Source organism: Nipponia nippon, unplaced genomic scaffold, assembly GCF_047370975.1.
Source record: "Nipponia nippon isolate SJK-2023a ecotype South Korea unplaced genomic scaffold, ASM4737097v1 scaffold_34, whole genome shotgun sequence".
Classification (NCBI taxonomy): domain Eukaryota; kingdom Metazoa; phylum Chordata; class Aves; order Pelecaniformes; family Threskiornithidae; genus Nipponia; species Nipponia nippon.
The window spans coordinates 766,094-838,182 of NW_028262352.1; the positions used below are offsets into that span (position 1 = coordinate 766,094).

General features: G+C 42.8%; 1 protein-coding gene across 6 annotated transcripts; it reads right to left on the reverse strand.

Moving 5' to 3' along the window:
- Window positions 1-14,114: 14,114 nt before the first annotated feature.
- LOC104017925 (disabled homolog 2-like) lies at window positions 14,115-41,900 on the reverse strand. 6 transcript variants are annotated; one of them, XM_087770951.1, is made up of 14 exons: window positions 41,738-41,900; window positions 31,606-31,725; window positions 30,314-30,453; window positions 25,952-26,050; window positions 25,509-25,640; window positions 23,412-23,495; window positions 22,831-22,878; window positions 21,545-21,607; window positions 20,002-20,634; window positions 19,020-19,173; window positions 17,874-18,415; window positions 17,302-17,393; window positions 16,585-16,652; window positions 14,115-15,859 (listed from the first exon to the last, which is right to left on the reverse strand). In XM_087770951.1, exons 2-14 carry the CDS (start codon window positions 31,697-31,699, stop codon window positions 15,621-15,623), a joined length of 2,388 nt encoding a protein of 795 aa, XP_087627077.1. In that variant the 5' UTR covers window positions 31,700-31,725; window positions 41,738-41,900; the 3' UTR covers window positions 14,115-15,620. The 6 variants fall into 6 exon arrangements, with proteins under 6 accessions (XP_087627077.1, XP_087627078.1, XP_087627079.1 ...); XM_087770952.1 differs by having other exon boundaries at window positions 31,606-31,778; XM_087770956.1 differs by having other exon boundaries at window positions 15,722-15,859; window positions 17,912-18,415.
- Between the last annotated feature and the right edge of the window lie 30,189 nt (window positions 41,901-72,089).

A 72,089-nucleotide genomic window follows, 5' to 3' on the forward strand; every position in this document is an offset into this window, starting at 1 on the left:
GGACTGGTGATTCTCTCTCTCTCTCTCTTTCTTTCTCTCTCTCTCTCTTTTTGTTTCACTTTTCCTAAGGTGATTAAGTTGTTAAAGTTGTTAAATTGAAGTCAAGTACTGCATAGCCTACCTTGATTTTCTGTAAAACTGCATAGCTGGGGTGAATATAACTGTGAGAGGGTTGGCGGGTATTGAATATTTGTACTTAATATTTGTCTCTATAGAAGCTTTCTATTAAAGCTGGTGTTTGTGTACGGACCTTGAGTGTTGGCCCACCTTAATCCACACCGAGAGGATTTGCGAATCTTTGTCACTCCTCCCCCCTCCTCCCCAGGTGGGACGTGACAGGGCACAGCCAGGGCAGCTGACCCAAACTGGCCAAAGGGTTATTCCATACCACGTGACATCATGTTTACTATATAAGCCAGGGGAAGAAGAAGGAAGGGGGGACGTTTGGCATGATGGTGTTTGTCTTCCCAAGTAACTATTATGTGTGATAGAGCCCTGCTTTCCTGAGGGTGGCTGAACACCTGCCTTCTGATGGGAAGTAGTGAATGAATTCCTTGTTTTGCTTTGTTTGCATACGCAGCTTTTGCTTTACCTATTTAACTGTTCTATTTTATTTTACTTCAATTATTAAACTGTGAGCGGCTGTGTAGTGCTTAGTTGCTAGCTGGTGTTAAATCATGACAGTCCTTTTTGGCACCCAACATGGGGCTTGACGGGTTCGAGATAATGACAGATTTAATTGGAATGTGCTAGATCGAATTTACAGCTGTTAGTGCTGTTTAGCTATTAATCGGCAGGCTTCTGTGCTTGCCACGGGGCTTGCTTGCCTTACTGTACATTAGAGTCTAGTGCTTGTTACTGGCTGTTTTTTGCTTTCGCTGCTTGCTGTACTGCTTATCATCTTACTCTGCTGTGCCTGGGAACATTTTGATAACAGCAATGGCCATGTGCCTGGCCTGGCAGATGGCCAGGGCATTGCTGCTGTTTCTGTGCTGCTGTACTGGACAGGCTGGAACTCCAGTGTGAACTCGAGTCGAAGGGACTGTGACCTGTGGATGAGTCCATGCGGGAGCAGGACACCCCGAAGCGTCTGTGGACATGGATAAGCCCATGCCAGAGCAGCCCATGGAAGTTAAGGATGGAGCAGATATCCACCTGCAGCCCGTGGAGGACCCCATGCTGGAGCAGGTGGATTCCCAAAAGAGGCTGTGACCCTGTGGGAAGCCCGTGCTGTAGCAGGCTCCTGGCAGGACCTGTGGACCTGTGGAGAGAGGAGCCAATCCTGGAGCAGGTTTGCTGGCAGGACTTGTGACCCCGTGGAAGGGACCCACACTGGAGCAGGTTGTGAAGAACTGCAGCCCGTGGGAAGGACTCACATTAGAGAAGTTCATGGAGGACTGTCTGCCATGGGAGGGACCCCAAGCCAGGGCAGGGGCAAGGGGAGGACTCCATTGCAGTGTTAAACCCAATGGTCTGGTCCAAAGGGGCCAGGGGTGGAGACTGTAATGGAAATACCTTTAAATTGTTGTAACCCATGATCTGAGTTGCATGATATGGGAATTACTATAGCAGGAACCCCTTGTTGCTAGCCAGGCTAGGAGCAAGGGGAGGAGTTCATTGCAATGAACAGAACCTGGTTCTCATGGGTGACTTCAACTACCCAGACATTTGCTGGAAGAACAATACAGCAGCTTGCATGTCATCCATTAAGTTCCTGGAATGCGTAGAGGACACTTTCCTCTTACAAATGTTAGATGTGCCAACCAGGAAGGAGGCACTGCTGGACCTGCTATTCACAAACCAAGAAAACCTGCTTTGTAATATCTCGGTCAGTAACAACCTTGGCTGCAGTGATCACAATGTTGTGGCGTTTGGGATCTGGCTGAGCATGCTGAAGGTTAGCACCAAGACAAGGGTTCTAGATTTTAGAAGAGCAAACTTCAGCTCGGTCAGAGCTCAGTTGGGAGGGATTCCGTGGGAAGCTTCCATGGAGGATAAAGGAGCCAGCGAGTGCTGGGAGTTCTTCAAGAATGCTCTCTTGGAAGCACAAAACCAGTTTATCCCCTATAAAAGAAAGGGAAGGAAGCGGAGCAAGAGGCCCCCTTGGCTCAACCACGAGCTCCTGGGTCTGCTTAAAACCAAGAGAGATGCATACCAGAGATGGAGAAGTGGAAGATTGTCCACTGAGAACTACAAGGGCATTGCCAGAGTGTGCAGAGATGCAGTTAGAAAGGCAAAAGCTCAGCTTGAACTGGAACTGGCCAGAGACGTCAAAAATAACAAGAAAGGGTTCTTCAGGTATGTAATTTGCAAGCGGAAACAGAAGGAAAACATAGGCCCACTGTTAAACAGTAGAGGTGAATCAGTCACCAACAATGCTGAAAAGGCAGAGGTTCTCAACACTTTCTTCACCTCTATCTTTATCAACACTCTTGGATCTCAGGCGTTGGGAACGAAAATCCAGGAGGATCCAAACATAGACCCACCATCAGTGAAGAAGGAGTTAGTATGTGAATTATTACAGGAGCTTGACCCCTACAAATCGATGGGCCCTGATGCCATCCACCCGAGGGTGTTGAGAGAGCTGGCTGATGTCATTGCGGGGCCACTCTCCATAATCTTCGAGAAGTCGTGGAGATCGGGGGATGTCCCAGAGGACTGGAGGAAGGCGAATGTTACCCCTATCTACAAGAAGGGCTCAAGGGAGGATCTGGGTAATTATAGGCCCATCAGTCTTTCTTCAATCCCTGGGAAAGTTATGGAATGGATCCTCCTGGGGGCCATCACGAGTCAAATGAAGCACGTGATTGGGAAAAGCCAACATGGCTTCACCAAGGGCAGATCGTGCCTGACAAATCTGGTGGCCTTCTATGATAAAGTGACCTGCTTGGTTGACATGGGGCGAGCGGTGGACGTCGTCTACCTGGATTTCTCCAAGGCTTTCGATACAGTTCCCCACGGCCTCCTCCTGGAGAAACTGATGTGTTATGGCCTAGACAAGTGGTCTGTGCAGTGGGTGAGGAATTGGCTGGCGGGCCGCACCCAAAGCTCTTTTGGGTAAATGGCTTTTGGGTAAATGGCTCTTTTTCAAACTGGCAACCCGTCACAAGTGGGGTCCCCCAGGGATCGATATTGGGCCCAATGCTATTCAATATCTTCATAAGTGATCTGGATAACGGGATCAAGTGTAGCCTGATGAAGTTTGCAGATGACACCAAACTGAGTGGGGAAGTAGACACTCTGGAAGGGAGAGCCACCCTGCAGGAAGATCTGGATAGGCTGGAAGAGTGGGCTAACAAGAACCTTATGAAGTTTAACAAGGACAAGTGTAAGGTCTTGCACCTGGGAAAACATAATCCAGGAGTGCAGCTCAGACTGGGATCCACCTGGCTAGAGAGCAGCTCTGTGGAAAGGGACCTGGGGGTCCTGGTGGACAGGAAGCTCAACATGAGTGAGCAGTGTGCTGCTGCGGCCAAGAAGGCCAATAGGATGCCGGGTTGCATCAAAAAGGGCATCACCAGCAGAGATAAAGAAGTCATTATCCCTCTCTACTCGGCGCTTGTCAGGCCACACCTGGAATACTGTGTACAGTTCTGGTCCCCGTTATACAAAAAAGATGTGGACAGGCTGGAGGGGGTCCAGAGAAGGGCCACCAAGATGATCAAGGGTCTGGGAAGCCTGCCGTATGAGGATAGGCTGAGAGAGCTGGGTTTGTTCAGCCTTGAGAAAAGGAGGCTTAGAGGTGATCTCATCACCATGTACCAGTACTGAAAGGGGAGCTACAAAGAAGATGGAGACTCCCTTTTTACAAGGAGTTGCATGGTGAGGACAAGGGGTAACGGGTACAAGTTACTCCCAGGGAGATTCCAATTGGACACGAGAGGTAAATTTTTCACAATGATGAGAACAGTCAACCATTGGAATAATCTCCCCAGGGAAGTGGTTGACTCAGCTATGCTGAACATGTTTAAGACTCAGCTGGACATGGTGCTGGGGCATCTGGTCTAGATTGTGCTCTTGCCTAGAAAGGTTGGACCAGATGATCCTTGAGGTCCCTTCCAACCTGGTATTCTATGAGACCACAAGTTGGCATCCTATGACAATGGTGACACCAAGAGATATAGGTAAGCCAAAGAATAAATGAGACCCTGCAGCAAGAAAGAGGATTACTTCTGGAGAGCAGAACCCTTGCATAGCTTCAGTCAGGCTACAAAAGCTGGTAAGAATGCTGCTATTGCAGCAGTTTTGTGAACTAAGATGGGAAGCTTTTAAAGCTCCTAAACATTTACAGGGGAAACACAATCTAGTTCTGAGGTATCACCCCTAACTTGGTGAGGCATATGTTGCAAGAAGAATGCTGCTCTAATTGTACAGTTGCATAGGAATAACTAGATTAGCACTATACAGTCACAGCCATGGGCTCATGAGAAATATAAGGAAACAAGTTAAAGACCAGTCTAAAAGATGTCTCATCAATACTTTGATATTCATCCTCTTCAGGGAATGGCAGTGGCAGCCCGCTCCCAGGGTCAACACAAACAGAAGATCTGGGTGAACATCTCCCTCTCTGGTATCAAGATAATAGATGAGAAAACTGGGGTAAGATATGACTTGTTATTTTAATGTGATTCTTAAAGCAAGTGAGGCGCTTGGAAGTTAGGCCAATCTGAACTAGATTCATTAATAGCATCATGCCCCCCTTCTGCATATAAGAATTGGCTTGTGTAATGGGTTGTAAAGCTGAAGCCTCCTGCCAGAAAGATAGCTACATCCTATTGTAGTTAATCAAAGCCTGATAAATTTGAGTCTTGAACTGGAGTCTTCTAACAATCTTAATTCTAACTATAGAGAAGAGCAGCCATTATGTTTCCTGCAATTTAAATTAATATTTCACCCCCCCCCCCCCCATTCTAGGTCATAGAGCATGAGCATCCAGTAAACAAAGTCTCATTTATTGCTCGGGATGTAACAGATAATCGTGCCTTTGGCTATATTTGCGGAGGAGAAGGCCAACACCAGTTTTTTGCAATAAAAACAGCACAACAGGTATGGATCAGAGGCCCTTTTTCACTTGCTATGAGTAATGTTATTGTGTAAACACTTAACATCTGATAAGGGTGTAGTGTTTTGCTAGTAGCCCTATGAGGTGTAGGGGAACATCAGCACAGATGGATTGGTCCTTCTCCTAGAGAAGGGCAGTAGGAATTGACTGTACACAAGTGGCTTTTATCTTGTTCAGCTTCTCTGTAGTCCAGAATAAAAACACTGAAGTAGCCTTGCTTACTATGATTAATCTTGCTTAACATGTCCATGAACCATGGAAGGCATTAGTGAGATGAACAGAGCCATTATCATGGGCTTTCCTGTACCAGTGGCCTGTTGCTGTCAGCAAGAATGCTAATTATTGAGTTGGATATCTTTGCTGCTAATTCTGAGTGAAGCTAAAGATGTTAGAACTGCACTAGTCTAGTTCTCATGATGCTTTGTCTTGTGCAGCAGTTTCTGGAGCCAATGAATTGCAGGTCTGGTCCTCCTAGAGTTACTTCTGGGAGGGATTCTGATCTTTCTGTCACAGGATTTCTGCATGGGGGGAAACCCATATGCAGGGTCTGTCTCTATGAAGAGAAGCTGTGCATAAGTGGTACTGGAAACAAAGTACTTGGAATTACTGCTGAGTATTATGCAGCTTCCTAAATGACATGAACTTAAGTTGAATATTTATCATTTATTAGCTTGTCATTATAATGTCTTTATAATGGTCATTAAAATGACTTGAAGAGCCAAGGCTACAAAGCTAGTAACTTCCTCATACACATCCCTGCCTGCCCTCCTGAAGAAGTTGGCAGCTTCAGACCCACTACAGGTGATACTGAAGGGTTCCTTGTTGGAGCATGTTATTACTTTAGTAATAGCTGTAACACCCTCACCTAAGCCTGTTTTATTAGTTTATTGGAGTCCTGTGTTGTACTGGCTTCACTGGAATTGTAGATCAAGTACAGAAGCCTTCTGTGTGTGCTCTGGAGTGGAGTCTGTTCTCTGAGCTTTTCACCATGGGGTGCTGCTTGCCAGCCTATAAGCTTAGCCAAGCTGTGGAAAGCTCTTGACTTGCTGCTAGTTGTTTTTAACACAAACTTGGCTAGCTGATAAGTAAGGATTTCTGCAGCTCTAGACTGCTGCAGCTGTACTGTTTGTCAAAGGTGATAACTCTTGAAATGGCTCTTCCTGCAGTTGCACGTCTAAAAACCCTTGATTAGGAGAGGATGATGCTCACATGTAAACAGTGAGATCTGTTCAATAGATTCTTTGCTTGAGCTAAAGGCAGTACCTTTAGCAGGAGGACTTGTCCTACTCTTAGATAATGACACAGCTGCTATGTGCCTCAAGCAAAAGATCCAAATCAGTGTAGCTGAACCTGCCACCATCTCAGCAACTACTCAAAACATTCTTGTTAATGGGTGTGCAGGGAATGCAGATGCAGTGCCTTTCTAATTCACACTAAATTTCTATCCTGATACAGATATCACTTAAAGCTGGTGTCTGCTCCATACATTTGAGGTGATGATAATCTTACCTTATGCTTGCATCACTGATTTACCATTTGCATAGTGTTTAAAATAAGTGTAGTACTAGCTATAGAAGCTGTCTCCAGGTTCAGTGTTGGAGTTGGTAGAAAAGAGGGATGCAAATTGCTTTTCTCATGAGACTACCAGAGGGTTTGGATACCCTTTTGCTCTTTTGAGAAAATATGATTAGGACTTGCCATGTACTTATGAAATCTTGCGCTACATGCTTTTAGCAAAAAAAAAAAAGTAGGCTTAGTACAAGTATGGTCACTTTCCCTGGGGACTTAACAGTTCTAAGTTGGTTGTGTCCCATTACCCTTGGATTCTGCATAAGCTCTCTTATGCAGAGACTAGACAGTTATTTAAACTCTTGTTTTTCCTGTTATCTCAACCTTACTGTTGCACCATTTAGGAAAGTTTGGCTTGCTGCTCCCTGGACTTCTACTGAAGCAAGCTGTGAAGTAGTACATGGCCTAAAATCTACATTCTTTTTTTAGGCTGAGCCTCTAGTTGTTGATCTTAAGGACCTCTTCCAGCTAATATATAATATGAAGAAGAAGGAAGAGGAAGACAAGAAAAAGGCAAGTAAAATTATAGAAACTGCATTAGCCTGCATAGAAATAAAGCTTGTTTCAGCTTTGGCTTGGTTTTTGGGCTCTTGTGAGACTTTACGCTGAGGTCTGTCTAGAGCCAGGATCATTTGAGGCTATTGGTTGGTAGTTGTACCAGCAGTTTGATTACCTCCTAGATCTGGTAAGCTCTCCAAAGCAAGAGGCTTTAGATGTTCTACATGATATCTAGGTACTAAAAGCCTTTTCTTCAGGGTGAAGAAGCAAGTAAGACTGAGGTAAGTCACTCCAACTCAGCCTCACTTTATTAGGTATGCTGCTGCGATACAACTACCTTTGACTTTCTGCTAGCATTATGGAGGCAACATCAGATGCCCAATTGCATTGGAAATGGGAGTAAAAGGGGTCTCCAGAACTAATATTAAGTAGTGATCTCCCTCATACTTCCTATTTCCATTACTTGCTTTTTCAAGCCTGTAAGTCCCTTGCTTAAGGCAAGTTTTGATATTCCAGTTGTCATTGACACTGTTGTCCATCTATTACAGAATGGTAGCGAAGCACTACCTGCTGATCAAGCTGACAAACTGAAACTGGTAGGTTAAATTCTAGAGCTTTATGCTGATGCCATTAAGTTCATAACTGACTGTCTCAACATTGTGTGGGAAATTGTATTGGGTTTGCATGGCAAGGTTTTGGTAGTGGGGGGGCTATAGGGGCAGCTTCTGTGAGAAGCTGCTAGAAGCTTCCCCTATGTCCGATAGAGCCAGTGCCAGCTGGCTCCAAGATGGACCTGCCACTGGCCAAGGCCAAGCCAATCAGCAACGGTGATAGCGCCTCTGTGATAACATTTGGGGGGGAACTGCGCAACAACCTGCAGCCAGAAGAGAAGAGTGAGGATATGTGAGAGAAACAACTCTGCAGATACCAAGGTCAGTGAAGAAGGAGGGGGAGGAGGTGCTCCAGGCACCAGAGCAGAGATTCCCCTGCAGCCCATGGTGAAGACCATGGTGAGGCAGGCTGTTCCGCTGCAGCCCATGGAGGTTAATGGTGGAGCAGATATCCACCTGCAGCCTGTGGAGGACCCCATGCCAGAGCAGGTGGATGCACCTGAAGGAGGCTGTGACCCCTGTGGGAAGCACATGCTGGAGCAGGTTTGCTGGCAGGACTTGTGACCCTGTGGGGGACCCATGCTGGAGCAGTCTGTTCCTGAAGGACTGCACCCTGTGGAAGGTGCTGGAGAAGTTTGTGGAGGACTGTCTCCCATGGGAGGGACCCCATGCTGGAGCCAGGAGAAGAGTATGAGGAATCTTCCCCCTGAGGAGGAAGGAGCAGCAGAAACAACGTGCAATGAACTGACTGCAAACCCCATTCCCCATCCCCCTGTACTGCTTGGGGAGAGGAGGTAGAGAATTCAGGAGTGAAGTTGAGCCTGGGAAGAAGGGGAGGGTTTGGGGGAAGGTGTTTTAAGATTTGGTTTTTATTTTCTCATTATTGTACTCTGATTTGGATTGGTAATAAATTAAATTAATTTCCCCAAGTCGAGTCTATTTTGCCTGTGATGGTAATTGGTGAGTGATCTCTCCCTGTCCTTATCTTGATCCATGAGCTTTTTGTTAGATTTTTCTTTCCCCGTCCAGTTGAGGAGTTGGAGTGGCAGAGTGGCTTAGTGGGCACCTGGTGTCCAGTCAGGGTCAACCCACCACAAAAATGCAGTATTTATAGATGTGTTTACAATAGATCTGCGTAATGCTTGATTCTTGCTCTTGTAAGAACTGTAACACATACTGATTCTTTCAATATTTCTGGCTTCAAGGGAGTTGACCAGATGGACTTGTTTGGGGATGTGTCAACGCCTCCTGATGTGAGCAGTCCCACAGTAAGTAGAATCTAGCTTAGTTATCTTGGTTCTTGCTTTGAGAGCAAACTTTGTCCTAGTAATAGATCTGTTTTGGTTTTTTTTACTTTGTTAGTCCTGGTTTCACTGAGACATCTCTTTAGCTATCATCAATTGTTGTAACCCATGATCTGAGTTTCATGTTATAGGAATTACTATAGCAGGAACCACCTGAACCAATGGAGGACAAGCCTTACAAGAAGCAGTGCAAGTGCAGCAGTGACCCGACCTGAGCTGGCTTTGATGCCCAATAACTCCACGCAACACACCACCTCTCCTGTCCTGAGTGACCACCATCACACATGGAGCCCAAAGTCACGGACTAAATGAACTCAATGGACATTTTGTGGACATTTGTGGATGTTTATGGACATTTTACAGACATTTCACAGGGGTGGTCCATAGACTAAGGGAATGATACCTTAGTAGGAGGGGTGGTGGTTAATGAGGATGTATTGGATAATGTGGGACCTGAGCATGACGTAAATGGTATGGAATAAGGGGTGGATACTGTCCTGGTTTCATCTGGGATAGAGTTAATTTTCTTCCTAGTAGCTGGTATAATGCTGTGTTTTGGATTTAGTATGAGAATAACGTTGATAACACACTGATGGTTTAGTTGTTGCTGAGTAGTGCTTACACTGGTCAAGGACTTTTCAGCTTCCCATGCTCTGCCAGGTGCACAAGAAGCTGGGAGGGGACACAGCCAGGACAGCTGACCCAGACTGGCCAAAGGGCTATTCCATACCATATGACGTCATGCTCAGTATATAAGCTGGGGGAAGAAGAAGGAAGAGGAGGGACGCTTGGAATGATGGTGTTTGTCTTCCCAAGTAACTGTTATGTCTGATGGAGCCCTGCTTTCCTGGGGATGGCTGAACACCTGCCTGCCAATGGGAAGTAGTGAATGAATTCCTCGTTTTGCTTTGCTTGCATGTGTGGCTTTTGCTTTCCCTATTAAACTGTCTTTATCTCAACCCATGAGTTTTCTCCCTCTTACTCTTCTGATTCTCTCCCCCATCCCACTGGGGTGGGGGGAGTGAGTGAGTGGCTGTGTGGTGCTTAGTTGCTAGCTGGTGTTAAACCATGACAATATCAAACCTGTGCTGTAGTTGAATCTGAACACCAAAATAATAATAATGATGATCAAAACAGAGAGAGAGAGAGAGAGAAGCAGTAATCCTTATAGTTTTGAAGGCTCCTCAAACTCTGTTCAGGTATTTCAAGCAATAATAGCAGCAGCTACCCTCATGCCTTAGATACATGTGTGAGAGGCAGCACTGGGTTGTTCAGACCGTATTCACATGTCCTCACAACATGCTTTGCATACTGTCACAGGTGAATTGTTAAGAGAAGTCCTTGTCATGGGGTTAACTAAAAGGGTTTTATTAATGATTAAATAATGATCAAATGATAATTGATTATTGAATGATAATTGATAACCAAATGGTGATTAAGCAATAATTGAATGGTAATCAAAGTGATTTGTCAGTGATTTAAGTGATAATTTAAACAATAATTTAGACTATGATTAGACAGCAGTCAAACACTCTACTACTTACTACACTTCTAATAATGAAGCTATAGCTGGATATATAAACGTCACTAGCATACAATATACCTTTAGGCCTAATGTAAAATGTCACTTACCTTGTTATAGATATCAGCTGCCAGGTAAGGTGGAGCCGGTCTTAACCTCAAGGAGTAACCTTGAGAGGCATCGCTGCTCAAGGGGGAGATCACTATTGTGCAGCCTGCTGCCATACAGGAGAGCTCAAGGGGGGTGGGGTGGGCTGGGCTACAAGTATTTATAGTGTAAAGTGATTGACTCATAGTCAAATCCCCTTTTGTGTATGTGCAGCTGTAGCAGTTTTAGTTTTGTCTAGTCCCAGCTCTAGGCTGTGTTTTATCAGGAGCTAACAGTACCAGCCTGACTCCTTGGCTCCTAAGATATGGTCTAGCATAATTCTCAAGGTTTGCACAGCAAGGCTGATTTCAGTCAGGCCTACTTGTCGGTGATGCCTGAACCAAAGTACCGTTCACTCAGTCAGAGTAGGTGCATCTGTCACACATACTGCAATTTAAGTCCTAAAGCAGATAGGTCCCATTTTATTTTTAGTGTACATATACCTATTACGAGACTCGCATTCTTACACCATTTAGTGCTGACCATTCTCGTGAGATAGAGCTGCCTTGTCTATATTTCTGATAGCATAGCTATTCAGTTGTTTTGACACGATGTTTTTGTAGGGGCTAAGCCCTTAGTTCTCCTTCTAGTAATACTTACAGTGAAAAACAAAGGCTGTTTCCAAAGCATTGGAAACAGGCAGTCTAAGAGACTTGAAATAGTAACAGAAGTACTGTCAGCCTAAAACTGTACCTCTTCAGAAACAGACTGAGATTAGCTTCTATTTTCACACTTAGGATGCAATAGAAAACAGCTGCCTGAGCTCCACCTCCCTGCAAAAACATGGCTTCAACTGCTATCAGTCACCTTTATTGTGCCACGTACATGTAAAATCAATGAAGTAGATAAACCATTTTTATTTGACTCCTTGAAATACAGCAAGAAGTAGTTCCCTTTTTCATTGGATATCTGAGCAAGCTACCATTGGAATTGTCTGCATTGGAGGTTTATTCTCTGTGTTGGAGAAACAAAACAGTATAGACATCTGCAGAAGACCAAGGATGCTTACCTTCTGCTTTCCCCCAAAAGTGAGGCAGCCACCTCTAAACTGCATAGTATAGATATAAGCTGCAGGATAACATGCATGTTTCTCATTTTATGGCTGAATAGAGAAGAATTACCATAACTGAATTTGTAATTTCTTTTTGTTCCTTTTGTTATTTATTACCAAGAGAACAAATAAAAAGCAGTGCTTACTGAAGAATGCCAATTACTTATGGTAAGCACTCTAAAGTCCGCTTTTCAGAAAAATCTACTTTCCTGCATGGAGACTGGGAAATAGTGTAAAATTTCAAGATTGAAAACAAACCATTTTTGTTTACTAGTACCTTTCAAATATGAGAAAGACAGTTTCTATTTAATTAGAGAGTAGTTAACTGCCTAGTAAAAGCTGTCATAGCAGTGACTTATATAAGTCACTTAACCCCAGCCAGCAACTAAGCACCACACAGCCACTCACTCACTCCCCCCACCCCGGTGGGATGGCAGAGAGAATTGGAAGGGTAAAAGGGAGAAAACTCATGAGTTAAGAACAGTTTAATAATTGAAGTAAAATGAAATGGAATAGTAGTAATAATACAATAATAATATACAAAGCATGTGATGCACAATGCAATTGCTCACCACCCACCAACTGATGCCTAGCATGTCCCCAAGCAGTGATTGCTGCCCCTCCGACCAACTCCCTCAGTTTATACGCTGAGCATGATATCATATAGTATGGAATAGCCCTTTGGCCAGTTTGGGTCAGCTGTCTTGGCTGTGCCCCCTCCCAGCTTCTTGTGCACTGGGCAGAGCATGGGAAGCTGAAAAGTCCTTGACTAGTGTAAGCATTACTTAGCAACAACTAAAACATCAGTGTGTTATCGACATTATTCTCATCCTAAATCCAAAACACAGCACTATACCAGCTACTAGGAAGAAAATTAATTCTATCCTAGCCAAAATCAGGAGAGTAAGGAACAAGTAGTTCCTAAAGCAGAGCTCTTTACAAGAGCAAATTCAGTATCTAACATCTTTGGAATCCTCATTTAGAATATTGGAGGAATAAAGGCCTAATATTCCTTTTTCTTATATTGGTTGGGAGAAGAGAAGAAAAGAACAACACCTTTTTCTTTTTGTTTTGTTGTTTTAAAGGAACCTAGAACTCTTCTAGCTTTCACTCTCAAAACCCAAACCACAAGCTAGCTGTTTATAAGGACATTCTTATTCAGCAGTTTGCTGTAATCCAGATTTAAGGCATCATGTGTTGGACAGTCACAAGACAGAAGCAGCTCATAAATAACCTACTGTTTAGCAGTTAAGAATTGTTTAAGTATCTGGACTCAAGCTTAAAATAATTATCTAGTATAAGGATATTTACCCATGGTAATGTAGAATAAAGAAATCGACTTAATTTTTTCTGTTCCCCCCTTTTTGTGTGTGTGTGGAAATGTGGAATATGGCAGGCAATTCCCCCCCCCCCCCCTTCAATCCTTAATTTGGGATAATTTCATTTAGAGGAATTTAAATCTGATGCAGACTCAATCCAGCTTGATGAGTCCAGTTGCACTGAACTCATTTGTTGAGCAAGAATGCAAGACACACACTTGTAATTTGTACTGTTTCATCATACCTGCTTCATTTGATGCTATATACCACCACAGTTCACAGATCTTTAAGACAGAGACTAAATCAGGGTAAACAGGTATTCAAACTAAGCTAGCACACCAGCAAGCATCTTTGACCAGCCTGTAAGAGGTCCTACTAACCAGCTCTTAGCCATCATCCTAACAGCTATTGCAAAACTCCAACATAGTAGGACTGCTAATTTTAGCTTGACCAGCAAATAGTCATTTAGATACTTAGCTCAAATGCTGGTAAACATATCCCTTCTCTCAAGCACTGAAACAGTTGGTTTTTTAGTTTTAGATTTAGTATTCAAAGATACCATCTAATTACATGTTGCCATGCAGCTTAAAAAAAAAAAAAAAAAGAAAATCAGTGATTCTCTGAAGCACTGTAAAACCTATATTTCAAGCTGGATACCAACTCCCTTTCAATGAGTTGTTTTCCCTCCCTTAACCATCCCAGTCTAATGGTACTGGAAGAAGTAAACAAGCATCCATTCTATTTATTCAGCAATACATCAGGCTGACAGTTACAGGTCTGTCTCCAGTACTAAAGACTAGTCTAAAAAAAAAAAAAAAAAAAAAAAAAGGGTAACTTTCTAGTCAATTTATTCTTGTTAGCATTAATGGAATTGCAAAATTTGTTTTGAACACAAGTGTTTTCCCCATTCTAATTTAGTTTTCCCAGCATCAGTTTAGACCTCTTGCAGAGTTGGAATAGACAAGTTGAATGAATGAAACTTCTGAATGCAATGCAATTTAAGTACCCAGCTTCCATTGTCCTGCAGAAGGGAACAAGAAAGCATCTTTAGTAGTAGCAAACTCAGGCTAATGGAATGAGCCTCTAGTGACATTTTATTAAGGCAGATGGAGATTTTATATTTTGCTGTGGGACAGCTCATGTTGAGCAGGCCTGATGCAAGAAGCTACAGAAAGACTTAAGACTATGCTATCAGACAGCTATAGTAAGAACCTGTGAGACAGAAAATTTTTAGCAGGCTCTGAACTCCTAGTGTCAACTAGATCATAAGATTGAGTTATGGAGGACAGAATCAACAACCACACTGATGTTAGCTTGCTATGAAGAGTTGCTTCTTTTTAATGTCATTAGGTAACATCACTTGAGATACTACAGTTTTATATAACAGTATAACATCCATAAGTTTTACGTTTCCAGTTTGAGATGCTTAAATTTATAGCTTTTTTTGTATTACAGAAAGTGCAAGATAAGTTTATATACACAAGACTAATTGTATGACTGGCTGAATTTGGTACTAAGGCTGTCTTCAAGTTGACTTTTTTTAGCTCTCCAGTTCAGCAACTCCTTAAGCATTTGATTTAACAATACTATTTCAAGTTTATACTTAGCATTACCAGAAAAACCTCTGACACATCAGCCATCACCACTGGCCAAGAATGTAGCTGTTACAGTCAGTTATAACCAACTGATTTAGAGATGTTAGTAAAGAGGTTCTTTAGAAAAGGCACTGTTTTCAAGAGATTGAGGACTACCTCACATTAATGGCACAGAGGTGGTACATCTGTTCACAAGGAATCTAGGCATGGAGTAAAGCCATGATTGTCTTTCTGCTGTCTAACATACTGGAAACATGCCACATTATACCACGTGACAACTCAAACTGAGCAACATCAGGGACATTCACTGATATACACATGCAAGAAGCCTATCTGCTTGTTCCATTTGCCTGCCAAGTCGCCTTAAAAAAAAAAAAAAAGCAATCCTAGTAGGCTTTCCTCCCTGAAAAATGCCAGATTAGCACCAAGACAACAGTTAGTGTCCATGACTACCTCAGTGTTCTGCAAGAAGTGTTTCAGCTTATCTGTCCCTACAGTGTAGGCCTCTAGTAGTCAGGATCCCAGCAGTTCTGTTACAGACCCCACAGTTAGTCCCTTTATTACACATTTATGGCAGAGTGCTACTTTTACTATTAGTTAAATGGACAAGTATTGGATTTTTTTCCCCCCACCATACAGTTTACATCTTTGTGGCTCAGAGACCAAGTCATATGTCCAGTCACCAATTAGGAGTAGTGTCCACTTAACTTCACAACTGGCTGCTATTGTGATAATATGCTAGTTGTTCAAGGTGTGGAGTTTTAGCTACTAATTCAATTCCCTTATGTGAAGGCAGCATTTCTTCCCCAGGTACATTCAGTTCCTATATTTTAGGGTAGTAAGTGTTACAGAAAGAGGAATTGTGGTGACCATATTTACAAGATGCACAACAGCATTGCTAAGCTCTTCTGTGGAAGATGATTGCAAAGAACTAAAGTAAAATTAACATCCACCAATTTGAATTTGGGTCTTCAGCACAAGTCCAACTTTCCATTTGCTTTGCCCTGAATTATCATCTTCACAGCATGTTCTTTGAAGGTTCATGTTTCGATCCACCTGGACATGTTTTAGATTACAGACATCATGGAACAGCAGCAAGAGTGGCAGACAGCAAAATGAAACAAGAAGAGTCATATTGAGAAAAGGTCCAGTTATTCCATTTTTTCCTTTTCTGGTTATGCCTAGCATGATGAAAAGGACTTAAGGTTAGGATGGCTATAAGTTATAGTTTTATTGCTTAAACTAGCTTAGAGCCACTAATAGAACAAAAACTAAAGCAATAAATAGCAACACTTGTCTTCTGTTAGAAGCTAGACAGTATTTCAGGGGAAGACTTAGAAGTGTGGCAGAAGAATAGATTTGCTAGTTTGACAGTTCATGTTCTCTAGTCAATGGTAAAAAAAGTTTGAGTTACATTAGTTTCTAGTGACAAAAGCTCTAATAGCCCTTATCCTGTTTTTACTGTAATCCACCCAGAGTACAAACCTGCAATATTTAGGGGATTAAACTTCAGAAAGCTGTACAGGGCACTGTGTGTTAACACTCTCCTAAAGAGATATCTGAAAGATTTTAGTCAGCCCCTCTGAGTTTTTCAGCACATTTACTCATTAAATTTCCTCAAGGAAGGGAAATCTAGATCTATTGTGGCCTTGAGATTTAAGTCCATGGAAGAATAAAAATCAATATTTCTAAGAAAGTGAAGCCAGCTAAGGCTTAGCCAGAATGCAGCTATATACAAGTCTGAATAGAGATACTCTAGCAGAAGTGTTCTTTTAGGGACTGTTTGCCATACTTCAGAGAAGCATTAAAGTTAATCCAGTGTAGTTTTTTAGCTAGCTCTTTGCCAAAACTTTTCCAAATAAATTTCAGAGAATGAAGTAGGTTGTCTTATTAGTGGAAGACTTACCTGATCTATGCAAATGGGTTACCAAAAGGATCACCAAAAGGACCAGAAGGTTGTTTCTGAGATTCCTTCTAAGAAAGAGAGATCATAGGCTGTTAGTGGATTTCCAGGTTTCATCAGGTTTATTCTGCATGTTTGTATCAGATAGTTCCTGTTCCAAACACCTTCTGGAAAGAGAATACTGCGGAGTGTCTGCTAAATACACATTAACTGTATTGCTTTAACAAGAGAAAAGGGCTCTAAATTGATGTTAGCAGTTATCCTAGTCTGAGGCAAGGTATCTTTCAGAAAAGCCATGTGTGCTTAATGAACATTCATTTGGAGCTGAGCCAGTATAGTCATGACAAGGTTGGTTTTAGCCAAATGCTAAATGTCTTAAGTCAGCATTCCAGAATTGATCCAAAGTTTCCACCAAGGGCTTCAAGTGCTGTGTCCCAAATGGAGTGATATGGTAAAGCCACTTCCTCCCCCAGGGGGTACTGAACATGGGAACCTTCCATTTGTTCAGCTAAAGAGCTGCACAGTTCACACTGTCTGCTCTGTAGAGAGGTAAGCATAGCCAAAGTGGAAGACTTCTGCAACTACATTATTTTACAGTCTTTTGTAGAAGCTCCCAATACAGGGCTGAAGAACTTCATGGTAGGGCTTGTAGCTTAGGGAACTGGTTACAGACTCCCCAAGGGGGGGGGGGGGCCAGCATTTGGGTTTTTTACTACTTACAGATGAGGCACTGAACAGGTCTGGTTTAGCTTGACTTTCAAATAGATCATCAGCTGGCAGCACAGTTTGTCGGGGAACAGGCTTTGGTGGTTCTAGGAAAGAGAGAGAGACATACTGCTATATCACTAAACAGCTTTAACAAGTACACAGCTCTGTCTGTATAGCAACACCAAAGCTCACCTAATTGGGTGCAGAGACCCACACAGAAGTTGCTTTGAGTGGCCTCAATTTTCTCTCCTGCTTGTCCCTCAGTACACTTAAGCTAGATAGGACTTCTAACACTGTACAGACCTAGTTTACCTCAGTCTAGTCAAGTAGTTTAGGCACTAGGTATCAGTGTTTGGCCACTGACATTGGTCAATTCTTTAACATTATTAGGGGAGATAGTCCTTCAACCCTGTTTCAGTAACCATTAAATCAAATTTTTAGTTCTATCAGAAAAGAATAGTGATCAGCCTGAGCAGCTATCCAAGCAGGGAGAAAAAAAAAAAAAAAAAAAATTCAGTCATTTTGGCAGACAGCTTGCTAGCATCCATATCATCATGATCTGTACTATCTTGAGGAATACCTACTTTACTACTAAAATAATTGCTGAAAGATCCAGAAGCACCTGAAAGGCTTTGCTTCTCTCCTCTCCTTGCTGGCACTGCAGGTGGCTTTGTCAGCTGGAAGTCTTTAAACATTTCCTTGACATCCTTCATCTCTCTATCACCAAGTGGATCCAGAGCAATAAAAGCATCACTCTCTCTCTTGGATAGCTCCTGCTGAGGTGCAGTTCTAGGTGGTGGCTGAAGTGGGCTAGTTGTTGACATGGAGGGCAGTACAGATGAGGTCTGTGCAGGTAGTGTTGAAGATGGGAACACACTACTCTGGAAGGGATTTACAGCACTGGATGGCTGTGCCCATAAAGTAGATGGAACTTGTGCTGGCTGTGCCCAGAGACCAGAGGTCTGAGAGGCTGCTAGATCAAAAGATGCAGGCTGGCTCCAGCTTGGCACTGCTTGAGTAAATCCTGTAGGCTGAGCAGGCATCATAGACACAGGAAAGACTGATGCAGCTTGAGTGAAGGCAGATGTCTGTACACTCCATGGTGATGAAGTTACTGGCAAGCCACCTGGGGGGAGATTGTTGTTACACAGCACTTCAGTGATCTGAAGACCTCAAGTAGGAGTGTATCAATTCCACCAAGGGTACCAGCAAAACATTTTTCAAGTGCTGTTTGCAAAAGACTGTTGATTTACACTTAAAATGAAGTCATTGGGGGATGGGGGGGGGGGAGGGGGTTAACATTTTTTACTTTGCTCCATTTTGGTCTTGGAAGAACAGAATTGAGGTTGATAGAACAGGACTAGGAACATACATCTATCACTTCTGTGCCAGGACTAAGCATTTACCATATAGTTACTTCTGTGTAAATTATTACTAAGACTCTGCAGCAGTGCTACCCTGGCCTCCCAAGTTGTGCTTGGCACACTTGAACCTTGTGTACCTGAAGCAGCAAGCTGCTGTCAAAGTTTAAGCAAAAAAAAAAACAACACCCTGTTCCAGTTAAGGATGCAAAGTTTAGGGCTCTATTCACAGAATTTAATAGTTTAGGGCAGACAGCACATGGTTTAAAGGGCAGGGTATTGCACATGAAGTAAAGGACAACTAGAACCCCTGTGTTGGTGTTAACAGATATCTTGGATCGGAGCAAGAGCTTCACTTTGTGAACTAACCTAGATCAGCCAATGGAGGTGCTGTGGTAGGACTTGTTTTGAAGAGGTCCAGTGGATTAGTTGGCACAGGTCCCATCTGTGCCACTGAGGTCAAGCCAAGGCTCTCTGTAGTTGGCACAAACAAGTCTGAGCTAAACAAGTCATTCAATGCAGTCTAGAAAGAAAAAAGCTGTTGTGAGATAGCATGTCAGAACACATGCTAGCTTGATCAAGACCCCCCCAGTTCAGAGCTACAAGCTTTTATTTCAGCTACAGCAGAGCTGAGAACTTTGATACATCCTTTAGAGACCAAGTATAAGAGTTTCAAACCTCACCATTTCATTCACACCTACTGAGATGCATGGCATTAAATAGGTATAATATATAGTAGTTACAAGTCAACAGCAGAAAAATAAGACTTAAAGTGACTGAATTATTTGCTAGCATAATGAGCTCTCCCCACCCCCCCAACATTCCTGCTCAGTCCGCAGTGATCCCTGCGGCAAGGTCAACAACTGAGTTTTGCATCATTTCAGTGCAAGACAAATGCAGCTGACCTAGAGCCACCCTGTGTCTAATCAGGCAAGTCATTGAGATTGCCCTCAGTAGGCAGGTACTGCAAAACCACATAGGTTTCTGTAAGCTAGTACTAGTACCTCATTGTTATGAAACCACAGGCTGATGGGCATACAACTACCATAACAGGTTCTGACATCATATCAAGTGTTAATATACATAGCAGCATACTTACCAGACCTTTATAGAAGTATGGCAGCATTAAGGAAGAAAGTATATAATTTAGTGATCATAGCTACTATGAAGCATTCATGAATGTTAGAATGTATTAGAATGTACCATGGCTGCAGAGAGGTTAGAGTAAGTGTAGCAGGTGAAAGAGTAGATGTGCTATGAAGCTGTTTAGCCAGTTACACAGTATGAAGAAAGAAAAGCTTCTTTAAGTAACAGCATGCATATCACCATTAGTTACTTGAACATTGTTCACCTTGATGGGCCTCCTTCCTCTTCCTGGCTTGGTACTTTGTGGTGGTGGGCTAATTGTTATAGACTCATGTGACATGAGCTGGATATTGCTTTCAGAATCCAGCTTTACTCCATTCTGCAGAGATACTCCTTTGGAAGGACCTTGCACAAACAGGTTTGATGGGGCTTTAAGAAAGCCATTCTGTTCTCTCTCTGGTACCCCATTTGAAGTTCTTGCTGCAGGCAACTTACTCTCAAATGGCCACTGGTTTGTTAGCGCTTCTTGTTTGCCAGTTCTATTAGAAATCTGGTCAAACTGTTTACCAAAGTAGTCAATATCACCATTTGAAGCACCATTACCCACTGGTGTCAAGGTACTCAGACTTTCCTTCTGATCAGCAGATTTTAGAGAATCAAATAAAGGCAGTGTAGGTTGGTCTGGCTGTGCAAAAGGATCATCACTGAAAGGGTCTGGACTAGGTGTGGGAAAGAAGCTGAGATTGGTAGAGAAAGAACTCTCAGGCAAGAAGGGTGGCTGTGGCTTTAGTTGTGGAAGAGAGGCTGCGATGCCATTCAAGAAGAGATCCTCTTTTACAAAAGTCTGTTTGGTCTCAATTTCAGAGTTTAGATCCACTAACAGAATCTCTTTAGTTTCCTATTTTTGTTCAGAAAGAAAAAATAAAGTTAGCTTTATGTATTACTTGCTGCATAGTACACAAGCTCAAGGAAAATAGCTGCAAAAGGAGAGATCCTGGTGTCCAACACATCATACTAATAAGTATTCAATGTCACAGTGAAGTTATTGTACCTAGGCTTTCACTTGAGTCAAGAAGCCCTGGTTGAATTCTAGTCCTTTGTTTTGACAAGTTGTGAAATCACACTGCTTTAGTGTGACTTCAAGTTGCACTCTCAGCTTTGGAGTAAGATTAGAGAGCTATTTGCAGGTGTAAGAGATGAACATGCCATCTCTCCACCAAGCTGGCAGTAGAAGGCTAAGACTTGGTCACTAGCTGGACTGACACCTATTGCAGCACCAATTGTATCATGGCTGATGGTGGCTTATAGTGCTAGAATAAACCAGTAGGATTTTTTGGGTCACACTGAGCTATGACAAGCTAAATGCATACTTTTGTGGTTAGGCCACATCTTGAGATAGGGCCACCCATCTAGAGTGGCCAGGAGTCCACTCCAAGGGACTAAAGTATTTGCTTGTCCATAAGATGAGCTTTAGCTTTAAGGGTCTTTAGTTGAGTTTCGGTAATAGCTCTCATAACAGCAGAAGCATGTACTGCTAGCACATATTTCTAAAGGCATCTGACTAACAATACAGTATTATCTCTGTCACAGTCTCAAGTGAACTCTGCTGGATAAGAATAACATTAGCTACTCTAGTTAGTAAGTAGATACTATTATAGCCCTAAAACACTTGTACACTGATGATAGCTAAAGAGATGTCTCAGTGAAACCAGGACTAACAAAGTAAAAAAAACCAAAACAGATCTATTACTAGGACAAAGTTTGCTCTCAAAGCAAGAACCAAGATAACTAAGCTAGATTCTACTTACTGTGGGACTGCTCACATCAGGAGGCGTTGACACATCCCCAAACAAGTCCATCTGGTCAACTCCCTTGAAGCCAGAAATATTGAAAGAATCAGTATGTGTTACAGTTCTTACAAGAGCAAGAATCAAGCATTACGCAGATCTATTGTAAACACATCTATAAATACTGCATTTTTGTGGTGGGTTGACCCTGACTGGACACCAGGTGCCCACTAAGCCACTCTGCCACTCCAACTCCTCAACTGGACGGGGAAAGAAAAATCTAACAAAAAGCTCATGGATCAAGATAAGGACAGGGAGAGATCACTCACCAATTACCATCACAGGCAAAATAGACTCGACTTGGGGAAATTAATTTAATTTATTACCAATCCAAATCAGAGTACAATAATGAGAAAATAAAAACCAAATCTTAAAACACCTTCCCCCCAAACCCTCCCCTTCTTCCCAGGCTCAACTTCACTCCTGAATTCTCTACCTCCTCTCCCCAAGCAGTACAGGGGGATGGGGAATGGGGTTTGCAGTCAGTTCATTGCACGTTGTTTCTGCTGCTCCTTCCTCCTCAGGGGGAAGATTCCTCATACTCTTCTCCTGGCTCCAGCATGGGGTCCCTCCCATGGGAGACAGTCCTCCACAAACTTCTCCAGCACCTTCCACAGGGTGCAGTCCTTCAGGAACAGACTGCTCCAGCATGGGTCCCCCACAGGGTCACAAGTCCTGCCAGCAAACCTGCTCCAGCATGTGCTTCCCACAGGGGTCACAGCCTCCTTCAGGTGCATCCACCTGCTCTGGCATGGGGTCCTCCACAGGCTGCAGGTGGATATCTGCTCCACCATTAACCTCCATGGGCTGCAGCGGAACAGCCTGCCTCACCATGGTCTTCACCATGGGCTGCAGGGGAATCTCTGCTCTGGTGCCTGGAGCACCTCCTCCCCCTCCTTCTTCACTGACCTTGGTATCTGCAGAGTTGTTTCTCTCACATATCCTCACTCTTCTCTTCTGGCTGCAGGTTGTTGCGCAGTTCCCCCCCCCAAATGTTATCACAGAGGCGCTATCACCGTTGCTGATTGGCTTGGCCTTGGCCAGTGGCAGGTCCATCTTGGAGCCAGCTGGCACTGGCTCTATCGGACATAGGGGAAGCTTCTAGCAGCTTCTCACAGAAGCTGCCCCTATAGCCCCCCCACTACCAAAACCTTGCCATGCAAACCCAATACAATTTCCCACACAATGTTGAGACAGTCAGTTATGAACTTAATGGCATCAGCATAAAGCTCTAGAATTTAACCTACCAGTTTCAGTTTGTCAGCTTGATCAGCAGGTAGTGCTTCGCTACCATTCTGTAATAGATGGACAACAGTGTCAATGACAACTGGAATATCAAAACTTGCCTTAAGCAAGGGACTTACAGGCTTGAAAAAGCAAGTAATGGAAATAGGAAGTATGAGGGAGATCACTACTTAATATTAGTTCTGGAGACCCCTTTTACTCCCATTTCCAATGCAATTGGGCATCTGATGTTGCCTCCATAATGCTAGCAGAAAGTCAAAGGTAGTTGTATCGCAGCAGCATACCTAATAAAGTGAGGCTGAGTTGGAGTGACTTACCTCAGTCTTACTTGCTTCTTCACCCTGAAGAAAAGGCTTTTAGTACCTAGATATCATGTAGAACATCTAAAGCCTCTTGCTTTGGAGAGCTTACCAGATCTAGGAGGTAATCAAACTGCTGGTACAACTACCAACCAATAGCCTCAAATGATCCTGGCTCTAGACAGACCTCAGCGTAAAGTCTCACAAGAGCCCAAAAACCAAGCCAAAGCTGAAACAAGCTTTATTTCTATGCAGGCTAATGCAGTTTCTATAATTTTACTTGCCTTTTTCTTGTCTTCCTCTTCCTTCTTCTTCATATTATATATTAGCTGGAAGAGGTCCTTAAGATCAACAACTAGAGGCTCAGCCTAAAAAAAGAATGTAGATTTTAGGCCATGTACTACTTCACAGCTTGCTTCAGTAGAAGTCCAGGGAGCAGCAAGCCAAACTTTCCTAAATGGTGCAACAGTAAGGTTGAGATAACAGGAAAAACAAGAGTTTAAATAACTGTCTAGTCTCTGCATAAGAGAGCTTATGCAGAATCCAAGGGTAATGGGACACAACCAACTTAGAACTGTTAAGTCCCCAGGGAAAGTGACCATACTTGTACTAAGCCTACTTTTTTTTTTTGCTAAAAGCATGTAGCGCAAGATTTCATAAGTACATGGCAAGTCCTAATCATATTTTCTCAAAAGAGCAAAAGGGTATCCAAACCCTCTGGTAGTCTCATGAGAAAAGCAATTTGCATCCCTCTTTTCTACCAACTCCAACACTGAACCTGGAGACAGCTTCTATAGCTAGTACTACACTTATTTTAAACACTATGCAAATGGTAAATCAGTGATGCAAGCATAAGGTAAGATTATCATCACCTCAAATGTATGGAGCAGACACCAGCTTTAAGTGATATCTGTATCAGGATAGAAATTTAGTGTGAATTAGAAAGGCACTGCATCTGCATTCCCTGCACACCCATTAACAAGAATGTTTTGAGTAGTTGCTGAGATGGTGGCAGGTTCAGCTACACTGATTTGGATCTTTTGCTTGAGGCACATAGCAGCTGTGTCATTATCTAAGAGTAGGACAAGTCCTCCTGCTAAAGGTACTGCCTTTAGCTCAAGCAAAGAATCTATTGAACAGATCTCACTGTTTACATGTGAGCATCATCCTCTCCTAATCAAGGGTTTTTAGACGTGCAACTGCAGGAAGAGCCATTTCAAGAGTTATCACCTTTGACAAACAGTACAGCTGCAGCAGTCTAGAGCTGCAGAAATCCTTACTTATCAGCTAGCCAAGTTTGTGTTAAAAACAACTAGCAGCAAGTCAAGAGCTTTCCACAGCTTGGCTAAGCTTATAGGCTGGCAAGCAGCACCCCATGGTGAAAAGCTCAGAGAACAGACTCCACTCCAGAGCACACACAGAAGGCTTCTGTACTTGATCTACAATTCCAGTGAAGCCAGTACAACACAGGACTCCAATAAACTAATAAAACAGGCTTAGGTGAGGGTGTTACAGCTATTACTAAAGTAATAACATGCTCCAACAAGGAACCCTTCAGTATCACCTGTAGTGGGTCTGAAGCTGCCAACTTCTTCAGGAGGGCAGGCAGGGATGTGTATGAGGAAGTTACTAGCTTTGTAGCCTTGGCTCTTCAAGTCATTTTAATGACCATTATAAAGACATTATAATGACAAGCTAATAAATGATAAATATTCAACTTAAGTTCATGTCATTTAGGAAGCTGCATAATACTCAGCAGTAATTCCAAGTACTTTGTTTCCAGTACCACTTATGCACAGCTTCTCTTCATAGAGACAGACCCTGCATATGGGTTTCCCCCCATGCAGAAATCCTGTGACAGAAAGATCAGAATCCCTCCCAGAAGTAACTCTAGGAGGACCAGACCTGCAATTCATTGGCTCCAGAAACTGCTGCACAAGACAAAGCATCATGAGAACTAGACTAGTGCAGTTCTAACATCTTTAGCTTCACTCAGAATTAGCAGCAAAGATATCCAACTCAATAATTAGCATTCTTGCTGACAGCAACAGGCCACTGGTACAGGAAAGCCCATGATAATGGCTCTGTTCATCTCACTAATGCCTTCCATGGTTCATGGACATGTTAAGCAAGATTAATCATAGTAAGCAAGGCTACTTCAGTGTTTTTATTCTGGACTACAGAGAAGCTGAACAAGATAAAAGCCACTTGTGTACAGTCAATTCCTACTGCCCTTCTCTAGGAGAAGGACCAATCCATCTGTGCTGATGTTCCCCTACACCTCATAGGGCTACTAGCAAAACACTACACCCTTATCAGATGTTAAGTGTTTACACAATAACATTACTCATAGCAAGTGAAAAAGGGCCTCTGATCCATACCTGTTGTGCTGTTTTTATTGCAAAAAACTGGTGTTGGCCTTCTCCTCCGCAAATATAGCCAAAGGCACGATTATCTGTTACATCCCGAGCAATAAATGAGACTTTGTTTACTGGATGCTCATGCTCTATGACCTAGAATGGGGGGGGGGTGAAATATTAATTTAAATTGCAGGAAACATAATGGCTGCTCTTCTCTATAGTTAGAATTAAGATTGTTAGAAGACTCCAGTTCAAGACTCAAATTTATCAGGCTTTGATTAACTACAATAGGATGTAGCTATCTTTCTGGCAGGAGGCTTCAGCTTTACAACCCATTACACAAGCCAATTCTTATATGCAGAAGGGGGGCATGATGCTATTAATGAATCTAGTTCAGATTGGCCTAACTTCCAAGCGCCTCACTTGCTTTAAGAATCACATTAAAATAACAAGTCATATCTTACCCCAGTTTTCTCATCTATTATCTTGATACCAGAGAGGGAGATGTTCACCCAGATCTTCTGTTTGTGTTGACCCTGGGAGCGGGCTGCCACTGCCATTCCCTGAAGAGGATGAATATCAAAGTATTGATGAGACATCTTTTAGACTGGTCTTTAACTTGTTTCCTTATATTTCTCATGAGCCCATGGCTGTGACTGTATAGTGCTAATCTAGTTATTCCTATGCAACTGTACAATTAGAGCAGCATTCTTCTTGCAACATATGCCTCACCAAGTTAGGGGTGATACCTCAGAACTAGATTGTGTTTCCCCTGTAAATGTTTAGGAGCTTTAAAAGCTTCCCATCTTAGTTCACAAAACTGCTGCAATAGCAGCATTCTTACCAGCTTTTGTAGCCTGACTGAAGCTATGCAAGGGTTCTGCTCTCCAGAAGTAATCCTCTTTCTTGCTGCAGGGTCTCATTTATTCTTTGGCTTACCTATATCTCTTGGTGTCACCATTGTCATAGGATGCCAACTTGTGGTCTCATAGAATACCAGGTTGGAAGGGACCTCAAGGATCATCTGGTCCAACCTTTCTAGGCAAGAGCACAATCTAGACCAGATGCCCCAGCACCATGTCCAGCTGAGTCTTAAACATGTTCAGCATAGCTGAGTCAACCACTTCCCTGGGGAGATTATTCCAATGGTTGACTGTTCTCATCATTGTGAAAAATTTACCTCTCGTGTCCAATTGGAATCTCCCTGGGAGTAACTTGTACCCGTTACCCCTTGTCCTCACCATGCAACTCCTTGTAAAAAGGGAGTCTCCATCTTCTTTGTAGCTCCCCTTTCAGTACTGGTACATGGTGATGAGATCACCTCTAAGCCTCCTTTTCTCAAGGCTGAACAAACCCAGCTCTCTCAGCCTATCCTCATACGGCAGGCTTCCCAGACCCTTGATCATCTTGGTGGCCCTTCTCTGGACCCCCTCCAGCCTGTCCACATCTTTTTTGTATAACGGGGACCAGAACTGTACACAGTATTCCAGGTGTGGCCTGACAAGCGCCGAGTAGAGAGGGATAATGACTTCTTTATCTCTGCTGGTGATGCCCTTTTTGATGCAACCCGGCATCCTATTGGCCTTCTTGGCCGCAGCAGCACACTGCTCACTCATGTTGAGCTTCCTGTCCACCAGGACCCCCAGGTCCCTTTCCACAGAGCTGCTCTCTAGCCAGGTGGATCCCAGTCTGAGCTGCACTCCTGGATTATGTTTTCCCAGGTGCAAGACCTTACACTTGTCCTTGTTAAACTTCATAAGGTTCTTGTTAGCCCACTCTTCCAGCCTATCCAGATCTTCCTGCAGGGTGGCTCTCCCTTCCAGAGTGTCTACTTCCCCACTCAGTTTGGTGTCATCTGCAAACTTCATCAGGCTACACTTGATCCCGTTATCCAGATCACTTATGAAGATATTGAATAGCATTGGGCCCAATATCGATCCCTGGGGGACCCCACTTGTGACGGGTTGCCAGTTTGAAAAAGAGCCATTTACCCAAAAGCCATTTACCCAAAAGAGCTTTGGGTGCGGCCCGCCAGCCAATTCCTCACCCACTGCACAGACCACTTGTCTAGGCCATAACACATCAGTTTCTCCAGGAGGAGGCCGTGGGGAACTGTATCGAAAGCCTTGGAGAAATCCAGGTAGACGACGTCCACCGCTCGCCCCATGTCAACCAAGCAGGTCACTTTATCATAGAAGGCCACCAGATTTGTCAGGCACGATCTGCCCTTGGTGAAGCCATGTTGGCTTTTCCCAATCACGTGCTTCATTTGACTCGTGATGGCCCCCAGGAGGATCCATTCCATAACTTTCCCAGGGATTGAAGAAAGACTGATGGGCCTATAATTACCCAGATCCTCCCTTGAGCCCTTCTTGTAGATAGGGGTAACATTCGCCTTCCTCCAGTCCTCTGGGACATCCCCCGATCTCCACGACTTCTCGAAGATTATGGAGAGTGGCCCCGCAATGACATCAGCCAGCTCTCTCAACACCCTCGGGTGGATGGCATCAGGGCCCATCGATTTGTAGGGGTCAAGCTCCTGTAATAATTCACATACTAACTCCTTCTTCACTGATGGTGGGTCTATGTTTGGATCCTCCTGGATTTTCGTTCCCAACGCCTGAGATCCAAGAGTGTTGATAAAGATAGAGGTGAAGAAAGTGTTGAGAACCTCTGCCTTTTCAGCATTGTTGGTGACTGATTCACCTCTACTGTTTAACAGTGGGCCTATGTTTTCCTTCTGTTTCCGCTTGCAAATTACATACCTGAAGAACCCTTTCTTGTTATTTTTGACGTCTCTGGCCAGTTCCAGTTCAAGCTGAGCTTTTGCCTTTCTAACTGCATCTCTGCACACTCTGGCAATGCCCTTGTAGTTCTCAGTGGACAATCTTCCACTTCTCCATCTCTGGTATGCATCTCTCTTGGTTTTAAGCAGACCCAGGAGCTCGTGGTTGAGCCAAGGGGGCCTCTTGCTCCGCTTCCTTCCCTTTCTTTTATAGGGGATAAACTGGTTTTGTGCTTCCAAGAGAGCATTCTTGAAGAACTCCCAGCACTCGCTGGCTCCTTTATCCTCCATGGAAGCTTCCCACGGAATCCCTCCCAACTGAGCTCTGACCGAGCTGAAGTTTGCTCTTCTAAAATCTAGAACCCTTGTCTTGGTGCTAACCTTCAGCATGCTCAGCCAGATCCCAAACGCCACAACATTGTGATCACTGCAGCCAAGGTTGTTACTGACCGAGATATTACAAAGCAGGTTTTCTTGGTTTGTGAATAGCAGGTCCAGCAGTGCCTCCTTCCTGGTTGGCACATCTAACATTTGTAAGAGGAAAGTGTCCTCTACGCATTCCAGGAACTTAATGGATGACATGCAAGCTGCTGTATTGTTCTTCCAGCAAATGTCTGGGTAGTTGAAGTCACCCATGAGAACCAGGTTCTGTTGACCAGAAGCTTGCCTTAGTGTCCCAAATATTGCTTCATCGGCTTTATCGTCGTGGTTTGGAGGTCGGTAGCAGATGCCCACTGTAAGGTCCTGCTTGGAGATGACCCCCAGTTTTAACCTAGAGGCATTCAATAGACCACTCACAATTACCATAGTTGACTTCGATACATTCGAGGTTTTCCTTAATATAGAGTGCGACTCCTCCACCTCTTCTTCCCTGCCTGTCTTTGCGAAACAGCCTATAACTGTCCATCGTGATTCCGCAGTCATGTGAGTTGTCCCACCATGTCCCAGTTGCTCCTATGATATCATAACCTTCTGACTGGGCACAGAGCTCCAATTCCTCCTGTTTGTTTCCCAGACTGTGTGCATCTGTATACATACACTTGAGGTGGTTGCTCCTCTCGTACACATCTTGGGAGACAGCTAAGGAACATTTGTCACTGCTCTGGTTGGCCTGACTTACTCCCCAGTTGGATGTGGTGGCATGAGCATTTCTGTTTTGGACCCCACCCCCCGAGTCCTTCAGTTTAAAGCCCGCCTCACCAAGTTAGCCAGCCTGTTGCTGAAGATTCCCTTGCCCCTCCTAGACAGGTGGATTCCATCACTCCCTAGCATGTTATAGTCATTGAAGAATGCATCATTGTCGTAAAAGACAAAACCCTCACGACAGCACCAGCCACGTGGCCAGGAGTTGATATGCACTACTACTAGCATAAGGCTACCCCCTTCCCTCAAACTGGCAAAATGGAGGAAAAGATAACCTGGGCACCAATGTTTTTCACTTGCACCCCCAGGGCTTGAAAGTCTTCCTTGATTTTACCCAGGTTTTGGCTTTCAGTGTTGTTCATGCCTACATGAAATAGTAACAACAGATAGTAGTCCGTTTTCTTGATGAGTTGTGGCACCCTCTCGGCCACGTCTCAAACCTTAGCTCCTGGAAGGCAGCATACCTCTCGTGACTCCCCGTCAGGTTGGCAGATGGGTGCCTCAATACCCTTCAGAGTCACCCACTACGAGTACTCGTTGTTTCTTTTTATGGTGTCCACTGTGTGCTGCTGGTACAGTTTCCCCTTGCAGGGGGCTTTGCAGTTCTTATGTTAAATGGCACAAAGTTCACCCCTCCCCACCCAAAACCCAAGCTCACTATTTGTGCTCATGCTATTAACATCCATGCTGAGACCCAGAGGAGTATTCCCAAGCCATTAGAGAAACACTGTCCTTTGAGCAAGGGGTTACAGCTTTAGAAGTTATGTCCATCTAGGATGGTGCTGTTATTACTATGTTACTAATAAGCTGTATTTTAAGTTATGCCAAAGTGACCATTTGATCAGCTTTCTGAAGGCTACCCAGAAGATGTTCCTTACATGCCAGGTCAAGCTTTTACCTTCAGCTTCATCATTGAATCCTGACTCATTTTGTCACCTCTTGCCTCTGGGACATCATCAGTGCCAATGAGTTTAGCTTTGTATCTTACACCATCACCTTTGAATCTGGCCAAGAGAGATTCATCTGTCTTTTCCAGCCCTGGAGACAGAGAAAGGTTTGTGGTTGGTTTTTTTTTGTTTGTTTGTTTTGTTCATTTTAAAGAGAAAAATGTCTATGTTGTGGCTTTGAGAGTTTTGTTTTTTTTTAATATAAAAATACATCATATTAGTACATATTAAAACTGTCCCTTGAGTATAACTGAATAACAACCTTAGTCCTTCCAGTAGTGCATGCACTGCAAGATAGTTACTCCTTTAAGGTTACAGTGTTCTTAAAGAATCTGGCCTCAGTTCAAAGGGTGGAGCCCAATGCTTAATATTTGGGGACTTCAAGAACAATTGTTTGCCACATAAAAGACTAAAATATTTATAGGCAACAGCCAAGTAGATATAAGTGCTAAGCAACAATAGCAAGCAAAGTGGTACTTCCCATGGCCATACAGGATGTTCAGTAAGCCTTTCAGATGTTAGCCTCTAGTTCTGGCATAGTCAGATCTCTTCTTGGCATACAAGAATCATCTAGTCCCTGTGCTAGAACTTTATATCAGCACCATCATTTCTACAAGTCCTGGTACCCCCATCTCTGTAATCACTTGGTATTTTAGCTATATTTGCTATTTCCACTACCTCAGAACTGCTTGGTTTTTTTCTCTGCATGCTCAACATACTCAGAGTGTGCACCTAGGTATGTACCTCTGTTTGAGGTAGTTACATTTACATGACCTAATCTATAAAAAAAAAAAATCTATTATCTACAATAATTCTCATTAAATGAGTTTTCTAGCTTTTCTGGAGTAGAATCTGTGTCCAGCATGTCACTCTCTGTCTCTCTCGAGGGAGGGGAGGAAGTGAGTTCAGGTTCAGACCGACAGCTACTAGGATGGTCCTGGGTCTGATCACCTCCTCAGTAGGCTTTCATTTCTCCAGGCTTTTGGTGACTTGTCAGGCTCAGCAAATGAGTCATTTAACAAGTGGAACAGAGAGCTTCAAAACTTAAAGCTAGGAAGCTTTCAAGCTAAAAGCCTACCTTCTGGTTAGATTTGTTTTACTAGCTTATTTATTCACTCTTCCAGTCAGCTTGAAATCTCAGAATTATTTCAACTATGGTGTGAGAGTGATCTTAGTTTTAGACAAGTGCAAAAGATTAAGGAGACTGACTAGAGGAAGTGTTCAAGAGGTAAGTATCCCTTACCTTTCTTTTTTTCCTTCTTTGAAGGTTGTGCTTTCAGTGGAGCCTGTTGCTCAGGCTGGCTGTTGATAGTAGTAGTTTCAGCTTCAGTAGACATGATGAGATGGTGGTCAGCTATGCTTGCTGCAGTTTTTAAAAATCCAAACAACAATCAGTAGGCAGGCATAATATTTTACCTTGAAAAATAAATATTCTCATTAGACCTGTTAGTCCAGTTTGTTTTTTTTTTTTTTGCTGAACACTGAAGCCCACTAATGCCTGAAGACATGCTCTCTAGGAGCTGAGCTTTAGGACATTCTACCCAGCTCCATGCTGGAAAGAAGAAACAGCAACCTCAAGGTACTGAGTCCTGCCTGTCAGTGATCCCACTTCCACAGTTTAGTTGGCAGAGCTACACCCAGCTTTGGTGTTATACAGCCACAGAAGTATCTGACTCTGAAGTAAAGTTAAGGGACAATAAGAAAAAAAAAAACCTAGGAAGGAGCAAATATACACAAGCAAGACCTCACTTTGGCAACTGTAAAGTGGTAGAACTCCAGATGGACAGTTGTCATCTTTATACTCTAGTCATCCCTCCATTATTGCCATCTGCCTCCATCCCATGGAGGCCAGACCACTTATTTGCATAGACTCAGCCACAAAACTCCAAGGTGGAGGAAGATGGTGTGGTGGGTTGACCTTGGCTGGACACCAGGTGCCCACCAAGCCACTCTCTCACTTCCCCCTCCTCAACTAGATAGGGGAGAGAAAACTATGACAAAAGGCTCATGGGTTGAGATAAGGACAGGGAGAGATCACTCAGCAATTACCATCATGGGCAAAACAGACTCAACTCAGGGAAATTAATTTAATACATTGCCAATCCAATCAGAGTAGGGTAATGAGAAATAAAAACTAAATCTTAAAACACCTTCCCCCCACCCCTCCCCGGGCTCAACTTCGCTCCCAAATTCTCTACCTCCTCCCCCCAAGCAGCACAGGGGGACACACATAAGTCTGAGCTTCTCCACAGTAAGACAGGGGTATTTGCAAGGGTTCAGCCATTCTCAGTGTTAACAATTCAGTTTGAGAAGGTTAAGGACAGCTTTCCAGCCAGTTTACAGGACAAATTCTCCTATCTGAGGTCTGGCACAGCTCATCTCACCTGGTGAGAGCTCACAGTACATGACAGTTATTTATCATACCTTTGGAGAATTCAGTATCTTTGAGAATCGTATCTCTGGAGCAAGAGAATTAGCTGCTAAACTAAGAATGTAAGGATAGATAAAGGCTACCTTAATACAAGTTCATATTTTAAATAGCTACTTCTTGACATCCAAGTTAAGCCACTAGACTAGCACAAAATCCCCTCAGGTTTTACTTTAAAATTTCACTGGGGCAGGGAGCAACATTACATAGCAGTAATCTAGTCTGCTTGAGGTACGAGAGTCTCATCCACAATTAAGTTTGGATTCTATGCTTTAGACCCAAGTCAAAGCTGTGCTACAGTGCAAGGTATTTGTCACACTTAAGTTTGGCTTTTCTTAATGAAGAGCGCTGGTGTGGTCTACATGCCAGTAACTAAAGTGAGGTTAAAATCTTCTGTTTGCAGTTCTTGCTTGGAGGCTTCCTTCTGCAGTACTCAGTCCCTTAGTCAGACTGCAGGAGTAAAGCAACAAGAGACTAGAACTGTCCTATTACACTTGAATTCTGAGTTCATCTGAAAAGAGCCAGCTAGCAGTGTGGCAGGATTAGAGATGCATGTGCTTTCATGCAGGGAAAGTCATGCCTTCAGTTATACTGGCATAGTGAAGAGCAAGATCATTCTCACAGCAACTATGTCAGCAGACTGTTAAGTGATGTCTTTTGAATCTTCTCCATGTAGATAAGTCCATTGCTATCACCACAGCTTAGTTACTTGCTATGCAATTGTATGGCCCATTTTAACTACTATGCTAAATGCACTATTTCAAGTCTTAAACTACAGATTTCTGGATGTTGCTTCCCTGGGAGAAGTGCCCCAAACTCTTGCCTGTATCAGTAGCTACACACCACATTTTGCTCACTCACTTTTCAATTTACTCCAGAAAGGGCTTGTTAAGAGGCCACTAGTAGCATCTCCCTCCTTTCCTATAGGGACTATCCTGTGAAAAGTGATTACTGATCACTCCTTCAGGGAAGACCATTTCAGGCCCTCAACACATAGGCCTTGAAGTATGAGCTGTTACCTATTATCTCAAGTCAGGCAACTCCCCATTCAAACATTGTACTTATTTCCACACATCTACCCTGGAAAAAGTCAGTCTTAAGACTTTGGGCATACTGTGCTCTTGGTGTCTTCTCTGAACTCCCTACAAGGGGAGCTGTTGGAAGTGACAAGACATCCTTGAAATACCTGTTTCTTAGCAAGAACTGAAGCAGATGCCAAACAATTTTGTTGAGCAACATTTAGTTTCCCCTCAAGAGATGCTTTCACAATTATCCTTTATTTGAGCAAGGGGTGGCAACACAGTAGCTACTCTTAATGATTCAATTTCTGTCCTGTGCACAGGGAATTGAGGGTCTTCATTATGGCTGTAGCTTGTCACAGGATTTTAAGACTGGACAACGATTCTATGAGTCTGTGATTCTATGACAATAATTTTCACCCAACAGACAGGCTTTTTCCCCTCAGCAGACAAAGATAATTGCCTTAATGTTGATGAAAGGCTGTCTGAGAAGACATTAGGGACACTGAAAAAAGTCAGAGGCAAGAAAGATAAACATCTGCTCAGCACTCTAATACTTTGTCCTTTTTACAGCCCATGTTCCTCCTTTGTCCCTTGATACTGCAAGTACATGATTCAGCTTAAAGAATTATTGCATGTAAATATTAACCTCAAATTAGAATCTGAGAGGCCAGGAGAGGACAAGAGAAGCTTTTACTGTCAAATGCAATATAGCCTGTTAGGATGAAGTAGTAAGTAGAAGCACAGCAATAGTTCAAGTGCTGAACATGCTTCAGGTTCTTCCGGTTAGAAGGTTATATCAGGACCTGCACAATGTATCCTTAGAAATATCTCTAGCCATCAAGTTCTTGACAGAAGAGCTGTCTTCAGAAGGGTGGTAGACAAGCTGTCCACTTGAGTGAATTCAGGACTTCAGTTTTGCAGGCTGAAGAAATAGACTAAAGGCTAACAGCAATACATAAAATGACTAGCAAGAGTCAAAGCTGTAAAGCCAGATACATTTACTAATAATGGACAATCTTGACTAGCAGCATTCTACCCACATTAGAAGTATAATAGTGCATTTGTGTGAGCCCTTGTATGACTGACTGACATTTGCATCTAACAAATCCCTGTGTGCATAACTGGCTATCACATTTTCTGCCTAGTTCCCTACTGCAATGATAGTGCCCCAAGTAGCCTTGAGAAACACTAGGCATTGTGCTATTCAGACTTTTACCTTGTAAACAGGGTCATTCATGCTGAGGCATCAAATAAAATATCATAAGTGTTGTTTCATTACTAGAACACCCATTGCTCTAGCATATGACAGTGTCTGATTTCAAGTTAAATAAGCCTCCTGCAACATGACACAAGATTACTATGATTTAGATGGAAAACTCCAGCTGCTTGCTCTGATGAAAGCACTACCATTAGTTTGTCTCCTCTATGAAAATAATCAAATTAGTCTGTTAAGAACTAGCATAGTCAGCAACTAATACACATGAAAGATATTAGCCTTACCTACAGGTAGGGTTATACCTGATATATATTGTTCACACTAATACATAACAAGTACCTGCTTGAAGACAAGTGGTGGAAGAGTTCATAGCTTAGGGACTGTTCCCCTCCAGTTTATGCTATGTCTGGAATGCAAGAACAGCATCACTTGCCAGAAAGTCAACTAAATACAGGGTCTTATTCTACCAAGTCTAACCCAAGCCCCTGTAGTTAGTCTTGTAAGAGAGAACTGAAAAGGATGTTGACCTACCTTACCTGACAAGCAAAGCTACCTATCATTCCCTCAATCAGTAAGGTCTAGATTAATGATGCCCCCACCACTCAGTTTCTCCTGTGATTCCTTGATAGCAGGGAAACCAGGATGAGTTTTTTTTAACCCAAGTTAAAATAAAACAAACCCCAACTATTCAGCTGTCCTGTTTAGGCCATAGGTAGTTAGAAAACCAATTTGTGGTTAAGAGATCATTTGCTTGGTATCATGGCCTTGGTTAAGCCAGACACTCAGCCTGTTGGCCACAGTATTTCCAGATTAACAGGATTTTACTTTAGGGAGTTGTCCCTACTTCTTTCATGCAACTTCCTTTTAAGCCCTGTTTGATGTCCTCTCACCTAGAAGAGTATGGATCAATACTTTGCAGAGGTATTAAGGCAGCCTTATGCCAAGGGCTTCTTCTACCAACAGGAATACCCTTTTGGAATAAGCTACAGCTGTACTTACATATTGGAGAATAGGGCACATGGTCCAGCTGTCTTGATCATATACAGCCAGTAATGAGAAACAGGGAAGGGTGACATCCACCTACTTAGCAGGATAGAAGTGTGATAATAGATACCTCAGGGAATACCTCCTTCATGCTGCTCCCTTCCCTCCAGTACCTACTGTGAAGTATATAGAAATTTTATTACTCTAATTAGTCATGTCAGCTACAGTTGTTGGCATGTACCATTGCTGGTACATGATCATGCCTGTGAATCACTACCCAGACATCTTACCATTTTAGTCTATTTGCCAACTGCTATTTCATCAGTTGATCAGAACAGTGTTATCAGTGCATCAGTCTGATCTGTTTGGTTTTTAGCAAGAACATAGAATTTTAAACTAAGTTTCCAAAAGTGCTTTCTGCACACTTGAATCACTGGAATTACAGACAAGTGAACATCACTAAGTTAACAGCTGGAACTGAACAGATCACTCAGTTCAAGTGGTGCAATTGGACCAGTACTTTTTACCATTGTACTATGCTTTTGAGCACATCATTACTGATGAGATGATTAGTTACTTCTCAACCCAGCTGCCACAGTAGCTCTATTTTGGACACACCCCCCCCCCCCCCCCCCCCCCTGTCATGGGAATCAATACAGCTGTTGCAGAACTATTAGAACAGAGGTCTCAGGAGAAGTCATGACTAGTTTAAACAAACTGGTATGATATAAATTAGCAACTGTTGCCCTCTGTTTACTTTTAAGGAAGAAAGTGAAATGCTCTTCATGTGCTATTGCTAACTGGTTCCTTGAAGATTTCATCTCAAGCTGAAGGGAACTAGCACTATCATAGTCTGTTTGATAGACAGGAGTTATTCTTCAACCAGGCACTTCAGTGTCCAAAGGTAGCGTTCAGACACCTAGCTAGTCTATCTCAACTTATGAGTTGTTCCAGGAATAACACAGCATCTTGCAACAAGTCTTGGTAGCAGTCTTTTCAACCTCTGTGTTCAGCATTTAGCATACCAACCTATTAGTTAATTTCTCAGATTAAAAAACCCATTCACTCTCAGCACCAGCAATACCAGCATCTTAACTCCAGATTCTTCTTTTACAAAGAGATTGATAGATACTCTAGTATACTCTTTCTTGTTAGAGAGCTATTCAGTTGGTAACACAGGCTTATGCTTAGATTATATAGTTAGATTATCCACTAGAAGTTTCTTCATATCAGTCTTCCAGAAAGACAGCATGCTTTACAACTTGTCAAGGGGCCACTCCTCTATACCACTCACTCCAGCCTCCAGTACTGAAGCCCTATAAGAAGGTGGCTCCTGAGCCAGAGTTCAGTTGTCTGTTGCAGCTATTGCTCAGGAAAGTATCACCTGCCTACTCACAGGATGAGGAATCTCAGGCCATGTGCCTGCAGTGCCTACCACTCAGTCTTCTGTCAATACTACTTGTTGAGACTCACTGGATATACCAAGCAACCTGGAAGCAAAGTAGTTGTTAATCAAGGCAGCTGTAATTGTAGTTACACATTTGTGATGTACATTAGAGGAAGTTTACATTATTGCTCCTAAATCCAGACTCTGAAGTAATCCTGACCAGGCTCCCTCTAACTTTCCATCTCTATGATGGTCTTGATATCAGATTATGTGGATGTGCCCATCCATCAGAAGCATGCAAGGACAAGTGTCAGCCTTCCATCCTGCTCTAGAATTTACCTTCCATCAGCCAGGCTAGCAGCTGTTTGCAGCTAAATCTGCTATTCAAGCTACTAGAAAACTGCTTCTTACTCATATAGTGACCCATGTGCCCTCCTTTAAAACACAAATAACCCTGCTTTGAGGGAGCACAGAAGATAATCTATAAGGTAGAAATACAGGTTGCAATATTAACACTACATCCTTAGTCTTCCCAACTTGTCCTATCCCTTCCTAGGAAGAAGGTCTCATCCCTAAGTGTTTTAGCCATAGGGCAGGCATATTAGAGTTCTTATAGGAGACTTGCAGTTATGTGACATATCAGCATTATGAGTTCAGTATACTTTGCTAGAGGAGCCAGTTACTAACTGACATGGTCATGAAGCCTCCCAAATGTAAAGGTCTATTATCCTGTCCCTGACTTACTTGTTCACTTCAAGAGATAATCCTCATCAAGCATTTCACTTATTGCTTAAGGATGCAACATGAACTGACAGAGCAGCAGGAAATTCAGCTCCTAAGCCAATAGTCTGTCCTTAACTATCCCTGTAATGTCTGAGCTTTGAGCTTTAGGGTGACATGCACCAGCTATGAAGCTTTATTAGAAGCTTTTAAAAACCCCATAGATACTTGGGAGTAAAGGTCTGCTGCAGGGCATTTCAGCTGAGACACTTCATCCTCAAGCACTTCATAGCATATGCAAGGCACATCCTTTCAGCAGAGGGGAAACTGGAATGATCTATGTCCCCATCAATCAGGGCTGACATGAGTTAGATGGAAGATGATGCTTTGTTCAGCACTCAGCTTGTATAAACAAGCTAATCCTGTTGAAACTGGTACCTCTTGTTTATTGACTAGGCCTGCCACTATGCTTCATCCAGCTTCTTTATAACCCTGAGACCCTTGAACCCAGATACAGCCTCAAGCCCAGGTTCCTAAAGTCAGTTTGTTTTGTCAGTTACAGTACTTAGACACCTTATTCTATTTGATCCTTCTAACATAACCCCAAGTTGTATTTCTGTGGAGTCCATGCTGAGGCAGGGGAATAGTGGCTTATTCTTGGTTGTGTTTCACAGCAGAAGCTCATTAAGACCTCTTAGCAGTCCTACTCTGAAATTTCCTGGGAGTGGGTGTATGTGTCTCAATTCTACTAATAATCCCTTAGTCTAAATGCAAGAACTAGGGTTTTTCTCCAAAATCCTTGCAGATTACAAGGTGCCTTCATGCTATTTCTTCATCATTTCTTTTGACAGAATCTAGCCAGCAAGCAGGATTTGTACCATCAGTACTGTTTCCAGAGGAAGCTGGCTTTCTCTGGATGTGGAATTTATTGCTTCATTGTCCAAGCAACTTTGCTTCTGAAATGCTCACATATTGCTAGCCTTGCTGAATGAAGTCCACAAGCATTCCCAAGAACTGGGTTAACCCAGCAGGCCACACAAACATCCTAGCAGTGTAAAGGTCACCAAGAGAAGAGCATCAATAGGAGAGGGAAAAAAAAAATCTGTAGGTTTGGCAACAATACTCAGTGACTACAGCATATTATGTGCTTTTATTTACTTCATATCTCAAGCTGTCATTTTTATCCTAAACATCCTGCCCAGACACCAGCCCTTGACTCCCCTTCCTTGACACTAAGTACATTTATTTGCTTTTGCACAGAGACAAAAATTTAAGAGCTTTTTGCCACCCTTTGCATAAATCATATTCACCTGTTTAGAGTGCTTCTTTCCATATCTGCTCATGAAGTAAAGGCCTTAAGCAAGAAGTATATCCATAGCTGCTACTGGTCTGTAGTGTCCAATAATAGGGTCATGCAGGCACTTTGACAAGTAATACTCTTCTCAATGAGAAAGCGGGTTGTGTACTACAGATGTATACTTGGAAACACAGCAGAAGGCACACATTAGAATAGATAACCATCTCTACCTTCACAAGAGGAAGCTGATGCCAGATTTTTGGCATTTGGCCTATCCTTCCAACTGATAGTGCTGAGTACAACTGCTGGTACTCAGCCAATAGCTTTGTTTGAAGTAAAAGCACAACAGATGAGAAGTATCATAAGTTACAGGACTATCAGAGTAGTGCTCATCATTCTCCCAATCTCCTGTCTGCAGTGACAAGCACAAAAGACCCTGTTAGATTCCCCTCAGCAGAACCATCTCTTTATTTAAGACTTGGAGCACCTGGCATTCACTCCACTTTACCCTGAGCCTTCCTAAACTAGCAAACTTCATGACTTGGAGTAAAGCCTCTGTTTTGATGTTTCACCCGACATTCATTTAGTAAGTGTGAATAGTAAATGTGAGTGCTATTTCTACCACTTGGTTCTCCTCCTCCAAATGCAAACTCTAGTGAGTTACTATTAATAGAAATTTCTGCTTTAGACTTGACCACATCCTCAGACCATTCAGGGAATTTTGGAAGCCCAATTATGCCTCAAGAGCAATTGCATTGGATGTGACTGCAGTGATTCTTTAAATGTACATGGTGGATTACTCCCTCAGACAATCCCCTTCTCAGCTGAAGACTTCCTTTTGTATCTGATTTGCCCCTCTGATTAGCCACCTACTGCCTTACCCACCTCCTGGAAGGTCCTATAATCACCTAATGGAAACTCATCTGAAGACCTACTAGCGTTATAACTGCCAATAGGTCACTATCAGACACCAGGACATGTTTTCAATTTACCAGTGCCTGATAAGTCTTCACAGCCAGCTAGAATACATAGCTTCATAATTACTTTTCTCTAATTGAATCTGCATCTCTATTTTGCCTATCTACACAGGAGTTCCCATCCCTAAGCATACCTATGCCCATTCCTTAGCATACAATGGGCAAATCTAAGCCTACATGCTCTCAGATTTGGTCCATTTTGCACAGTCTTGTTTATGGAAGTTACCGAAGACTTCTGAGGCAAAAACATAGCCTTTTAAGGCAAACTAGCTTCATTAAGAGAAGATGGAAACAATTCCTCCCCCCCCAAAGTTAATCCTACCTTACTAGTGGATTTACATGCTTCCCTAGCAAGTGCTCAAGTAACCAGTCTCAGCTTATCCAAGGGGTAGAAACTCTGCTACTAAGAAGTCTAGCTGTATTAGCAACACCTGTATTTATCTTACTGCTCAGAGCACAGGCACTACCCCAACAAAAGTGTTATGATGATCATTAGACTTGGAGTCTCACCAAAGAAGAAGTTAGTTTTTCTGACAAGATAGAAGACTCATTTCTGTTAATCCTGGACATCTTAAACTATACTTATTTAATACAGACACAAGTAGCATCCTGAGATTAACCAGCAGATAAAGGGGTGCCCAGCAAGGATGCTCTATCCAAAACAAAAGCCCACCCCTGCTTCACAGCATCCTAACCCTTTCCTCCTCTCTGCTACTAGAGAGATTATTTCATCTCAGTTATTTATGTGAAATTTTGTGCTTATATACCTATTTTTTTCATTTCTTAATCCCCTCCTCTCCACACACACAAAAGTGAAAACGCGTGTTTAATTTGCTTTGCGCTCTAGCTTCCTTAGGGCGCCGGCCCTGCTAGAGCCCAGAGCAGGATGCAGACAGCTTCCACCCTGTCTCAGCCAGGACACACTCCTCCACAGCCCGGCTCGGGCAGCGCCGAGCTTCCCCCCACACGCAGCGGCACGGCCGAGCTCAAGCACTCCCGGCACCCTCCCCCCACCCCTCCGCGCTGCCAGCGCCGCAATCTCGCCGGCTTTCGGTGGAAAAGCGCAGCCCCACCGGCACCTTTTGCCCGGGACTGCAGTAAGATGCGAGTAGACGAGACAGGCTGAGCCCCGGCCTGGCCACAGTTGGAGCCCCTCCCGACGCCCACCTCTTTGTTAGCGCCCACCACCCGCGGCACGGCCGCTCCAGGGGGCCAATGGCCCGGGCAGCCCCGCCACGAGCACCGTCTGTCACATCCTTGGGGGAAAAAAAGCTCTCCCTTTTCCCCCGGTGACAGCCCCCGCATGCTTTGCGGGAGCTGAGCCCCGCTCGCAAAGCTACTTACAGGCTAGATCCGTGCCGATCTGTGCATGATCTAACAACTGCAGCTGGTAGCCTGGCTGGGACTGGGGCCTTGGTTAAATATTCAGTTGTACTCTCGCCTTCAGATCAGTTAGCCACTCACAGCGAGAGATATGGTTTTAATCAGATGCTGGCAGCTGAGGACTACCCAGGAATGTGCTATGATGTTTTTGCTGCTTGGTCTTGGCTACTCCCCCTCAACGTGTCGGTGCTCATAAGCTTAACCCCTTGCGAGCCGCTGCTTCGGCCCCTGCTGCGGGTGGGAGGGAGCTGGGGCCCGGAGCCCCCCAGAGGACACGCCGGGAGGGGAGTGGGAGACCGGGCGACCCTGCGGGAGCACGGAAATGTGTGGCGCCCACAGTTTGCAGGGCACAGATATTTATGCTTCTTAGGCAGCAAACGCTCTTCTAGAAAATGGGTCCCCTCATGTATCTGCATAAACGTGGGTGCGGTGATGGTGTTAAAAAGTCCAAGTCTAAACCAACAGCTTTGGTTTTTGTTTTTTTTTTTTTGCAAAAACGCCAAAACCAAAATACCACCCTCTCCCCTCCAAATCTGTGGCTATCTGAACCAAAATATTGGGTCAGTGCAATTCAGTTTCTGGATCACATCCAGACCTGACCTTTGTACATCTTTATTCAAACATCTATCATGTTTTGTTTCCCAGTGCAGTACAGCTGTTTTCCAACTTGTATGAGAGAGCCTCTGATAAAAAAAAAAATCACATTTTTGTCCTTGTAGCAGAGCTTCTTAATTTTTTTTCAAGGCTGTAAACTTAGCCTAACATTTATTTTCTCAAAACAGTGCAAAATATTTCTGTTCAAAACTGTGATATAGCCCTCTACAGCAATACCCAATTTAAAAAGAGAAAAAAGAGCAATATTTTCCCTGCAGTTTTAATACATTTGTTTGATATTTCTAAGTGTTTTGGAAGAGGGAAATATTTAATACAAAATTATTTTACTACTGGGGAGTTCAGGGCTCAAAACTGGTGGATGCATTTGGTCATCATCCATATACAAAGCTACCAAATGATACAATACTTTCCTTGATATGCTGTGGTACTCTTTTTTTTTATGACGGACCACTCAGGCGTGGAATAACAAAAGTGGTAGGAGCCCTGTGCCTGAGGTGACTAAAAGCTAGTAGTTGTGTTTCACTTGCCTGTATCTGTCTTTCAGAAGTGCTAATTTTAACCAAAAAGGACTCATGAGGGACATGTTTTTATACACTAGCTTAGTGTTCACAGAAGGAAGTGCATGCTATGTAAGTAAAGAGGCATTTGCTACAATTAACAAGTTGCTGGCTATGCACATGCCAGTATTTGCAGGATTAGATCTGAATTCCTTGGGACACTATTGTATTCGTGTTTAACAATGTTGGTTTTGTACAGTTTGCACTGCACTGTACATTGTTTTGAACACACCTTGTGCTTAGAGACCTACCAGCAGGACTGGAGCTTCTTGGTGCTGGGGCAGTATATATTTTAAAGAATAATACTTTGCTCAGCATGCTTTGTGGAAGTGAGTTACACAGACTGCCTAACATGAAGGATGAGATTGTGCCTAGTTTAAACATGGTGCAGTAGCAAAGCAACTTCTGTAAAGCAACCCAGCCTGGTGCTGGCATAAACAGGATTACCATTTCTGCTTTGCCTAACACAAAACCTAGGCACATTTCATTGAAATACCTTGACTAGTCACACTAATGGTTACAAATATGATTTAAACTATTTGTTGTTAAATTTGGAAGAGATGAAAATGCTTTTCATTTGCCAATAGAGAGCAGTTTAAGAGCCCTTTTGAGGAACAATGAAATTACATCTACTACAGAAATGCCAAGAGGTCCTTCACTATCTACCAGCACTTGGGACGTCACTAATAATCTCATGGAAAAACTTTTTTTCTGATAAATGGTTAATAACTAACTGGAAAAAAAATACAGTTTTCTTAGAGAATAAAATGTCTCAAGCCTTGAAGGACTGCACTAGCTATTTTGTAATTCAACTTAGAACAGCTCCCCTGATGTCCTACATTGTTGAGCTAAATGCTAAAATTCAGAACTGTTACATTAAACATATGTAATAGGATTGCCTTCTGAATGTGGGAGGAATCCAGGCAGAAAGCCCCACAGGAATTCAGTTATTTCATCTATACTGCACAGGACTTAAAGGGCATGCTTTACACTTTGTGAAAAGTAAAAGGTTGTTTATTTTGCCACAGTAAAAACAAAATCAAATAGACAGTGGCTGTTATGACTTTAAGCCTGACTATTAAAAGATTATAGCAGAGAGAGTGCTATGTTTTCCAGGATGATGACTTTTTTTTCCCATATTTGTTGTGTCTGATCTTACTATTGCTGGCATAGGTTCAGTGCCCTACCCAAGGTTTTTTTTAAATTAACTGCTTATTATATAGAACAGTATCAGTCTCAGCACTTGCCAAACACAAGCCATTTTTCAGCAGGTCTAAAATTATCTTGAAGTTGCAGCTGGAAACCTTCACCTCAGTGAGTTTTTCTATTGCTTTTCCAGACATGAACTCTGCCCAAACCACAGTCTGTCATTAGGATCACTGGGATTCCAGTCTGGGTGGAAACTGGGGTAGCAGCGTGAAATAAAAACACCAAAGTGCAGAGACCTTCGGAAGACATCAACTTTAACTTTAGAAACATGAGTGCCTTGAAAGCAGTATCAATAACAGTTTGTGGAAAATTTGCTTGCAGCAAAGCAATGTGGTAGCTAATACTGTGATGGCTTGCTCAAGAATGCATGGTTTATTATTAAAGTAATCTTTTAAGATTTTATTGGAATGTGCTTCCACAGTGGTGTCGCTGCCTTTGTGGGCTTTGCTATGTGTGTGTCATCTTGTCCATAATTAAACTTTTCACTGACAGACCTGGGACTTTTTTTTTGTTAAACCTCCCACTTTGAATGCTAGAATTTCATTTGAACTTTAAATACTGCCTTGGAATTTGCCATAAGGTAAACTGTCTGCTCCTGGAAGCTTCCCTGCACTGCTACAGATGTTGTAGACACACGATAAGTGACTGAATGTAAGAGGACTTGCAAACTTGTGTCTTAGTGTTAAAAAAAGGCCGACAGGAATGAAGTAGTTGTTCAGATGCTCAGGTTGTCCCTAGAGAATTCTCACTTTGGAATATATGGGAATGAAAATTAATGGAAAACTGGCCTAGAAAGTACATTTTCAGTGAAGCTTCACTGCTGTCAACTGAGAGAAGGTGAAATATGTCAAAGGAAACATGAAGGAAGAATTTGTACTTCAGCCTTTGGACTTCTTGGCCAAGTTTCTCATGTGACTTGGACTTGCTGACAACTTATTTTTATAAATTCAGTTAAAGTCCACTGAATATCTGAAGCAAAAAGCATCCTTGCTATTTTAAAAACCTTAAATTACAATCTATAGTTCATTTTAGTATAGCTCTAGGCATATCTGGGAAATGCAGTCCACAGGTAACAGCCTTGGTACCCAAATGCTGGATCATCAACAGACCTCAAACCTGTCTTGAAAATAGTTTCTCCTAGAATCAAGAATAGACTTGAATAATTATTTAATCCAAGGCATGTTTGTTGAAGCCCAAGTTTGGGCATCTCAGGCTTAGACTGCCACAGGGATTTAAATTGGTAATATGTTCAGCCTTTTAGAAGTGATTGAGTAAGAGAAGTGTAAGAGCTATTGCCCCTCAGCCAAGGTACAACAGCTCTCTCAGTCTGTGCCTTAACCAGCTGCAATGCAAGGTAAAACAAATTATTTTAAATTGCCTTCAGTGGTATTTGCTAACAATTTAAGCTAACCTCTCTCTCAGCTGATGACTGCTAATATTTGGCTGAGAAAGGATGACTTCCCATAATACTTTAACCTCTGTCATGCTTGAGGCAGGGATATTTTGGGAAGAGATGGTGAATTTTAGGACTGGAAGCTCATGCATTGCCATTATAGCTCTGTGGCTCTCCAGCCCTGAGGTTCTACCTGTCCAATGTGGTCACCAGCACAATGCAGGCTTCCAAAACAAGAGAGACATTGTGGGGCTGTTCAGCATTTTTTCATATCTCCTTTCATCTGCAGCCATAGTTTGCCTCAGGCCTGTCTGTGGATGTGTGCCAGCATGGAGGGTAGGCATGCTCTTACGTCACACAACATGATCATGGTGTGCAGCTTACACGGTGCCTCTGTTCCTAGCATGGCTGTTCTTGGCTCAATGGCCAGCAGATTTTAGTTGAAGCAGCAGTGACATTTCCATCACTGAAACCCAGTGCTTGGTCACTGGTATGGTCAATCAGGACCATGAATTCATCTGAGCAAAAAATATGCTGGTAGGCAATATAATCTCATTTGAAAGAGAACACTGCCCCCACTCACATTAAATAAATAAACACAATATTTTGTTTGGCAGCCCTCAAGATGAAGAAAGGCCAATATCCAAGCCATGTTCTCTGACTGTGAGGCTACTCTGTAAAAGGTGGGAGGCAACCACTCTCTGTCTTGAAGGAAGTGTGGCCAGTATCTGTGGCCCAGACAACAGTGCATGTGCATACAGGAAGGTATTTTGGCCGTGGTGCACTTCCCTGGAGAGGTGCTATGTCCAGAAGAGAGGGAGAATTTCAGATGCATCCCTCTTGCCAGTGTTTCATGTTGTCTGGCTGTAGCTCCCTCTGTTTGTGCGCATTTGTATTGGGTGTGGCTGGGATGGAGTTAATTTCCCCATAGCAGCCCTCATAATGTTGTGCTTTGTATTGGTAGCTAGACAGGTGTTGATAATACACCAGTGTTTTGGCTACTGCTAAGCAGTGTTCCCACAGCATCAAGGCTGTCTCTCCAACATTCCCCCACCCCCCCCCCCCACCCCCAAAGGCCAGTAGGCTGGGGGTGGGCAAGATCTTGGGAGGGGACATAGCCAGGACAGCTGACCCAAACTGACCAAAGGGATATTCCATACCATATGAGGTCTGCTCAGCAACAAAAGCTAAGAGAAAGGAGGAGGAAAGGGGGCATTCGTTATTACTACGTTTGTCTTCCGGAGCAACCACTATGCGTACTGAAGCCCTGCTTCCCTGAAAGTGGCTGGACATCGCCTGCTGATGGGAAGTAGAGAATAAATCTTTTGTTTTACCTTTGCTTCTGCGCACACCTTTGCTTTTGCTTTTATTAAACTGCCTTTATCTTGACCCACAAGTTCTTTTCCATCTTATTTTCTTCCTCCCTGTCCTGCTGAGGAGGTGAGTGATAGAGTGGCTTGGTGGGCACCTGGCAGCCAGCCAAAGTCAACCCACCACAGTGTTATATGTTCTGGCTCTGTTTTTTGAGTCCGCAGCTGTCACCTGACTTTTGGGCTTCATAATATTTAGCATCCAAACATGTGAGCCTCTTCTGGGGTCTGGCCCATCATTCCTAACCTGTACAGATTGTTAACTGGAGTTTGACAGTTGACCTGCTTAGCTGTGTTTGCAAATTCTGCTAAAAATGCCTTGATGTTTTATATGTCTAAATAGCTTTATAAACCTAGTCTTACTCCTTTCAGTTAATTGAAACCTGGTTTTGGCATGCTGTACAATTCCCTGCCTATATGTATCAACATGAAATCTTGTCCTTAACCCTTGTGATCTGTAAAGTGAAGTTTGCATAAATTACACATTGTAGATGATTTAGATCTAAGCAAATCCAGAAGAATGTATTAAAACCCACAGAATCTTATTTGATGTAACATAATCAGGTGTAGACATCCTTGCTAATATGGTTTCTATTGCATTTTCAAAGATTGGCTCTGTAGTTATAAAGTAGAGTGAGCAGAAGGGAATCTGAGATAATATAACTTTATCTGCAGTTCTAAGAATTAAGCCTCACCTTTGAATTTGGCCAAGTAAATGAGTATGCAAATAAGGAGCCCAAAAAGTATAAACTAGTGCCTGAAAGGTGTCAGGTACACCTACTTGAGATTGTGACATTAGCTTTGTGTTTAGCTCAGAAATATTCAGAGCCAGGAAACAACACTGTTGGGATCAGTCATCCAGAAGAAGAAACACACATGGTTCTTTCTACTGTCTGTAGAGAAGCTGCTTTGGTTACAGCCTTTCTGTGTTCATGTACTTTCAGAAATCTTCCTCAAATGGTGTTTACTATGTAGATTAAGTCATCCTGATTCAGTTAGCGCATCCTAGAGCAGTATATTGCTCTGAAGGGCCAGCCCTGGCATATTTATGTAACAAGACTCAAAAGGAAGTATAAATACTTTCCAAAAACATTTTTGGATGAAAATATGCAATGTAGTCCTGTAGGGAGTTTTGAATTAAACAGTTTGTTTATCTGCTCATCTTCTTTCTCTTATCCCATGTACCTTGTACTTCTAAGTTAGAAACACATACTATAACAGTGGAATAAATTTTGGTTATTTTCTGTGGAGCTCCAATTTCATCCGAACATAGAACATAACATTTGAACAGCCCTTCATAGGTAAATTGCTTTTATTGCCTGAACTTTAGATAGAGTAGGGTTCAGAGGTGTAGTTTATGCTACAGAATAACTTCACATTCAAAGTACAGACACATCTCACATCAATGATGAGTGCACATTTGGAGACCATCTGCACTGACCCATCTCTTCCCTTGTATGTGTCATTTAATTTATTCTAAAATTTACAAAATTTTGTTAATATTTTGGTCAAGCTGACCCATCCTTACTGCCACCTAGAAATTTTTATATTTCACCCGGAGTTAATATCTTTGTTTTTAGTTTACAGAAAAGGACATAGAGGATCATTATGCAAACTCCTATTACATGTTCCTGACCTATACCAGAAAACTGAGGCTCAGCTTTGTCATGCTTTGCCTATGAGGGAAAACCAGTGATCCTTGTTGTTCTTTTAATTGATATTAATTTTACAGGAGCCCATCTGGGCCCTGAAGATCCAGGCTCGACAATACTGGGTATAGAAGACAAGAAACAGAAATAGTTCAATACGATCGCTGTCAAATATGCAGGCTCCACACTCTCATTTCACTAGGTCACCTCATTCCCCCCATTTTGTAGGTTGAAAGTCTGAAAAGAAAAGGCCTTTTATGACTTGTCTTCAGGGCACTGAGCTTTAACAGCCTAAGATGATTCCTGTTTCATGTGAGATGCTTTCATCTTAGAAACCTGAGGTCTTTGACACTCACTTTGTGGCTTTGACCATGTCAGTTTGCCTTTGCTTTACTCAGACTGGTAGGAAAGTTGGGGCAAAGCCATTCTGTGAGTTCAAACTAAATAAAGTTTGTAGGGTACTTGTAAGATCAGCATCAGAATATGACTCTTACTTCTCAGACTTTGCTCATTCCTCTAGACTTCCTGTTTGCTAAAGGTTTTTTTCATAAAAAGCTTCCTCTTGCTACTTTTCAGAATTTGATATTTTTACAAGTCAAATTAGATTTTGTGCTTCCCTTTGTCATAACTGATGTAAAACACTGTTAAAAGACATTTGCAATGTCATAAAATGATTATGATTTGACAAATCTGAGAATACTCAAATTTGATCGCCTCTCCCCAGCTGTAGCATTCCAGCAACCTGGAAGATAAGAACACACTGTTGTTATTAGGAGACAAATGATTTGTAAAATGGATTCAGGATTTTCCTAGTAAATGCAAGTTACTAGACTACTGCTTTATGAAATAAATTTGGATTTCTGATAAACAGTGTAAAATATTAGAGAAACATGGAACAAATTCATCTACATAAATCTGACTATAAAAATGTATGAAGTTTAACAAAACTTGCTTGTGCTTGGGAAAATGATTACCACATATACTGTAGCTCAGGCTGAGGAAGTGACGCTATAGACCATAAACTACTATATCAATGATCTCTCTACAGTACATGGCACTAAATACTCAGAAGACAGCTTTGTTTTGTATAACTTGGCCTAGAGATAAATACAAAGATCATGGTAGACTTATTTTCTGTACTAATAGCCACAGAATTCTTCACAAAAAAGTTTGCTGGCAAGAAGCCTCACTTTCCTTAACCCCCTTCCCATAATTCCCATCATAAACTAGATGTGAAGGGGGAAGGGGATAAAACCAGGCTTGCTAGGGATGAGCCTAGGGGTGGCATGCCTGTGTTGGAGAAGAGATCTATAGCCCAACTGAAGTGCATTTACACCAATGCACGCAGCATGGGCAATAAACAGGAGGAGCTGGAAGCCACTGTGCAGCAGGAAAACTATGACGTACTCGCCATCACAGAAACATGGTGGGATAACTCTCATGGCTGGAGTGCCACAATGGATGGCTACAAGCTCTTCAGAAGAGATGGGCAAGGAAGGAGAGGTGGTGGGGTAGCTCTATATGTTAGAGTTTTGATTGTATAAAGCTCAACGAAGGTAATGATAAGGTTGAGTGCTTATGGGTAAAGATCAGAGGGAAGGCTAATAAGGCAGATACCCTGGTGGGAGTCTGTTATAGACCACCCAACCAAGGTGAGGAAAAAGACGAAGTATTCCACAAGCGATTGGCTGAAGTCTCACAATCCCTAGCCCTTGTTCTCGTGAGAGAATTCAACTTACCAGATATCTGCTGGAAATACAACACAGCAGAGAGAAAGCAGTCTAGCAGGTTCCTGGAGTGTGTGGAAGATAACTTCCTGACACAGCTGCTAAGTGAGCCAACCAGGGGAGGTGCCCTGCTGGACCTGCTCTTTTACGAACAGAGAAGGCCTGGTGGGGTGATGTGGTGGTCGGAGGCTGTCTTGGGCACAGCGATCATGAAATGATAGTTTTCAATTCTTGGAGAAGTAAGGAAGGGGGTCAGCAAAACCACTACCTTGGACTTTAGAAAGGCAGACTTTGGCTTGTTTAGGAATCTGGTTGAGAGAGTCCCTTGGGAGGCAGTCCTGAAGGGCAAAGGAGTCCAGGAAGGCTGGATGTTATTCAAGGAGGAAATCTTAAAGGCACAGGAGCAGGCTGTCGCGGGGAAGACGACTGGCCTGGCTGAACAGAGAGCTTTGGCTGGGACTCAGAAAAAGAGAGAGAGTTTACCGCCTTTGGAAGAAGGGGCAGGCAACTCAGGAGGACTACAAGGATGTTGTGAGGTTATGCAGGGAGAAAATTAGAAAGGCAAAAGCCCAGCTAGAACTTAAACTGGCCACTGCAGTTAAAGATAAGAAAAATGTTTTTACAAACATAACAAATGTTTTACAAAAGGAGGGCCAGGGAGAATCTCCATCCTTTATTGGATGTGGAGGGAAACATTGCCACAAAGGATGAGGAGAAGGCTGAGGTACTTAATGCCTTCTTTGCCTCAGTCTTTAATAGTCAGACTGGTCATCCTCGGGGTTTTCAGGCCCCTGAGCTGGGAGACAGAGATGGGAAGCAGAATAAAGCCCCAATAATCAAAGAGGTAATAGTCACCGACCTGCTCCTCCACCTGAATGCCCACAAGTCTATGGGGCCAGATGGGATCCACCAAAGGATACTGAGGGAGCTGGCAGAGGAGCTTGCCAAGCCACTCTCCATCATTTACCAGCAGTCCTGCTCAACTGGGGAGGTCCCAGCCGACTGGAAGTTAGCTAATGTGACACCCATCTACAAGAAGGGTTGGAAGGAGGATCTGGGGAACTACAGGCTTGTCAGCCTGACCTCGGTGCCGGGGAAGGTCATGGAGCAGATCATCTCGAGTGCCATTATGCGGCATGTGCGGGACAACTAGGGGATCAGGCCCAGTCAGCATGGGTTTATGAAAGGGAAGGTCCTGCTTGACTAACCTGGTCTCCTTCTATGACAAGGTGACCCGCTTGGTGGATGAGAGGAAAGCTGTGGATGTTGTCTACTTGGACTTTAGTAAGGCCTTTGACACTGTCTCCCACAGCATTCTCCTGAAGAAGCTGACTGCACACAGCTTGCATGGGTGCACTCTGCACTGGGTTAAAAACTGGCTGGACGGCCGAGCCCAGAGAGTGGTGGTGAATGTAGTCAAATCCAGTTGGCAGCCGGTCACAAGTGGTGTTCCCCAGGGCTCAGTGTTGGGGCTGATTCTGTTCAATATCTTCATTGATGATCTGGATGAGGGGATTGAGTGCACCCTCAGTAAGTTTGCAGATGACACCAAGTTGGGTGGAAGTGTTGATCTGCTGGAGGGCAGGAAGGCCCTACAGAGGGACCTGGACAGGCTGGATCGTTGGGCCGGGGCCAACTGCATGAGATTCAACAAGGCTAAGTGCTGGGTCCTGCACTTGGGTCACAACAACCCCATGTAACGTTACAGGCTAGGGGAGGAGTGGCTGGAGAGCTGCCTGGTGGAAAAGGACCTGGGGGTGTTGGTTGACAGCTGCCTGAACATGAGCCAGCAGTGTGCCCAGGTGGCCAAGAGGGCCAATGGCATCCTGGCTTGTATCAGGAATAGTGTGGCCAGCAGGACCAGGGAGGTGATAGTGCCCCTGTACTCGGCCCTGGTGAGGCCGCACCTCGAGTACTGTGTTCACTTTTGGGCCCCCCACTACAAGAAGGCCATTGAGATGCTGGAGCGTGTCCAGAGGAGGGCAACGAAGCTGGTGAAGGGTCTAGAGAACAAGTCTTATGAGGAGCGGCTGAGGGAGCTGGGGTTGTTTAGTCTGGAGAAGAGGAGGCTGAGGGGAGACCTTATTGCTCTCTACAACTACCTGAAAGGAGGTTGTAGTGAGGTGGGGGGTCGGTCTCTTCTGCCAAGTAGCAAGTGATAGAACAAGAGGAAGTTGGGTCAAGTTGTGCCAGGGGAGATTTAGGTTAGACATTAGGAAAAATTTCTTCACAGAGAGAGTGGTTAGGCATTGGAACAGACTGCCCAGGGAAGTGGTGCAATCATGGTCCCTGGAAGTGTTCAAAAAACATGTAGATGTGGTGCTTAGGGACATGGTTAGGTTAATGGTTGGACTCGATGATCTCAGAGGTCTTTTCCAACCTTAATGATTCTATGATTCTATGATACTTGCTTCAGTTTGAGCTGACAGAAGTTATATTTTTTAAGAGGGGGCATCTATCCAAATTCTGTCACATCCCATCATGCAGCAGTATATAAAACTGATTTGCTAGTATGAGAGGCCCTCTTTTTCTTTAGGGCGCCTTTCTTTAAAATACAAGTTACTGAAATAGCCCAGGAACAATCCCTGTGTTTTTAGTAAAAATGTGTCTTTTTATTTTAGTGTTCTGTTAGGAATGTTCCTTTAAGGGTTACTATAGTAATGCAAGCTGCTATTGAGACTGTAAACATTAATGATGACTTGGAAGTTGACACCCTGCAAAAACATTTCAGTCATTCTAAGTAAGACTTCCAACAGCACTGCCATAATATGCAACTCCTACTGAGAACAGCAGGATTCAGAGTTTTTTAAGAAAATAGTCTATATACTAGACAGCAAAACTGCAATGAATGGAAAATAATATACTCCAAATTTGCAATAAACCAAAATTCCCATTTCAGCATATTCTGGTGCCATATTTATTATATTTTGGGAGGTCTGTCAGGCCACTTTTAAAGCAACATTTGCCTGCCAAGTCCAAATTGGCTCTACATCTCTCTGGAATCATACTTTTGTTGCTATTGTTGTTGCCTTTCTTTTGCAAATATAATAAAAATATGTGCTAGGTTACATGTGACCATGGATATAATTTATCATGTAGGAAGCACAGAAACAAACCAACCACCAACCCAACCAGATGCTCATAGGATATTTTGAAAGGGCAAAATCCAAATTTGGGCTTCACTCCAAATTTGGGAGCTTTAAAATAGAAAAGGAAAATCACAGGTTTTTGTCTTAAACACATTTTCTGATAGGTTTTCACAAATACACTTTGTAAGATAGGCTGAAGAATGCTGTCTTCAGTCGCTACTTACATGGAAGGACACTTTAGTATAATATCAATACCTATATCTGTATTTAATGTTTGCTAATGCACAGCTCCTTCAGGAAGCAACAGAATAGTAGTTAACAAAGCTGAGACAAAAAGCTAATAATTTTAGGGACTCATGGCTCTTTAATTTTCTTTTCCTAATGAAATATAATATTTGGGCTTATTTTGCAGCTTATTTTAGGTATCTAGCACAAGTTGAAATTTATTTAACTAACAATTGTCAAATCAAAAAGGCACAACCTAAGACAAATTCACAAAATTTTCATCTCCCAGGAGCATTGCTTTTGCAGAGGCCAAAGATACTGGTGCCGAGCTGGATCTTTCCTGCCCTCTTCCTGTGGCACACTGGAGTCTTTGTGGCTTTTGGTCTTTCACACCATAGGTCATAGGCTTGTTACAGAGTGTTGGGAAGTATTTTGTGGTTTGTGGGGACCCTTCTGGACTAACGAACTCTTTCACATTGTTGTCTGTGACTGTAGGAACCTGGACTTATGGTCCTCTCCAGTACTGTGATTCCAGAAACTTTGTTTTCATTTGCAACAGAGTTGATCTCAAGGGTGGATTGTGTTCCCCTGCTAGGGTTGCTATGTGTGGACTCTTGTAAATACAGCAGCCATTAATTTTCTGACTTTCTCTGCTGTTGCACTGCCCTTTCATAAGACTCTACATAGGGGCTGTGCTGGGGAAGATCTATATCTTGATCTGTAAGTCCTGAGAATGATCTAACTCATGGCATGGCCACTTCAGCTTTTGAGAATCCCCAAATCTGGAAGGTACAAACTGTTTAGCCTTGGTTATGGGCTAAAAAATTGGACAATTTCAGATTTTAAATAACTCTATTTTTTAACCCCTTTTCAGGGACAAAAAAAATAAAATTTAAAAATTCAAATTCCAAAAGTAAAGAAATATAAAAATTTTGAAAACAACAAATAAATGTTTGCCTTCCACTGGTTTCTTGCATTGAGCTGTCATCTGACATCAGGCCATCTGTACTGAGCCATGTACAAATACCCATGGCCCCTGCTCTCAAGATCTCACAAAGCCAATAGCCTAATGGACCAGAGCACGGGAGGTGACCAAGGGCACAGAGTCTGCTGCAACAGTGTCCCATGCAGAACTCACATTATTTTAGTGACAGTACAGATTAAGCTGCTTCCATCTGCTCATTTTTAAGCATGTCCATGTTCTACAAGGATGGAATTTCTCCGTAATTTGGGGAAACCTGATAATCAGAATTTGAAAACACACAGGAAGGTAACTTGGAATCTACTGATATAGCTCCTATAAGGTACGTTGTTTAAGTATGCGGGCTGACACAGTGATGATGATGCACATTAATGTTCCTAATGGTTGTTAGAAGGGCCACAGTAACAAAAAGCACCAGTAGAAAAAGATGTTTTGAAACACAGATTTTTTAGCATTGCTATGCTTTTTAATTTTTGGTGTTGGTTGAGAGCTCTTCTGTTGTTGACTGGAAAATTAATTTAACTTCTACAGGAAAAAAATGGCCAGATAATAGTAAACTAGTAATATAAATTATGGGGAATGCGTGCATCTATTTCCTTCTAGGAACGAAGTACTCTCTGAAAGACAACTGCCAAAAGCTAGCAGGTCTTTCTAGCACAGTTGTGCATTGGTATGTTAGACATTTTTCTGTAGATTTTCAGCATATTGAGGATATAGTTTGGGATTCAGTGGGGACATTGCATGGACATACCCTCTGTACCTATTCACATTTCTACCTATTTACCAGTGATAGGTGCTGTGCTGGTGATATTGCAATTCCAAACTTCTGTGACATCAAACAAATGCAAAACTATTGCAGCCTGGCCGGACCCCAGGGTCTAGTCCTATGTTCCTGTTGGCATCACCCTGCATGGCCCAGGTCAGTTGCAGAGTGCGGGGATCAATAATGAAAATGAGAAAGCCCTCAGTGATAGCTGCCAGAAACCTGCCAGGATGATGAGTGCACCAATCAGCACTGTAAATTCTTCCTCCCATCCTAGGAAGCTGTGTTCAAGATCAGCTTTGATACAGCACAGCCACATAACCTTGGATCAAGCTGCTGTGAAAACAGTTGATTGTCAGAAGTCTCGTCCGAGGGGGGGGCCCCTCAGCTTGGGAGCTGTGTTCAGGATCAGGTCCTTGCTCTTGGTCCTCTCCTGAACTATGCTGCAGGTGTGCTGGGCCTGCCCTTGTGCTCTCCTGATTCTCACCTTGCCTTGCCAGTCTGACTTTTTGACTTGACCTCAGACCTGCCTTATCCCTACAGACATGTCCAGAAGTCAGTGGGCTGCCACTGGACCTGCTCTGTTCATCTTGTTTGGGCACTGTGGGAATGGACCCCTGCCGTGAGGACATGCTCTTGCCTGCCTTGCCATCCCCTTGGTTCCCAGCTTGCCCTGCCATGCAGAGCAGCCCCACTATTGTATCTCCCTGACAAAACAGTAGGGATGTTTAAAAGTGTTATGATATTTGGATTCGTATATGTGGATCATGATTTTTTTTTTGGCATTAGTTTCACTAACAATTCAATGCTGGGCCAGCACACTGAGTCAGCTGGTGAGAGATCCTTCTTGAAAGCTGCAATTGCTGCCTGTTAGCTGTGTAGTCTGTATGTCAAATACTGTGACTGGTCTCAGTCTAATTCCTAGTAGATAATCCCAAAATTTCTATCATCATCAGAATTATTACTAGTGAGCTGTAGTTCCAGAAGAGACAACACCACAGAGGACCATGATGACAGCATAGCTCTCCCTGGCAAGGGGTAATGTATACTTGAAGATTGTGCTAAAGGAGCTGAATATATCTGCTCTGTAGATAATGCACTCTTTGCTGTTTGCTGCTATCATCTTGGCACTTGCAGAAGCATGAAGTCCAAGCCAAAAAAAAATGTGTTTCAAAGAGCGTTGGAAGATTTTATTTGCTGTCTTCTTGCATGAAGTGACAAAACTGCACCAGTTCCCTTTCAGCTTTCTGAAAGGAATATCCAAGTTCAGTGCAGTAAAAATATCCTGGAACCCAGTCATCAACCTCTGAAAACAGGAGTTTGTAACTGAAATGGGGAACTGGGAACAGAAGTTGACAGAGGCTCCTCTGTTTTATATATACAGCACAAAGTCCAGAAGTATAAAGAGAGAGTAAGAGAGGGAAGTGTGTTATCTATCTAGATTGCAATCTTGATATCCTGCAGAAAGTGGAATTTTCCCTAATACAAGCAAAGGATTAGAGAATGTGAAAGAGTATCAAAAATTGATTCTATACGGAATCCAAAATGGTGTAGAAAAGCCTAAAAATTTGTCTAAGTTGTATGAAATAAGACAAGGAAACAAAGAAACTCCATCTGCTTTTTATGAAAGGTTGTGTGAAGTAGCTCGAAGATGGACAGACTTGGATCCAGATGATGCTAGCAATATGAAATTGTTTAATATGTTGTTCATTGGTCAATCAGTGTCGGATATTAGGAGGAAGTTGCAGAAAACAGGGTGCAGATGGGTGCGGATGGAATGGCTATTTCACAATTAATGTCAATTGCATACAACGTATACAATAATAGAGAAGAGGTAGAGGAAAAAGAGAAGCGAGGACGAGCAAAATTGCAGGCTTCTTTGCTGGCTGCTCTAACAGAAGGAAGAGGAAGCGTACAAGAAGGATTTAGAGGTAGAGGTAAGGGTCGTGGAGGTAGCAGCGGAGGCCACTGTGAAACCCCCCTAAAACTGAATCAGTGTGCCTACTGTAAACAGGAAGGTCACTGGAAGAGAGAATGTCCACGTCTTTTGAATGACTGAGAGAAAGAAGCAGGGGCAGTTGCTGGGGCAATGGCAGAGATTGGATTGGACCGAAGGGGACTGGAGGAATCTATCAAAGCTTCCCCAGCTGATCCTCTGGTTCCAGTTAAGCTGGGGAATGAAACAATTGATTTTCTGATTGATAGTGGGGCTACCCATTCTGTAATAACTAGTTGTAAGGGACCTTTAAGCAAGACTAAGATAAGCGTTGTTGGTGCTACAGGGAAAAGAACTTTGAGGCCATTTTTACAGCCTATGGAGCTCTCGATTGGGAATACTAAATTAACACATGAATTCCTCTACGTGCCAGAATGTCCGTTACCATTACTTGGACGGGATTTACTCTGTAAATTGAATGCACAATTAACTTCTTCTGAAGATTCTGTCCAGCTACATATTCCCCCAGAGAATGCATGGAAAGCCCAGATATGTTTGCTAACTGAGAAGAATCCTGAGGAAGGAGGAGACATTCCGAACAAGGTATTAGAAGCGGTAATAGCCATAGTGTGGTCATCGGGAACACCGGGACAAGGCAAGAATGTGACTCCGGTAAAGACTGAGCTAAAACCAGGAGCCCAGCCGGTAAGAAAGAAACAGTACCCTATTAAATTGGAAGCCTGGAAGGGATTAGAACCAGTGATAAATTCCTTTTTAGAGCATGGACAATTAAGGGAATGTCAGTCAGAATTTAATACTCCAATTTTGCCTGTAAAGAAGCCTCACTCTCAGGATTAGTACAGGATTTACGAGAAGTTAATGTGAGAAATATAGACATGCACCCCGTGGTTCCAAATCCATATACCCTCCTCGCCTCGGTTCCTGACAGCAATACCTATTTTACAGTGCTGGACTTGAAGGATGCTTTCTTTTGCTTACCTGTGGACGAACAGAGTCAGACTATTTTTGCCTTCGAGTGGGAAAACCCGACTACAGGACGGAAGATGCAACTCTGTTGGACTGTCCTTCCCCAAGGATTTAAAAATAGCCCCACATTGTTTGGTAATGCATTGCCGAAAGAACTAGAACAATGGCACAGTGAGTATGATACCATAACTCTGTTACAGTATGTAGATGACTTATTGATTGGTTCTGATACCTACGAAGAGTGTTTGGAAGCCACAAATAGCTTACTCAATTTTCTGGGTCTAGCAGGCCACCGAGTTTCTAAAAAGAAGGCCCAGATTGGAAAAGAGAGAGTCCAATATATGGGATTTGAAGTTACAAAAGGACAAAGAGAATTAAGTGCTGAAAGAAAAGAGGCCATTTGCAGAATTGCTGTACCTACTTCAAAGAAACAATTAAGGGGATTTTTAGGGATGGCCAGGTGGTGTTGGCTATGGATCCCTAATTTCAGACTGATTGCCAAGCCATTATATGCTGCCACCAAAGGAACTGAGGGGATTTTAGAATGGACAACAGAATGCCGTAAAAGCTTTGATGAAATGAAGAGAAAATTGATGGAAGCCCCTGCCTTGGGGCTCCCGAATTTGAGGAAACCCTTTCAATTATATGTACACGAAAGGCAACAAGTAGCGTTGGGAGTGCTGACACAGAAATTGGGGAGCTGGAAGAGACCAGTGGGATACTTTTCCAAACAACTGGATGAAGTCAGTAAAGGTTGGCCCGCCTGCTTGAGAGTAGTGGCGGCGACTGTAACCTTAATTGAAGAATCTCGAAAACTGACACTGGGTCAACCGATTACTGTGTTTGTACCCCATGCTGTATCGTCTCTCCTTGAAAATAAGGGATACCACTGGATTTCCCCAAATAGGTTAGCAAAATATCAAGCTGTGTTACTAGAACAAGATGATGTTACGCTTTCTCTGACCTCCACCTTGAATTCTGCCACTCTGCTTCCAATCTCTGAGCCTGATGAACTGCAACATGATTGTCTAACCACTACTGAACAAGTGTATTCCAGCAGACCAGATCTACGGGATGAACCCCTGCCTGACCCAGAAGCGGAGCTTTTCACTGACGGTAGCAGCTACATGTTGGAAGGAAAACGGAGAGCTGGATACGCAGTGGTAACAAACACCCAAACATTAGAAACCAGAGCATTACCTGGTAATACATCCGCTCAAAAGGCAGAATTAATAGCATTGACTCGAGCTCTAGAGCTGAGTCATGGAAAAAGAGTCAATATATATACTGATTCCAAATATGCATTTGGAGTGGTGCATGCACACGGGGCAATTTGGAAAAGAAAGAGGACTATTAAACTCACAAGGGACTCCAATAAAATATGGGGCAGAGATTATGAAACTGTTACAAGCAGTTCTTCAACCAAAAGAGGTTGCAATAATACATTGCAAAGCCCACCAAAAAGGAGATAGTGGAGCTGTAAAAGGCAAGCGAAAAGCTGATCTGTTAGCTAAAGAGGCAGCCCTGAAGGAGCCAACTCTAGAAGGAGCCTTGATTCCAGGACCTCCTTTAGAACTATCACCACCAAAATACACTGAAAAAGAAAACCAATTGGCAAAACAATTGGATTGATACAAAAATGATCAAGGCCGGTGGGTAACGCCACTGAAACAATTATTGGTTCCTGAGAAAATGATGGAAATTCTGCTTAAAAGGATACACCAAGAGATGCATACAGGAGCAGATGCCCTGGTATTAACTGCTAAAAGAAACATTTTTGGGCCCAAAATGCAGAATATAGCAGATATCATAGTGAAGAAATGTACTGTCTGTTGTGCTAATAATCCAAAAATTGAAAAGAAGTTTATGGGCGGACTTGTAAAACAAGGAATGACTCCTGGGGAATACTGGCAAATAGATTTTTTTGGAATTACCTAGATGTAAGCTATATAAATATTTATTGGTATTAGCAGACACCTTCTCTGGTTGGCCAGAGGCTTTCCCTTGTCATACCAACAAAGCTAGAGAAGTAATTAGGATTCTGTTAAAAGAAATTATACCTAGATTTGGTATCCCAGAGGGTATCTCCTCTGACAATGGGCCTCATTTTATTGCAGAAGTAGTGCAGGAAGTTTCCAAGTTTTTGCAGATCAAATGGGAACTACACGCTCCCTGGAGGCCCCAATCTAGTGGGAAAGTAGAAAGAATGAATCAGAGGGACGGGGGATGGGGTTTGCAGTCAGTTCATCACACGTTGTCTCTGCCGCTCCTTCCTCCTCAGGGGGAGGACTCCTCACACTCTTCCCCTGCTCCAGCATAGGGTCCCTCCCACAGGAGACAGTCCTCCATGAACTTCTCCAACGTGAGTCCTTCCCACAAGCTAAAGTTCTTCATGAACTGCTCCAGCGTGGGTCCCTTCCACAGGGTGCAGTCATTCAGGAACAGACTGCTCCAGTGTGGGTTCCCCACGGGGTCACAAGTCCTGCCAGCAAACCTGCTCCAGCATGGGCTCCTCTCTCCATGGGTCCACAGATCCCGCCAGGAGCCTGCTCCAGCATGGGCTTCCCATGGGGTCACAGCCTCCTTCGGGTGTACCCACCTACTCCGGAGTGGGGTCCTCCACGTGCTGCAGGTGGATATTTGCTCCACCGTTGACCTCCATGGGCTGCATGGGGACAGCCTGCCTCACTATGGTCTTCACCACAGGCTGCAGGGGAATCTTTGCTCTGGCACCTGGAGCACCTCCTCCCCCTCCTTCTTCACTGACCTTGATGTCTGCAGAGTTGTTTCTCTCACATATTCTCACTCATCTCACTCACAGTTGCTGTTGCACAGAAGTTTTTTCCCCTTCTTAAATATGTTATCAAAAAGGCACTACTGCCGTCACAGATTCACTCAGCCTTGGCCAGCAGTGGGTCCAACTTGAAGCTGGCTGGTATTGGCTTTATCGGACATAGGGGAAGCTTCTAGCAGCTTCTCATCATTTTTCCTCTACCTGTAAAATGTAGATAAATGTAAAACAGGTTGTGATTTTTGAAACCATTGGAAGGAGAGAACAAGGGTTTTCTATTTTGGGTTTTTTGTTTTGTTGTTTGAGGAGATAGTTGAAGAGTGCATATTTGCATGATTTATGAAGATGGTCTGAAAGTTTAGGGCATTTTGTTTTGAAAGTTATTCGATTGTTGCATAGGAAAAAATGCAGTGGTGTCTCTAGAAGTGGCTGATGATAGCAGACTGCAGAACTGGTGCAGCTCTAGTGTCTCCTAAGTCAAACAAGTGAAAGAGGAAGGAATTTTAGTGAGACTGTTCAAAAAACCTTTCCAAAAAGAGAGAGTTGGCATAAAATTTAGGAGAACCAACCAAAGACAAAATTTCTCATTTCAAGTATTTAAAAACATAAGCAAGAAATAAGGAGAGCAAACTAAGAAACTAAGAAACACAGACATTTCTGGGCCATCACTGTGAACAGTAAAATAGCACAAACTCTGCAAGCCAGGCTTCTTAAATTAATCTCAAATTATCCAAATTTGTCAGTTGAAAACTGAATTGACAGGCTATAAAAGGTCAGGACTTGAGTAAAGACAGAGTCATCTGTTGATTTGGGGTGCACTTGAGTGTTTTCTAGAAAACATCAAGTGTTAAATTGCTGTCATTCAAAGAGAAAGACTAAAAGGCAGCCAGGGCTTAACTAAGAAAATTATTCAAAGCCATGTCATGGTGCAAAAACGATAGTCAGAGTTGAAGGTGAACAGAATGATATCCCAGCAACTCAGCTCCGGGAGGAAGCGCACTGCTGCAAATGATGCAGCCAAAAGGAAGATATGCAAAACAGAGCAAACAAACAAAAAGCCTTCTGGGTTTCAAGGGAGAAATCAGCTGTTGTGAGATTATCACAGGGAAATGGAGGTGCAGCTCAAACCATCTGTGCTCATGACAAGGATACTTTCAGCATGTGGGCAGATATGTACCACAAAGAAAAGACAAAGGCTGCAGCAGAGCTGTTTGACTTTCTTGCTAAAGAGGAAGAGTAGCAAACAAAAGCTTAGTGAGAAATGAAGTAGATAAAGGGAGGAGCAAATACATTTTGCAAAGTAGAAACACACTGGAAACCATGTAAGCCTTGGCTTACATTTTGCTTCTCCTTTTGTCACAGTTTCCCATCACTCTTCTCTCACTCCTCTGCTTTTGTTTACATGACTTTTCTGTCTCATGTGCTATGTCTCTTGAGGTTGTGCAAGCACTTTGTGCACTACTCATTTTCTTTCTTGTATATTTAAAGACAGTAATTTCTATTTTTATAGTAGCATTTGTAGTAAAGGAAATAAAAATATCGCATGGAGAAACACAAAGCTGTGTAGCAAAAGCCATCTCTGTCTATGGGAGCATCCTGATTTCGGCTGGGATAGAGTTAATTTTCTTCCTAGTAGCTGGTATAGTGCTGTGTTTGGGATTTAGTATGAGAATAATGTGATAACACACTGATGTTTTAGTTGGTGCTAAGTAGTGCTTACACTAGTCAAGGATTTTTCAGATTCCCATGCTCTGCCAGGCACACAAGAAGCTGGGAGGAGGCACAGCCAGGACAGCTGACCCAAACTGGCCAAAGGGCTATTCCATACCATATGACATCATGCTCAGTATATAAACTGGGGGGAGTTGTCCGAGGGGCAGCGATCGCTGCTCGGGAACGGGCTGGGCATCGGTTGAGCAATTGTATTGTGTATCACTTGCTTTGTATATTATTATTGTATTATTATTATTATTACTTCTACTACTATTCTATTTCATTTTACTTCAATTATTAAACTGTTCTTATCTCAACCCACTAGTTTTCTCACTTTCACCCTTCCAATTCTCTCCCCCATCCCACTGGGGTGGGGGGAGTGAGCGAGCGGCTGTGTGGTGCTTAGTTGTCAGCTGGGGTTAAACCATGAGAAGGAGTTATGTGAGGAGTTCAGATGAGAAAAAGGGTCTGGAAGGGACCAATATTATTGAAGAGGCTTTTGAAACCTGAAGCCCATTCCCCAGCACCTGCCCATGATATCCTTCTGTCTGCCCACTTGTGCTTTTAAATGGTAAAGTATACTAACATAATAAAAGGAAACTATATTTTCCCAGCCAACCCTTCACTTTGGATGGTGGCAGTGGAAACAGGCAGAGGTCAGATATATTTTCTGATATTCAGTAACTCCCTCCCTTACAGCACAGCTATTTTTGCTGAACCTGAGCACTGAGCACCAAATGTTAGGGCCACCACTTTCCGATTCTCTTCTCTTTCTTTGTCTTTCTCTTACTGAGGACACCACAGCCTATTCTGATTCCAGCCCGCAATAAATGCCATATCTGTCAGAGTCCCATGGCAAGAAAAATATACTAATCGATATATTTGTAGTTCTTCATTTACATTTCCCAGCTGGTCATCCAGCAACCATATGCCCTGGTGCTAATAATTAAGCCCCTGTAGTCTATTACAGCCCACTAGCAAATGCCATGGGACCCGAATAACAGAGCCAGCCACACAGCTTTAGCAAAACTTGGCAGGAATATTCAGCTCGTTCTCTTGCTTGTCTTTTCCTCCTCCACTTCCCTGGCCTGACTCCTCTTTAGTTAGTTTTGGAGACACTCATTGACATATGCAAACATGCCACAGAAATCGATACCGAAATTCCACAGGGTTCTGGAGGAGCTGGAAAGAACTCGCAATGGTGCTAAGATGGGCAACGTTGTCCAATTCCACCCCCCTGGTGCTAATTACAGCAAATTAAAAATTCAGCTCCATCCCAGGCTTGGTGCTTGAGCCACAGCCATCATTCTCACTCCTCATCACTTCCACCATCCAATCCACCTCTGACTGAGTCACTAAAATCGCCTTTAGCCTTCTTCACCACTGGCAAACAGGCCGGATTTAGGCAGGCAGCAATGCAGCAACACCATGATGTTGCAACACTTCCAGATCTTGGCACTTTAGTCATTCAGTCAGCGGAAGATGAGAGGAAAGAAGAGGCAACCAAGTTTCACTTTTGGCACTATTGAATATTATGACATTGTCATTTAAAATTACAGCAGATGCTGGTACTACCCACTGCTGAAAAAGGTTTTGATGTTACTACAGTGACCTGGAACATTTGTCAGTAGGAGCAAAAGTAACTGGTCAAGATAATGAGACAGAAGTGCAGGAAGGAAGCCACTGGCTCAAGCCTCCTCTTAGTTAAGTTGACAGAAAGGTTACCATTGGTTTCAGCAAGAGGAATGTTATTACAGCAGGTCTCATATGTCTAAAAAATCCATAGATCTCATAAAACAAAGAAGGAGACTTCACTATTACTGATGAGCCAGAATAAATCCTGAATCATAGCACACTGAGAGCAGAAAGGGTGAGGCATTTCTATTTTGTGACTGCAGAGCAAAGAGTGAGAGCAGCCCGGGTGCTAGCAGAGCTCCCTGCCATGATGGAGACAGGGTGAGGGAGAGCTGTTCAGCCTGGCAGCACCTGGCCAGCACACCGCACTCTCCCATCACCCCACAAGACAGACAGGGAGAGCAAGTGCTCTGCTCCTCTTCCTTCCTGGCAAGGACAGGACACAAGCATTACCCCAAGAGATGTCTCTCACAGCAGTGTGAGGTCACAGTTTAGCATGGTACTAAGGCAATAGAGGTAACCAAGAGTTTAAAGCTGGAATGCTGTCTGGATGCTCTAAAATCAGGAATAAGTCCATATATGTCCACAAGGGAACATCATTATTTAATTATGCATTGGTGTTAGAAGACCCAGGCCTCAAAAGTTCCCAGAATTTTCTTTTGTTCACCTGTAGTGGTATAACTTAACAGTAGAGAAGTACAGCTACTGAAAGACTTAAACAGATATTTCAGTAAGGAAGATACCATTAGTACTTTGCTCTCACATAAAAAAAATTTTGCATTGATATCTGTAGTCATTCCCTCTCAAAATGGCAGTTTGCACCTTGTTATTTTGCTGCTTTTATATCTGTTTGGAAATTCTGCAAAAAAGTTCTGGAACTTTTTACATAGAATCCTTAAGAATTAATAAACTGCTACCATAAGAAGCAACTACCAGAAGAAGAAATAGTTACCTGCCTCACGCATTATTTTAAAAGAGTAAAAAGAATTTTATTAAATGCTTGTGCTGTCATGAAAAGGATTCTGTGACTCAGCCAAAGGTGTGCAGGACAGTGATATTTATCTTATTTCATGTAATGTTATTCAACCACATCATTATGCTGGCTGCTGAAAAATCACAAGGAATGTCTTAGGAGAGCTGGCACAACATGCCCTGTAGGCAGTGTTCTTCCTCCTGTCTACTGGAAAGAATCCTTGTTTAAATATTTAGAAAAACAAATCTTGTATTATTTTTAATAGCTGTACTTATGCTAGCCTCAAGAGAGAAAGAGAGAGAGAGAGAGGGAAAAGAGGAAAGTGAGAGAGAAAAAAGATAATGAAGGGGGGGGGAGAGATGAAGAAAGAAAGAAAGAAAAGAAGGAAGGAAGGAAGGAAGGAAGGAAGGAAGGAAGGAAGGAAGGAAGGAAGGAAGGAAGGAAGGAAGGAAGGAAGGAAGGAAGGAAGGAAGGAAGGAAGGAAGGAAGAAGAGAGAATTTTAAAAGAGATAAAAAAGACAAAAGTAAAAAGATCAAGGTCGTTTTTCAGATTACCCAAAAGCATGGTATTTGTTTCATGTTTTACAGTGCTTCTCACTGACTTAATGGTGAAACAGACACCTTGGGTCACCTTTATGACACAAATTATTCACATCTGAGTAGAAATGATTTAAAAATAGGAGAGAAACTGGTTGAAGACCTGAGAAAAACAAGGCTGGTGTCTCAAACAGCAAGATGATTACAGTAATGTTCTGTGACTATGCCAGGTTTTGGGTCTATATCTGGAAGGCAGAAAAATGCTCTCAGTGATGTGCTGTGAGACTTTAGGTAATCTAATTTATCTCCCTCTGTTTTCCCATTTGTAAAATGGAAATAATTATACTTGTCTCCTTTCAAATAGCATTTGGGATTTGAAAGATGAAGACTTTGTGCCTGATTCCAAGGGGACTATGACTTCTCCTATTCATCCTGAATAAAAATACCATTTTCAGAAGGGCAGAAATTGCAACAAATATGACTGAAATCAGTGGCTGAATGAAATGGAGCTGATTCACACTACAAGTGTGGCCCCAAAAGTTTCCATTTGTATAGTCAGGAAATAAACCAATTCCAGCCTTATCTGTCTTTGAACAAATATTCATTATATCTATGGATACAATACATTGCATTAAAATACATTTTATGTTGACAGCTTTTTGTTCCCATCCATACAATACCAAATGGTGGTTGCCTATATAAAATGTGAAATGATACAGCATTGAGTTAGCTTTTTTGTTCTGTTCTTAAAAGAATGATAAACATATCCTGAAGGAGATAAAGAGTTAAAGCAGAATGGACTGTAATGGCTAGTAAATGTTTACATTTCTATGCAACTCTCTAACCAGTTTTCTTTCATATTTACATTCTTATAAATGCCCCATTTCCTGTTGCATGTATCTGTTATGCCCTGCTATTAACCTAAATTGTGACTGCCCTGGATAGGAGCTGCCTTCTTAGTTCTTTTTTTTTAACCTTTTTTTTTATTGCACATAGTAAAGGGCAACCTGGATGATGGCTGAATACTGTTGCTTACACAAGTGATGCGAGTACGTGAATGTTTTGCAGGCTTGGGCCCTAGTTTAGTTGGTAGTGGTGCCAGAATTGATATCCATGATGGACTGAGGTGTCTGCAAGGAGGGAGCATTTGTAAAGGCTAAGGATAGCCTGATACGCCAAGCTACCACAGTGCCCTCTGTATGGAGCAAGAACAAAGCTGACATAGTTGTATCCGAGATGCTCAGTGAAAGGCTACAGAGGCTACAGATGCTAAGTTGAGGTTAGCCTTAGCAAATGCCCCTCAGGCAGCCACCTGGAGCTGTTAAACCTGGCCATCTCTATACCACAGCAAGAGTCCTCTGTATGTATTTTTACATCATGTTCCATCAATTCTAGAAAAATAAAGCTGCAGAGTAATAATAATATTACTAATGAAGCCTACTTGTAAAGCTGTAGCACACACTTGGAGAGCAATTGTAAATAAGTTCTCCAAATATTTGTTAACATCACAGAAAGACACTTCACACAGCATTTCAATAAAAGGGAGATTTTAAATTTACTCTTGGCAGTAATGGTATGTAGTATATTAAACAGACATTGACTTTAACTGGAGTGATTAAACATCAAGGTTTATTGATTTACAAAGTAAATATTGGTGCAGGATGAAGGCAAGGTTAATATTTGCCTCAAGGGACAATGAATTTTGGTGATCAACAAAACTTCAAGTTAGCCAAGGCCCCTAACACCCTCCAGGTTAGAGTGGTGTTAATCCAGAACAAGTCTATTGAAGTATATAGAGTTGTAGCAGTTTGAAAAGACTGGAGTTAGGCTTAATGTATTTTCTCTTTTTCCTCAAAACAATAGCCTGATATCACAGGTATAATTTTGAAAGAATCTTTTTAAAACCTTAGTCCTTTAGTAGTTACTGTTAAATAGTATGTGGAAGTAGATCTATTACAGTGTGACATGACTGAAGAATCAATGCAAGGAAAGTTGTTTTTTAATTTCTGAGATGGCAGCCAAAATAAAATAAGTTAATTAATAACCCAAATGAAATAAACAGCTAAATAATTTGAATAGGCATTAGTTGTAATGGTCACAGTTTTAGAAATCAATAGCTAGCTTCTGAAGAGATTAAAAACAAGAAAATTTGCATTGAATTTTGAACCCCTGAATCTGCCTCGAGAATAATCCCACCAAACTCACATAAAATACTGTTCAATTCTAATTTTAAAGAGTTCCCCATGTGGCCTTTTCCATCTCATCACTAGTGATAATTTTACTTGCATATAATATAAATCTTGATCTCTTACGATTACCCAGTCTGGTTAGCTATTTTGTTACTTGAATGTCATATGGATGATTTCAACAGAATTAAACCAGCAAAACAATGGAAAAATGCCATTGCAAATGAGGCAATCTCATCTCTTTTCTGAAGTCTGCCTTTTCTGCCAGAGATGTTCCACAGGTCATATGACCTAAACTCTAATTTCACAAAAAAACCCAAACCCAACCCAAACACTTTAAATGTCCTTTCAAGACTTTCTCAGAAGCAAGGATTTCCCATCATCAGTAATACATCAGGTTCTTGTGCAAAGGGCAGCCACAGAGGATTCTTGCAACATCAAAACCAAATCCATCCTTGAGGGATCTTTAAAGCATATTTCAAAATATGTTCTAACCAAAACAAGCAGCACACACGTGGCAGAAACATTTTATTGTCACTTCTCAGCCATTAGCTACTTCTGTATGTAAATGATTTCTTACACTGTTATTCTACTACCTGAACGTTATGGTGTTCTCTTCAGTTCCTGAAAAGACAAAAAAGAGGGTTTATGTCCCTTTCTTTACATGTAAGACTGATAGTTTGATAAAGGTTTTGCAATCACTTTTCCAAGGACAAACAAGGAATAAAAAACATCCAAATTCATATCACCAACATGTATGGAGAACTTTGATACCAAGCTGGTTTGCCCGATGTAACCTCAAAAGGCACAGCGTAAGAATAAGAAAAACATAGCTTTGAAAACATATGATGTTGGTGTTGGCAATGAGTACTGATGAACTGCAGAGAAATACAGGATGCTTCTGCTGTTTCCTTTCTGCAGAATACATTTGCTTTTGGAAGAGTTGTTTTAAGTCATTTTCTGTAAATATAAACCATCTGATGTAAATGGATTGTTTGCTAGTCTGAGCACTTGTTAGAAATAATAATATATTTTTGCTGAATCAGGAATAATTGTGTCTTACAAGGGCACATTTAAAGTTGCAAGCAATAGTGAAAGAGACTGTTTTTTTAAATCATGAAAGTTAAAGTAGTTTGTATTATACATAGAGATTCAGGCAGTTTGGCACATGCATCCATGTAACCTTAAATTAATGTTTATTTATCCTAACAGACAATAGAGCTGAAATATTCTGAGTAGTTCAGAATTCATCCTTTTGCTTTCAGGGGGAAATTGCTCAGTCCAAAACCACAGAATTGATCCCAAAGTCATAAATTGTATCCTTCTAATGAGAATCCTAATTGGAAAGAATGAGCTACATTATACTATGATCTAATTCTTGGGGTTTTTTAGTAGTTAAAAAGTCTAGCAGCCAGTCTTAAAATATCTCAGTAGTGTATTTCTCCATGGAATAACTTGAATGGGAAATGGCGTGGAACTGTGCACTGAAGTGAACTCAAGCCTCACCAAAGACAAGATTGTTAGTTCATGACAACTGCAAACATTTTTAGCTTTGTAGCACCTTTGTTCCAAAGTGAACTTCAACTGTCTTAATTATCTCTGCAGCTGGTGGACTGACTGGCAGAATCTGCAGATTATTTATATTTGCCTCAGCTGTCTGACATGTAAGATCTGGACACATGCACACACCTTGTGCAGATCAACTAGGCTGCAAACAACCAGCACATCTGAGTTACCTCTCATACCCAAGGAGTTGCCCTGCATACAGGCCTGTCTTCCAGGAGGTACCAGACCTTCTGTGTACTCACTAGACCACTGACAAGAGCCTGATCTCCTAAGACAAGGGCAGCAATAAGAGAAGTTTGGCAGCAATTAGTCATAGTTGCCAACAACTCTAAAAAGCCCCACTTGCCCTTCCCTTTTCTGTGGCTTTGCAAGTGTCTTCACAAAAGGTGGGACTCACTGTGCACATTCTGTTGTCCCATGAACAGTGACCTATTTGGGAAATCCCAAAGAGACTGTGGCTGCCCTGTGTAAGTTTGAGGCAGCTTACTATGTGCCAGCTGTATCTATTTGGGAAGTCAGAGTAGAGCCATTAGCTAGTGTGCAAGAAATCTGCTTTGCATTATCTTCTCCACAGAGAAGCTCCAATGCCAAAAGCAGTTTCCTCAAAATCCATACTTAGCTGCTGCCAAATGAAGAACCACCTAAAATCTGTAATTAATCTAGTTTTTCACACTGATGCACTCCAGGCAATTACAGTTCTGCTCTTCAGCAAGCCTAGAAACATTTCTCGACCAGTCTGACTCATTCAGCACTTATCTTCCCTTTGAGCCTAGAAACTCGGTAGTCTTGCATGCACCTACCCTAACCTAGGCATGATGTGAACACAGCAGAAAATCAGAGTCTGCGTAAAACATAGACAGAAAGAGGTGGGACAGAGATTCACTTTCAGCCAAAGGTTCAGTGGTTAGAGCGCTCAGGCAGGAACCTGGCTCCAGATTTCTTCTCTGAACCTGGGAATTAGAAATGTCAAACCCACATTTTCCACAGCAGATAGATACCCTTTCTGCCAACCCAGAGATTCAAGTGCCCCCACTGCTCCCTGGAATTTAATTTTTCTGTGGTAAGTGGAAGAGTTTCATTGGATCCCCAGGTGTAAGAAATCAGGCAAGGAAGGCAAGAGACCAGCATGGATGAGTCAAGACCTGCTGGTCAAACTAAAGGGCAAGAAGGAAATGCATAGGCAGTGGAAGTGGGACAGGTATCCTGGGAAGAGTATAGGGATGCTGCCTGGTTGTGTAGGGACGGGGTCAGGAAGGCCAAGGCGCGGCTGGAGCTTAACTTGACAAGGGACACAAAGAATAATAAGAAGGGCTTCTATAGGCATGTCAGCCAGAAAAGGAAGGTCAAAGAAAGTGTACCCCCTCTGATGAACACGACTGGCAAACTGGTAACAACGGACGAGGAGAAGGCTGAGGTACTCAACAACTTTTTTGCCTCAGTCTTCTCTGGCAATCTCTCTTCCCACACCTCTCGAGTGGATGGACTGCAAGGCAGGGACTGGGGGAGCAAAGTAAGAGAAGATCAGGTTCACGACCACCTGAGGAACCTGAACATACATAAGTCTATGGGACCCGATGAGATGCATTCCAGAGTCCTGAGGGAACTGGCTGATGTAGTTGCCTAGCCACTCTCCATGATATTTGAAAAGTCATGGCAGTCAGGTGAAGTCCCCGGTGACTGGAAAAAGGGAAACGTTGCAGCCATTTTTAAAAAGGGTAAAAAGGAGGAACTACCGACGTGTCAGCCTCACCTCTGTGCCTGGGAAGATCATGGAACAGATCCTCCTAGAAGCTATGCTAAGGCACATGGAGTACAGGGAGGTGATTCGAGACAGCCAGCATGGCTTCACCAAGGGCAAGTCCTGCCTGACCAACCTAGTGGCCTTCTATGATGGATATGTATCAGTACAGGCTGGGGGATGAAGGTATTGAGAGCAGCCCTGAGGAGAAGGACTTGCGGGTACTTATAGATGAAAAGCTGGACATGAGCCAGCAATGTGCTCTTGCAGCCCAGAAAGCCAACAATATCCTGGGCTGCATCAAAAGAAGCATGGCCAGCAGGTCGAAGGAGGTGATTCTACCCCTCTACTCTGCTCTGGTGAGACCCCACCTGGAGTACTGCGTCCAGCTCTGGGGTCCTCAGCACAAGAAGGACACGGACCTGTTGGAGAGGGTCCAGAGGAGGGCCACAAAAATGATCGGAGGGCTGGAACACCTCTTCTATGAGGAAAGGCTGAGAGAGCTGGGATTGTTCAGCCTGGAGAAGAGAAGGCTGCGGGGAGACCTTATTGCGGCCTTTCAGTACTTAAAGGGAGCTTATAAGAAAGATGGGGATAGCCTTTTTAGTAGAGCCTGTTGTGATAGGACAAGGGGTAATGGTTTTAAACTAAAAGATAGTAGATTTAGACTAG

Coding starts and splice junctions, on each gene's coding strand:
- LOC104017925 (XM_087770951.1), bottom strand. CDS start 31,699: ATGTCTACTGAAGCTGAAACTACTACTATCAACAGCCAGCCTGAGCAA. Junction 25,641..25,951: donor TAATAGATGAGAAAACTGGG/GTAAGATATGAC, acceptor CCCCCATTCTAG/GTCATAGAGCATGAGCATCC. Junction 17,394..17,873: donor GCAATTATTTTAGTAGTAAA/GTAGGTATTCCT, acceptor TCTCTTTCCTAG/AACCACCAAAGCCTGTTCCC.